Consider the following 69,647-nt stretch of genomic DNA (forward strand, 5'->3'; position numbering starts at 1 on the left):
CATTGGACTTATTCTTGCTTCTAAAGGGAATCTTGCAGAGAGTACCTTATTTAGCCACAGTCTGACATTTTGTTACCAATCATGTCTGCGTCGGGCCCAGCGGAATCCAAGGTTGTCCCGGACAGGGATCCTTTGTTTGATCCGTATGCGTCTCCCGACAATCAACCGGTGCAAACCCAAGACTCCCAGGAGCTGGGAGCAACCGGGAACGGAACCGGAGCCTCCACTTCTACCCTGCCTCTCATCGACTTCAGTACTCGAAACGAGACCGAAAGCAATCTCGGGGCAAGGCCGAAAGCAACCGCTCTCCCCTTGATCTCGGTGCCCACCCCGTCGGAGTGGGGAGCCAGACCCCGAGAAACCAGAGAGCGCCGGGCAGGTGGCCTCCATCCACGAGTCTCGATGGACGGGCGCCGAAGCCTAGAAACCGTCCCGGAACTAGATAGCAGCCAACCATGGCGATATTGGAACAGGACGTTTGAGCAGATGGAGGGGGACACGTCTCGCCGAGGCGCCCTGAGTTGGGATTATTCCGAACTTGCCCCGTGGAAGGAGCCAACGGAAGTCCCTGAACCAAGTTGGGAGCAGATACGAGGTCGCACCTATGCGGTAGATACCAGCATCTCGGCCGTGACGGGTATGGCCAAGGGAATTCTAGCCGCGAGGTCGCGAATAGTTCAAGGGGACCCTCCTCCGTGGGGCCCTTTCTCCCCGGTGAGTACAGCGAATGAAGGTTCCCTGAGCGAACAACCAGGGCCAAGTCGTATACAACAATTAGAAGCTAAGCTGATGGATATGGAAGAAAGCTTGGCTCACGCCATTCATTTAATTTCCTCAATGGGGGCAGGGGAAAGACTGTCTCTTGAAGAGATGGCGATACAGATAGCTACCCTTCAAAGTGTCATCTCCTATCCGATGGAGGAAGTTCAGCAGCGGTCGTCGCCTACCGGCGGGGGGGGGCACCTATCCTGGCGAATCGGGAGAACAACCCAAGGAACTTCCCCCTCAGCGGGAAACTCCACCGAGAAGGGACCACCCGGTTGTGCCATCCGGTGAGACTCCCATCGAACCTCCTATCACGGGAGGGGATGTGCCGCCAGACGAGACCCCCGTTGAGAGGCCTACGGAAGGGGAGGAAAAGCCAAGTGATACACCGGTGATACCCCCCCATACTTCCCCGAAAACGGTCCGGCCGGACCAAGCGGGAGCACCCGTGGCTCCATCAGGGGAGGGAGCCCCTGGTCAACCGCGCGAAACTGTTCCCGTCGGGCAACCTCCGGGAGATGGTCAACCAGCGCCAAAAGGCCAGCCGACGCTTCCCAGAACAACAACGCCCGGAGGGGCAAGCCCGCGCGGCCTTCCACCCATTCGGCCTTCGCCGCTGCGGCCCCTTCCGCTTCGACCACAACTAACCCCGCCGCTGCAGCCGATACGTTTGCCACTGGAACAACCCGTAAGACCGCCTCCGACCCAACCGATGGGACCTACACCACTGCGACCCCACCAACCCACCCCTCAGCGGCCGATTATTACTCCGCCACACCAACCTCAACCGCCAGCACCTCAACCGCTACGGCCAGCACCTCCGGCATTGCCACCAGCCCTGCCGAGAGCACCGCCACCAGCCCTGCCGAGAGCACCACCGCCAGCCCAGCCGAGGCCGGCACCCCCGGCTCAACCGGTGAGGCCACCGCCAGCACAACCGGGTCCCCTCATACCTCAAGTGCCATTGAGGCTTCCGGCGGACTTCTACCCAGCCCCGGCTCCGAAGCAAGACCTCCCAATGGGTTGGGTGAAACTGGACGCCACTTTTGACGGGGATCCCTCCAAACTGGGCTTTTTTCTAGTGCAAGTCGTGCAATTCTTCAACCGGTGGGGACACCTCTTCGGCAGCGAGGCCAGCCAAATTGAACATCTCGGCTCCCGCTTACAAGGGAAAGCAGCGGACTGGTACGTAGGACTATATAATATCGGGGCCCCAGAACTCGATACTCTCCAGGGGTTGGTGGATGCTATTAGAGCACAATATGAAGACCCCTTAGAGGAAACCAGGGCCCGAACAGAATTGCAGGCCATTAAGCAGGGCAACATGGCAGCGAGAGACTATATCACGAAATTCCGACAATTGGCTGCCAAGTGCCCCAGGTGTGAGGAGTCCACAAAAATTATTCTGTTCAAACAAGGACTTAATCCGAGACTTTTGGACAGAGCCCTCATGCAAGACAATCCCCCTACGCTGTTAGGTTGGATTCAACTTGTTTGCGAAGTGGAGAATCGCATTTTAGAAGTCCGTTTGGTTGAGCAACAACAACAAACGGGACAAAGAAGACCATTGACCTTACAGAAGGGAGCTCGGGGAGCTGGCTACGCCACCCGTGGAGCGAGAGATGCTAGATGGCAACAAGGGCTGTGTTTGCCATGCGGACAGGCTGGTCACTTTGCAGCACAATGCCCCTACCGGCCTGTGCAAAGACCTCCGCTCCAATTAAGGCGTCCAACCCTTGCTCCGTTCCCTACGCTCCAACGCCCGACTCCAGCTCCACGAGCAAACAGAGGCCGCGGCGCTTCCCAAAGGCCAGCCTCAGAAAGAGGGCTGGAAGCGGAAGAAGTTATGGAATACGATCCCGCTTCCCCATCTGCAGAAGTCAATCCAGAAAGTCCCCAGTCGGGAAACGAGATGGATCTGTCGTAAAAGGGCCCAAACGACAGATCCGCCCCAAGCCCGTCCCTGCACGGAACCGGCCGCCTGGGTCCATTTTATTCATGCCAGTGACTTTAATCAACCCAGAAAGAAAAATGCACATTCGGGTGCAAGCTCTTATTGACTCGGGTTGCTTGGGAACTGGTGCACCTGAGGAGAAAATACTTAAACACTAAAAGCATTAGAAAATGGAGTCAGTATAGTTAAGATATATATTGGACCTGACATTTCTGCCCCCCTTAAAATAGATCCCCCCCTGGTTTATATGGGTAGCGGGTATGAAAAGCTTTGGTTAATCTAGGAGCATGAACATGTGCAGAGTTCACCCATTCATCGAAACCAGAATCAAAGTCCTTCCATCTAATGAGGTAAAAAAGCTGATTTCTCTTGATTTTAGAGTCCAAAATTTGTTGTACCTCATAGTGTATTTGGTCGTCAATTAAAGTCGGAATGGGTGGAGCTTTGATGTGCCATTTGTTGTCGGTGGGAGCTTTCTTCAAAAGGCTGACATGGAACGTATCATGCACATGGCGAAGGTATCTCGCCCCCTCCAGCCAATGCCTCCAGTTTGTGAGAGCTGCTTTCACTGCAAAGGCCTCCTTCTCCCACACATTCCAATTCCTTTCTGCCTCTGAGAACTTTCTAGACAAGAATGCACAAGGCCGCAATTTACCATCCTCCCCCTTCTGCAGCAAAACCCCCCCTATCGCCGTATCGCTGGCGTCGACCTGTACTATGAAGGGGGACTGTTCGTTGGGGTGGGAGAGGATGGGTTCCGTTACAAATTGCTTTTTAAGGCATTCGAAGGCCGTTTGGCAATCGGGGGTCCATTGTAGTTTAGCAGAGGGTTTTTTGGCTTGGTCCCCTTTATCTTTGGTTTTCAGCAATTCTGTTAAGGGGAGTGTGATTTGGGCGAAATTTGCTATGAAGTCTCTATAGAAGTTGGCAAAACCCAGGAAGGATTGCAGTTCTTTGCGGGTGGTGGGTGTTTGCCAATCCTGGATCGCCTGTATTTTGGCTGGATCCATTTTCAACCCCTCTTGTGAGATACAATACCCAAGGTAAGTGAGTTCGGTTTTATGGAATTCACATTTGGACAATTTGATGGGCAGTTTATTCTTCATCAAGGTGGCCAGGACCTTTTGTACCATTTGAACATGTTCTTCCTCGGTGTCAGAATAAATTAAAACATCATCAAGGTACACCACCACCCCTTTGTACAAAAATTCATGTAAAACTTCGTTTATCATGGACATGAATACAGACGGGGCTCCCGTCAATCCAAAAGGCATAACTAAGTATTCATATTGTCCGAGGGGCGTATTAAACGCGGTTTTCCACTCATCCCCTGCCTTGATACGAACGTGGAAGTAAGCATCTTTTAGATCTAATTTCGTAAAGATCTTACCTTGGGCCACGACGTTGAGAAGGTCTCGGATGAGCGGTATAGGATAGGCGTTGTTGGTGGACACTGCATTTAGTCCTCGGAAATCCGTGCACAGTCTGAGTCCCCCGTCCTTCTTTTTCACGAAGAGAACTGGAGCGGCGTGGGAGCTAGAGGCTGGGCGGATGAACCCTCGTTGGAGGTTGGTGTCGATGAATTTCCGGAGCTCTTCACGTTCATGGAGACTCATGGGATAGAGTCGTCCTTTAGGCAATGAGGCTCCGGGTAAAATTTCCACCGCACAGTCCGTTCGTCGGTGCGGGGGTAGAGTATCAGCTTCCTCCTCCGAGAAAGCATTTAGGAAAGGCCAGTACGGTTCGGGTATTTGGTTGACTTCTTCTTGGGTGAGGAGGGCCTTTTCTTTGTAAGTTGGGTCCTCGCCCCAGTTTTGATTCCAACGGTGAAGTTTACAGTTGGCATGATTGAAGGTAATACATCCTTGAGCCCAGTCTATGTAGGGATTGTGATCACATAGCCATTTGCTGCCTAGAATTAACGGGTACTTGGCCGTAGAGCTGATGACAAAGGACCTCTTTTCCCAATGTTGTCCCATGCCTGTGATCACCGGGATGGTTTCAGTTGTGACCGGATTCATGTTGGTACCATCCATTTGTTCAAAAATTACTGGATTTTGTAATTCCCGAGTTGGTAAGACTAGTCCATTGACTAGAGCTGGGGCTATGATATCTCTTGAGCAACCCGAGTCAATAAGAGCTTGCACCCGAATGTGCATTTTTCTTTCTGGGTTGATTAAAGTCACTGGCATGAATAAAATGGACCCAGGCGGCCGGTTCCGTGCAGGGACGGGCTTGGGGCGGATCTGTCGTTTGGGCCCTTTTACGACAGATCCATCTCGTTTCCCGACTGGGGACTTTCTGGATTGACTTCTGCAGATGGGGAAGCGGGATCGTATTCCATAACTTCTTCCGCTTCCAGCCCTCTTTCTGAGGCTGGCCTTTGGGAAGCGCCGCGGCCTCTGTTTGCTCGTGGAGCTGGAGTCGGGCGTTGGAGCGTAGGGAACGGAGCAAGGGTTGGACGCCTTAATTGGAGCGGAGGTCTTTGCACAGGCCGGTAGGGGCATTGTGCTGCAAAGTGACCAGCCTGTCCGCATTGCAAACACAGCCCTTGTTGCCATCTAGCATCTCTCGCTCCACGGGTGGCGTAGCCAGCTCCCCGAGCTCCCTTCTGTAAGGTCAATGGTCTTCTTTGTCCCGTTTGTTGTTGTTGCTCAACCAAACGGACTTCTAAAATGCGATTCTCCACTTCGCAAACAAGTTGAATCCAACCTAACAGCGTAGGGGGATTGTCTTGCATGAGGGCTCTGTCCAAAAGTCTCGGATTAAGTCCTTGTTTGAACAGAATAATTTTTGTGGACTCCTCACACCTGGGGCACTTGGCAGCCAATTGTCGGAATTTCGTGATATAGTCTCTCGCTGCCATGTTGCCCTGCTTAATGGCCTGCAATTCTGTTCGGGCCCTGGTTTCCTCTAAGGGGTCTTCATATTGTGCTCTAATAGCATCCACCAACCCCTGGAGAGTATCGAGTTCTGGGGCCCCGATATTATATAGTCCTACGTACCAGTCCGCTGCTTTCCCTTGTAAGCGGGAGCCGAGATGTTCAATTTGGCTGGCCTCGCTGCCGAAGAGGTGTCCCCACCGGTTGAAGAATTGCACGACTTGCACTAGAAAAAAGCCCAGTTTGGAGGGATCCCCGTCAAAAGTGGCGTCCAGTTTCACCCAACCCATTGGGAGGTCTTGCTTCGGAGCCGGGGCTGGGTAGAAGTCCGCCGGAAGCCTCAATGGCACTTGAGGTATGAGGGGACCCGGTTGTGCTGGCGGTGGCCTCACCGGTTGAGCCGGGGGTGCCGGCCTCGGCTGGGCTGGCGGTGGTGCTCTCGGCAGGGCTGGTGGCGGTGCTCTCGGCAGGGCTGGTGGCAATGCCGGAGGTGCTGGCCGTAGCGGTTGAGGTGCTGGCGGTTGAGGTTGGTGTGGCGGAGTAATAATCGGCCGCTGAGGGGTGGGTTGGTGGGGTCGCAGTGGTGTAGGTCCCATCGGTTGGGTCGGAGGCGGTCTTACGGGTTGTTCCAGTGGCAAACGTATCGGCTGCAGCGGTGGGGTTAGTTGTGGTCGAAGCGGAAGGGGCCGCAGCGGCGAAGGCCGAATGGGTGGAAGGCCGCGCGGGCTTGCCCCTCCGGGCGTTGTTGTTCTGGGAAGCGTCGGCTGGCCTTTTGGCGCTGGTTGACCATCTCCCGGAGGTTGCCCGACGGGAACAGTTTCGCGCGGTTGACCAGGGGCTCCCTCCCCTGATGGAGCCACGGGTGCTCCCGCTTGGTCCGGCCGGACCGTTTTCGGGGAAGTATGGGGGGGTATCACCGGTGTATCACTTGGCTTTTCCTCCCCTTCCGTAGGCCTCTCAACGGGGGTCTCGTCTGGCGGCACATCCCCTCCCGTGATAGGAGGTTCGATGGGAGTCTCACCGGATGGCACAACCGGGTGGTCCCTTCTCGGTGGAGTTTCCCGCTGAGGGGGAAGTTCCTTGGGTTGTTCTCCCGATTCGCCAGGATAGGTGCCCCCCCCGCCGGTAGGCGACGACCGCTGCTGAACTTCCTCCATCGGATAGGAGATGACACTTTGAAGGGTAGCTATCTGTATCGCCATCTCTTCAGGAGACAGTCTTTCCCCTGCCCCCATTGAGGAAATTAAATGAATGGCGTGAGCCAAGCTTTCTTCCATATCCATCAGCTTAGCTTCTAATTGTTGTATACGACTTGGCCCTGGTTGTTCGCTCAGGGAACCTTCATTCGCTGTACTCACCGGGGAGAAAGGGCCCCACGGAGGAGGGTCCCCTTGAACTATTCGCGACCTCGCGGCTAGAATTCCCTTGGCCATACCCGTCACGGCCGAGATGCTGGTATCTACCGCATAGGTGCGACCTCGTATCTGCTCCCAACTTGGTTCAGGGACTTCCGTTGGCTCCTTCCACGGGGCAAGTTCGGAATAATCCCAACTCAGGGCGCCTCGGCGAGACGTGTCCCCCTCCATCTGCTCAAACGTCCTGTTCCAATATCGCCATGGTTGGCTGCTATCTAGTTCCGGGACGGTTTCTAGGCTTCGGCGCCCGTCCATCGAGACTCGTGGATGGAGGCCACCTGCCCGGCGCTCTCTGGTTTCTCGGGGTCTGGCTCCCCACTCCGACGGGGTGGGCACCGAGATCAAGGGGAGAGCGGTTGCTTTCGGCCTTGCCCCGAGATTGCTTTCGGTCTCGTTTCGAGTACTGAAGTCGATGAGAGGCAGGGTAGAAGTGGAGGCTCCGGTTCCGTTCCCGGTTGCTCCCAGCTCCTGGGAGTCTTGGGTTTGCACCGGTTGATTGTCGGGAGACGCATACGGATCAAACAAAGGATCCCTGTCCGGGACAACCTTGGATTCCGCTGGGCCCGACGCAGACATGATTGGTAACAAAATGTCAGACTGTGGCTAAATAAGGTACTCTCTGCAAGATTCCCTTTAGAAGCAAGAATAAGTCCAATGTCTGGCAAAGGAAGCTTTATTGCAGAAAAGGTCCATTATAGTCCACTGTCCTGAATAGGAGACTCAGGATGGTACATGATCATTATTACCAATGAAGAGCAAGCATAGGATACAGAGTAACAATACCCATCTGGAACAGCCTCCCCCCACAGTTCTCAAAACAACATCTTTCAGTCCTGGGAAGCTGCTCTCCTTCAAGGCCAATGCCTGGTGGAACGGTGTTAGACAAAACAGTCTCCTCTGGTGGGAATGCTGCTTGGGAACTGGTGCACCTGAGGAGAAAATACTTAAACACTAAAAGCATTAGAAAATGGAGTCAGTATAGTTAAGATATATATTGGACCTGACAGATATTAAGCGATAGACTTCTAGCATAAAGGACCTTCTTGTAGAACTTGGATTTGATTGGGGTATCCCCAGTAAGATACGCCAATAAGATATCCTTCTTCTGATCCAACATACTGATAATAGCATCCTTACTCCGCTTGTCCAAAGCAACGGTAGGTACCATCGTAAGTCCCATATGGCTCAGCAGAAAAGCCCAAAACTTGACTAAGTCCATCTTACAAAGTTGTTCCGACACTAAAATTCCAAAGCCTTCAGACATAGGGCCAAACTTAAGCGTCTCCCAATCTTGCCTCAACTGAAACTCTCTGGCATTTTTCGAAGGAAGAGATGGTCCATCCAGTCCCCCAAAGGAAGATTTACTATCCACGGAACCAGCGGGAGACGCCCGATGTTCAACAGAACGCCCTTCAGCATGACCTTCAGCATGATCTTGAAACAACAACTCCAGCTCTTCCTGTGAAAGTCCATCAAAAGGTTGAGAAGGTTGAGAAAATTGCAAAGCGTCTTCCTTTTCTTCCAACAAAGGAAGTTGAGCTTGAGATTGATCTTGCCTTTCTCTTTTCTTTTTCTTTTTCCTCACCGGTTGGTCCTCAGGAGACGAAGCGACGGTTATATATTCCTCAACTTGGGTATCCTGGGTATCCTGGGCATGCTTAGATACAGACGTTAACATCTCCGCCCCATCTGACTCCTTCTTAGAATCACGGGGAGATTTGCCCAAACCCATTTGCACTTCCAAAAATTTTTCGTAATGACGACCCTCCTCTTTTCCCGACCGTCTTAAATCATGCATTTGTAGAGTTGTTTTTGAACAAAAAGGAAACACAGGTGACAAAGCATCGTCCTTCAACAAAGGCCCCTCTGAAAAACCAGAACTAACTGACTCGCCAGATGTGGAAACCTGAAAAACAGCCGGCGACACGCCAACAGAGCCAACATCTGGATGTCCAGATGTTGGAACAGCCGGATCAGCGGACGAGGGTGCGACATCTGGAACATCTGGATGGCCAGATGTGCGAACATCTGGATCAGCGGACGAGGGTGCGACATCTGGAACATCTGGATGGCCAGATGTGCGAACATCTGGATCTTCGGGTGGGGCCACAACATCTGGAACATCTCGACGGCCAGATGTGAAAGTGCCATCTGGGCCCACACAGCGCCTCCCGGCACCCTTATCTTCATCCAAAACAATCCTAGCACTAAAACAGGCAGTGGTAACATCTGTATTCCTATCTTCAACTATCGCAACATCTGGAACATCATCAGCACCCGACAGCATCGGAGAGCTCCTCACCGCCCTTCCATGGATGCCTCCTGTCTGCAAGATACCTTCTAATACTTGAGTTGCTTGAAGGGATTCCATTTCAGACGATGCGAGCAGCAATTCTTTTTCTGACGATGCGAGCAACAGTTCTTTTTCTGACGATGCGATAGGCTTCACTTTCAGGCCTTCTTCTTGCAGGCCTCTGTTGAAATGTTCCATAGACGCTGAAGAAAAACGATCTTCTGGGTCCCCCCCAGCCGGGGGGGCCTCCATCCCAGACTCTTTTCGAGGGGGCCGCTCTCCTCTACAAAGATCCAGTCAAAAATCCAAAAAAGAAAAACTTTAAACTTGCCAAAGCCAGGAAAAAGTAAAAAGTTTTCAGGAGCCTCCAACAAACACAACCTCTCCCTCCAACTGTTAGGTTTAGGTTTAGGTTTAGGTTTAGGTTTAGGTTTAGGAAAAATAGATTTTTTTTTTTTTTTTAGGAAAATAGATTTTTTATTTAATAATAACCATTCTACAACAAACTGTAAGCAACAAATTCCAAGATGCATAATTACGATTGAAACAATAAATACAGTTAATACATACATACATACCTACATACGTACATATTACATATTAATATAGGCATCTAAATATTTCTAGCATTAAATATCACCATTAAATATTAACATTAAGCATAAAGCATTAAGCATCAAGCATCGACATAAATGTAAGCCATCAACATTCAGGCTGTTCATATTTCAAACTTTATTAACTTTATTAACTTTATTAACTGTATTAACTTTATTAACTTTATTAACTTTATTCATTATTAACTATGAACTATGAACTATCAACTATTAACTATCAACTTTTCACTTTTTACTAATTAAGGAAATAAAAGAAAAAGAAAAAGAAGAATTAAGTTATACAACAGATGTCTATCCAACTTGAGAGAAGTCAAGGTAGGAAGCAATTATATCTGACTTCAAGGTACTGGCGGGTTGATCTCATGAAACCACCTCCACCTGCTCAGCCACTTCACGCCCTTCATCCTCTTTTCTTCCCACCTTTTAATTTTCGCCAAATAATCTGTTACAGTATGTACCGTTTCAACTAAGGGTACTGCCTTTTTGGTATACACCTCCTCCCTTCTGTTTTTCATCACAGTACTAACAAAGATGAGATTCACTAACCTAACCAGTGCCCAAGGAACCTTAATACCAGCCTTCTCACCCGGACAGCCCCCCTGCTCCCTGGGATTCCCAAAACCTTCTGTCGGCTCCAATCCCGAGACAATCGTTTCCCAGTGTTGTGATATCAGAAAAGGCCATTGCAATGCTCTGGCTACTCCTGCCCACGACCTCCTTACAGCTACACACTCCTTCACAACATGGGGGATGGTCTCAGGAATGTTGGTATGTGGATTCAAAGACCTACAAAGCACCCTGGGGCAACGCTGTTGATCTTCTGTCGCCCCAAACTTTTTACTTCCCACATATAATATCTGATGGTAAGTCCTCCAACGAAGATCCCGTAGGGCATAAGGTATGGTCCGGTCACCGAAGGTGGGGATAGGAAAGATCTGGTTCCTCAAATACGAAGAAAGCGTCTCCTTCTTCCGTCTCTCTTCGTCATAGGGTACCAACCGACTTCGGTGCATAACAGTCCAGTACAACTTTCCGGTAACTCCTTTAGTTCCCGGGCTAGTTCCCTTGACTTCTGAGGCTTCGATGCCATGTTTCTGTATCCCCTTTGCTACCTCAACCATAAAGTCAGGAAGCTGTACTTTCATCGAAGCCGTCAAGCGGGTTGGCAGAGAGCCTTCTTTCCACCATCGTTTTGCCCATCTGGTGTCTACCCAACTGTCCATAAAGAACTGTCTGGTGTACATTTCTTGCGTAATCAAGCCCGTCGCATTCTGCTGCCAAGTTCCACAGTTAAAAACTAGAAAGATGGATAGGAACCACAGTCCAATCTCCGGTAACCCAAGACCTCCTTCTCCGTTTCCTCTCTGAACGACTACTCTCGCAAGCGGTAAGTGGAGCGTCCCGAAAATCCACTTAAAAACCACTCTGGTGATGATGGTTACTGTAGATTCCGGCGGAGGGTAAACTGTCGCTAGGTAATTGCCAGCTGGAATGCAATATATGGCAAAATATTGAACTTTTTGTGCGGTGGATAATCTCCATGTCTTCCACTTGTCCAGTCTTTCCAACACTCGCTGTTGCCATACAATCCAATTATCCCTCCAGCCATCAGCTCTCAAAGAAAAGGTGACTCCCAGGATCTTCAGAGACAGCATCCCCGTTCCTGTCCCGCTCCCTCCTTCGTCGTCATGCTGTCTGTTCTCCTTTCCTTCTACCTGTCCTTCCAGCTCCTCACGGTCTCTATGATCCTTCTCCGTAGGCACCATGGGAGTCACTTCCATTCTTCCCGTCCGCCCGTCGAGATCGTAAATCTGACTTTTAAGCTCGTTCACCTTTGCTCCGGAAACAATTTCGTAGCGCCGTAAATGTTCTCGCACCTTTAGCAGTTCCTCTGTGTTCCGGAGGATGACGTAACAATCGTCAGCGTGGGCTAGACTGGTGATGCGATACTCCGGACAACCGTGGGGAAAAATTCCTCTGATGAACCGATCTCTCTGCAACGCCCTAAGAAGAGGATCTAGTGTCAAGACGTACAGGAGAGGACTGAGAGGGCATCCTTGTCTAACCCCCGTGGGTACTGGAAATGGCGACCCTCGACACCCTCCGACGTTTGGTGTAACCTGCGCGTTCATGTAAAGTGCCTGTAGGAGCTTGATCAGCTGTTCTGGCAATCCATGGAATTTTAAAACAGCCCACATGTAGCCTCTGTCAACCCGGTCAAACGCTTTACTCTGGTCCAGCTGCAATATGCATAGATGTTCCTTTTCTTGCTGTAACCGGTCAAAAATCTGTCTGAAAACACAGGTGGTATGCACCATTCTCCTTCCGGGTACAGAGCTGGTTTGTCCAACCTGCACTAGTGCATTAGCCAGTTTTTTCAACCTATTATTGAGGACCCTTGCTAGTATCCTGTAATCGGTGTTGTTAACCGTGATGGGTCTCCAGTTGCCTATCAGAGTCGGATCTCCTCCTTTGTACAATAGACTCATTGATCCGTGTAAAAAACTCCGTCCCACCCTCGCCCTCTGCAGCATCTCATTAAAAACCTCCGTCAAGATGGGAACTAAGTGATCTTTAAAGTTCTTATAGAACCCATACGGTAACCCATCCGGTCCCGGCTTAGAGTTACGTTTACCCGCCTGAATGGCTCGCTGGATTTCTTCTTGCTCGAAGGGCCGAGAGAGTTCGCAAAGATCTTCTTCCTTTGGCGGTAACGGTTTCTGCCCAAAAGCACTTTCTAGATAGGACTGAATGCGTACTTCATCAGGAGAGGTTTCCGAAACCGCGTAAAATTCTCTATAAAATCTAGAGACCTCTTCTGCTATCTCAACCGGTTCTTGAAGTAGTCCATCTGACGGACCTCCTTTTAACGCGGACAGAGTCTGGTTGTATCGAGGCAGGCGATCTTTTTGCCATTCTCCCTTCTCAATTAACGGCCCCGACGCTCTAGCCACCCGTGCCATATGACGCCGTCGACGTTGGGTAAGGCGGTAAGTTTTAATAACTTCTTGATTGCGTCGAAGCCGTTCATTGTCAACGTCAAGGCCCTTGTTCATTCTCCATCTGCATGCAAGTACGTTCTGGATCGCTCTGTGATATTGTGACAGTTCATAACTGCCCTGCACTCTCCTGGCCCGAACCGAAGCATATCGTATGGCATCTTTCGTCCTTTCCCACCAATCGAGGACATCCATCCCAGACTTTATACGCTTCTGGCATTCAAGCGTCAGAACAATTTCCGGTTCCATCCGAAAGGTCCTGAGGTCCGCTTCACTGAGTCGCCAAGCTGGTTTGTGTTTCCTCCTATTGGGTTGTCCTGCAAATAATACTTGAAGAATAGCGTGGTCTGACCACGGCGTCAAAATAATCTTACATCCCGTAAGGGGGAGAGCCGCTGGGGCCCATATTCTGTCCAGCCTGCTTGTCGACAGAGGGTGATAATAAGTCATCTTACACCCTAAGGTTGCTGTGAATTTACGTCGGAACGTTGCCCGGTGATGCGTAGGGAGAAAATCTAATTCCCCATCCTTCTGTAGCCCCGCATCCATCAAGCCAAGGTGATCTTTAAGAAGGGCTTTCAGTCTTTTTTCCTCCATTGTCAGCTGTTTAAATACAGGGGCAGACGTTCCCATTTGAGCACCGGCTCTCAAATTAATTCTATCCTCTCTCTCGGAGCGAACATTGAAATCTCCCGCCACGAGTAGAGCCCTCTTTGTACCAATATGATCCTTCAATGTTTGCCACAGCTGTCGTCTATGAATTGCCTTCACAGGAGCATAGAGGGCACACAACCTAAACTTGCTGTCTAACGCTTTTGCCGGGTTTTTAAGATTGAAGTCCACTATTATAAGATGACCCGGCATAGCATCGATGGTCCTCACAACTTTAAGATCAGGATTGCATAAGAAGAGAACCGCGACACCTCCCGTTCCTTCCTCTTCTTTCAAAGACCAAATTGAAGGCCCCCAAGTCCAGGAATTCTGCGCTGCACTCCTCTCCCTAGGAGTACTAATATTAGTTTCTTGCAGGACAAAAACATCAGCCTTTAGCCTCCTAATGTGGTAATAAACATCTTCTCTCCTCACCGACTGCCGTAGCCCTCTACAATTCCAGGTAAGTATGTTCAACTCCATTGGTATTGTTAATGAATATAAGATAGCAGCAATAGCGATAAAACCATAAGCCATCTTAAATCCAGTTCCATTGAACTTATCGACTGTCATTTTATCCTTGCCTATTCCTATTATTTTCCTACAAACCTCGCCGGTCTTCCTCCATGCCTTCCACTACAGTTTCTAAACTCATCGTCTCCACCTCCTCCTGCGGATCAGGAGGCGTGGCCTTACACGGAAATGACGCGCACGGCGTCAAAATGTTTCCACTTGAGTCAGGTAAGCTAACAGGAGGAGGATACTCGTGCTGTTGAGGAACCTTTTCCTGGTCAGGAGGAGAGTCAGACTGGTCGCCTGTCACAGGGTTCTTTTCCACCAAAGATATTCCACTTATCCACTCCATCGATTCCGTCTTCCCTCCTTCAAGGTCCTCGCTTATCTCTGCAATTCGCTCTCTAATTTGTTCTTGTCTTTGTCCATCTGTATACATAGGTATCTGTTCCTGGTTCTGTGTGTCTCCCTGGTTCAGCATCGCCTCCTGTTCTGGCGCTTCTTCCACCATCATCATCTGGGAGTCACTTAACGGTTCCTCGGTAAGGTTTGGGTCTCGGTCCCTTCTTCTAGCCAGTTCACGTTGTATGCAGGTAACCGCATCTCTCCAATAATGCTCCTTTTGACTTAAACGTAGTTGTACCTCCTCAGATGCACCTTCTGCAGCGGAAAGTGCTTGGGTCACCTTTTGGATCTTTTCGTTGAGTTCTTCAGTAATTACCTGGAGTTCCTTTTCTGTAAGGTTTTCGTATGTACGGAATATGGCTTTCTTCGACTCTTTCCTTGACTCTTTCCTTGACTCTTTCCTCATCTTAGGTTTCTCCGATCCCGCCTTTCTATCAGTCTGCGTGTCATCTCTTTGTTTTTGTTCCGGGTTGATACATGATCCGGTAGTAAGGGAGGCCAGAGGCGTATCTTGCGTACCTTCCTCTTCTGTCACATTCAAGGCTTCAAATCGGTTGCTGACCATCGTTCGTATCGGGTTATACACTCCCCGTCTTACCCTGCCTCTAAGGACATCGTGCGAAGTCCTCTTTACCTCCTGCCAACCCCCTTCATGTAAACATTCGTTACTGTCCTTCTCCCCGTGTTTTGCAGTAGCACCCTCTGAAAATTGGCTAGTCGATGAATCCTCATCTGTTCGATTTAAATGAGGGTGACAGCGAACGAGTTTTGAGTACGAGTTTGGATACCACTTGTTATAATGCGCGTCGGGACACAGAAGGTACGTGTGGCCTTGGCGGCCACAAAGGTTACAGACCACTCCAGTTGTACATTGTGTGGAGTTATGGCCCCTCCTCCCACAGACAGAACACAAAGGTGTGGCACAGTGTTGCCTAATATGGTCAAACCCCCCACATTGGAAGCATGCTGGGGGTTGCCCACTGTACCTGGTGATTCCTCTATCTCCTCCCAGAAAAAAATATTTAGGAATATGTTGTAGTTTACTCCTGAAGTCTCTTTGCAAAGAGACGACAGTCTTATATTCTCCTTTCCAAATGCCCCACGAATTGAGGGCCTTTTGGGGGGGTAACAACACCTTGCAAAATCTGCCCAGCCATTGTTCCACATCCTCTGCTGGAATATTTGTCGTTCTGAACGCCACCGTCAGAACCCTCGATTCTCCTCGGAAGAGGGGAATAATGTCATAGTCACCAAAGGGATTCGGGGTCGACCTCATGATTTCTCTCAACCTCCCCCAACCCTTCTGGTATCCTCGTTCTGACACAAAACAAACATCGGTTTCCCTAAGCCCCGGCGGCATGATAACCGCCAGTATGTCGCCTCGTGGAATTCCCATTATCCCTAAAAGCACCTCCTCTATCATGTATTCTTCTGTGAGCTTTTGTGGATCTGAGCCTTTATACCTGAACCGAATAACAAATCTTTGCCTCGGATCAAATTCTCCTTCATCTTCTCTCATATTGAAGAAATCCTCTAAGAATTCTTCATCCTCCAGTCTCTCCTTTTCAAAATCCGTCCGACGGCGGGGGGGTTCTCCATCCGTTTCCCCCTCCCTCCGTGATCCCGGGTCCCTTGGCCTCCTACCGGTTCCCCTCAACATGTCTGCATAAGACGTTCCTGCGCTCCCAACGGAAGGTGTGTGGGCTGGTAAGGATTCGCTAGAACCCGTTGTTAGAGGTTCCCTAGAATCTGTTGTTAAAGATTCTCTAAAACTTGCTGCTGAAACCTTAGGCATTGCGTCAGGAAGAGTATTACTCGTAGGTAACCTAGGTGTTGTTACAGTTACTCCCGGGTTTCTAGGAACCGGTAGGACCACATCCCTCTTAGGTTCTCCTTGGTTTCCCAATGCTATCCCCACTGGCGTACCTTGTGACGCATCAGCATCTCCTACTCCAATTCCCAAACCTTGGGCTCCCTTTTCAACCCTAACCGTGCATACCGATATTTGTGTATCACGTTCCCGCTTTCCGTTTGTCTCTGATGTTACATGATTGGAAGGATCCTCCTGCAAGATCACTGAAGTTCCTGCAGAAGGATTTACATATGTCTCAAATGTCTCATGTATGTTTTCTTTACTCACAGGTCCTGTATTAAGTCGCAGTTCAATCAATTCCGAATCCGTGTCCATGACGAAGTTCCCTATCGAGATATCTTCAGTCGTCACAGGTAAGTTTCCTTGCACGGTGATCAGAAGGGAGTCCTGTTCTGATTGCATGTCTGTCTGCATCGGTAGAACTGTCTCGTTCATAGTCCTAGTCATTGAGGTCAAGCTAACAGCTTCTCCCTTCCCTTCAGATGACAGGCTGGTCTGTGCTGTATCGGGAAGAGAAAGAACACCCGAAGACCCAGTATCCACTTGCGAAACATTCCCCCGCAGGGGTGCCTTGTCCCTAAAGTTTAATTCCCTGCTCTCCTTCCTTCTCCCCTCCCTTCTCCCCTCCCTCTGCGGCTTCCCTTCACATCTCTCCGAAGAAACTACTTCCTTTCTCTTAATATCCCTATCTGATATACATCCACCTTCCTTAGTAGGGGCTAACTCCATCTCCTCTTCTTCCTCCTCTTCCCTTTCAGAACTAGAGAGAGATTCTATGCCAGATAAGCCAGATAACCCCCCGCTGTCCTCATCTCCTCCCTCTCCTTCCTTTTCAGTCGCCTTTTCATCTTTCATCCCTCTCTCTCCTTTCTTCCTACGTCCCTCTTCATCTTCTAGAAAGAGCCTCTTATCCACAGAACAGAAACGACCGTGACCCTCACCCGTTTGCGGGAGACTCTGCGAAGCAGAGTCTCCCTGGCGACACATTCGGGCATCTTGTGCTGCTATCATGGCAGATAATTCAGCATGCGATGGAATCGTCACAGGATTAGCCAGCTGAGTCGTATCCGTCATCATCTTAGACACAGTTTTCCGTTCAAGCCTTCCTTTCCTGGGCGCGACACTCCTTCCAGTCGACGTCTCCGCCTCTCCCTTTAGTCGTTGAACACGGACTTTGAAAACATGCAACCCTTGGACGCACCAGTGTATCAAATCTTTTTGTGTCATTTCTGTCGCTCTCTTGCCAGGTTCGTCAAGAAATCCCGTGCCTTCCGCCGGCGGTCTTTCTTCAGCACGACGACAGATACCTTTGAGAAGTTTCGTAAGTCCCTCCTCCGTCAACCAGGAGGGATAGGTCTCCGTCGAAGTACGACTCCGACGTCCTATGACAAGCCTATCAACGATGTTGATCGATAGGGATCTGGCATAAAGAAGATTTTGCGACGGCGGCTCTCGTCCGGTTTCCTCTCCATCAGTAAGATAGGTAAACAACACCTCCTTTTGTTTATCCAGCAAGTCTATCATCGAGTCCTTGCTTCTCTTAGTTAAGGAAGGCGTGGGTACCATCACCCATCCCACATGAGTCAACAGAAAACACCAGAACTTTGCCAAATCGAGCTTATTAGTTTCTTCTGGAACCAAAAGGTCCAGACCCTTAGACATGGGACCAAACTTTATCTTCTCCCAGGCATTCCTCAATTGAATCTCTCTAACATTCCGGACAGCATTAGGTTCTATCCCTGGGGTTCCGCATTCCACAGACAGGGCCGGAGACAAGTCCCCGATTCCAACCCCCTGTTTTGCTATACTCGTATTTTTCTCCTCTGAGCGCTGTTCATAAACATGTGTAGAACAATCTCGTTCAAGACTCTGGGAAGACTGTCGGTCTACATGTTCTCGGGCACCATGCGAAGTTTGGGCCGAGTGAGATTCTCGCCCTTGCTTCTGCTTCTTTTTAGCCGGTTGTTCCTCCGGGGACGAACTGTGGTCAACGACACCCTTAGGATATTTCGTTCTGGAGGAAGGGGCGATGTTCGAAGAGTCTTCATCGACTTGTGCCAGTTTGAATAAGTCCTCATAAACGTGGACCTTGTGTGTCTCTTTCAGTATTATATCAAGGAATCTGTCCTTCTGTTTAAGGAGTTTAGCACGCCGTTCGAGGTCCAGACAATCCACTAGGTGTTTATCCACATTTTGAATGGAAATTTCCGTTTCTTTTAGCTGGTAACGAGCTTTACGTAGTCCCTCGGCCCATCTTTGCCTTTCCTCTTCGGGCTCTCGGGGTAAGTCTGTGTTACAGGAGACGATGTCTTTCTCCACGGGGATCTCCGAAGGAACAGGTTCCGATTTTGCTCTCCAAGCTATAGGGGACTTAGCTAAATCCATCACCTCGTCAAGATAACGGTCCATACGCCGCTGAGAAAAATCATCCCCCTTTCCCAGGACAAAGGAATCCTTCGATTGTTTATAAGCTGCTCTTTGGCATTGGATAACAGGGACATCAATAGAGTCAACCCGGGAAACACGGCCAAGATCGAGGTCGGAGTCAGAGGTAAGAATAAATTCAACTTCACTCCCTTGGTCGGGGCAGAGTCTTGACTGCCGTATGTCTTCCTGAAATGTGGTGCTGTGGGAGGGGCCCCCTATCTGTTTAAGGGCCTGTCCTTGTTTCTCCATTTGCACAGCAGCTGTTATCGGAAGTCTATCTCGGCTTTTAATAGAGTGCATATCTGGTTCAGCCGTGTCAACATCTGGGTCAGCAAACGAGTCCATCACATCACAGCACACTGGTGCGTCAGAATCAGGAATGGGAGTAGAGGTCTCCTCGGGAGTAAGGACCTGCGTGATAAAGTTCTCAGTCTTCTGGGCCTCCTGAGTTATAAAGGTCTCCTCATGAGTAAGTACATGTGTAACAGCGTCCCCAGCATTCAGGGTTTTCGTAGGAGCAAAGGTCTCCTCGTGAGTAAGGACATGTGGAACAGCCTTCTTAGCATTCTTAGCATTCAGGATTTGCATAGGAGTAAAGGTCTCCTCGTGAGTAAGGACACGTGTAAGCACCTCCCTAGCATTCAGGGTTTGCATAGGAGCAAAGGTCTCCTCGCGAGTAAGGACATGTGTAACAGCCCCCCCAACATTCAGGTCTTGCTTAGGAGCAGAGGTCTCCTCGCGAGTAAGGACACGTGTAACGGCCTCCCCAGCATTCAGGATTTGCACAGGGACAAAGGTCTCCTCGCGAGTAAGGGCACGTGTAACGGCCTCCCCAGCATTCAGGATTTGTATAGGAGGGAAGGTCTCCTCGCGAGTAAGGGAACGTGTAACGGCCTCCCCAGCCATCAAGTTTTGCGTAGGAGCAAAGGTCTCCTCGTGAGTAAGGACACGTGGAACAGCCTCCCCAGCATTCAAGTTTTGCGTAGGAGCAAAGGTCTCCTCGTGAGTAAGGACACGTGTAACAGCCTTCCCAGAGGCCAGGGCGTTCTTTGATGAAAAGGTCTCCTCAAGAGTAGGGCCACGTGTAACGGGTTTTCGAGTGCTCTGGGTCTCCTCAGGAGTCAAGGTGTCCTTCAAACTCTCACCCACCACGTCCAGGGCCAGGTCATCCCCAGAGCCCTCTAAGGTTACAGCTCCCTCTGCTGTTGCATGTTGTATTGAAAGCAATATGGAAAAGGGATTCTCCTTTAAAGCGGCAGGGGTCTTGTGGGAGGGTTGAAAACCCAAAACGGGGGTCCGGTCTAGATTCCCCAGGGGCCCTCGAACATCCTTACTGTCCGTGACGTCCGAAGGCGCAACTCCCAAAGAGGATGGCAGCAGATGAAGTTGGAAGCCTTTTTCTTGTAGGCCATGCTGAGAAGCATGCTCTCCATTGTCTCCATTGTCTTGTATAGGCAAAAATTCGATCTCAATTTGGGGGTCCCCCCCAGGAGGGGGGGCTCCATATTCGCACCCCCTGATGGGGGTACCCTTAGGAACAAAGTCTGACCAAAATTGAAATTTTTGTCAGAGATATAACAGGTCAAAAAAGCGAAAATCCAAACCAGGAAGCGAGAGCTCCTTGATCACACGTCCGCTATTCAAGGTGGGTGGGGTCAGGGTCAGGGTCAGGGTCAGGGTCAGGGTCAGGGTCAGGGTCAGGGTCAGGGTCAGGGTCAGGGTCAGGGTTAGGGTTAGGGTTAGGGTTAGGGTCTGGGGATGATTTACGTGATGTCTCTTGGCTGGATGTCTCCAAACAGAGAACGAGTCGCCTGAGGGCGGGCGAGCGAGGGAGTTAGAGTTCCTCCCATTACCTCCCTGCCCGGCATTGAGGGTTTGATATAGGGTTCTATATGGTCGTCGGAGGAGGGGTAAGGCTGTAGTTTAGAGTTTAAAAGAGTTCTATACCTAGGGTGAGATGCAGACAGGGTTCCGTATTCAGTGTTTGTCTTTTTCGTAATGGTCTGGGGATGATTTACGGGATGTCCCTTTGCTGGATGTCTCCAAACGGAGAACGAATCGCCCAGAGGGCGGGCGAGCGAGGGAATTAGAGTTTATCCCATTACCTCCCTGCCCGGCATTGAGGGTTTGATATAGGGTTCTATCCAGTCTTTGGAGGAGGGGTGGGGCTGTAGTTTATAGTTTAAAAGAGTTCTATACCTAGGGTGAGATGCAGACAGGGTTCCGTATTCAGTTTTTGTCTTTTTCGTAATGGTCTGGGGATGATTTAGGGGATGTCCCTTTGCTGGATGTCTCCAAATGGAGAACGAATCGCCCTGAGGGTGGGCGACTGAGGGACTGAGAGCTTGTCCCCTCCCCTCCCTGCCCGGCATTGAGAGTTTGATATAGGGTTCTATCCAGTCTTTGGAGGAGGGGTGGCTGGAGTATAGAGTTTGGAAGTGTTCTATACTTAGGGTGAGATGCAGACAGGTTTCTGTATTCCGTTAGGGTTAGGGTTAGGGTTAGGGTTAGGGTTAGGGTTAGGGTTAGGGTCTGGGGATGATTTACGGGATGTCCCTTTCCTGGATGTCTCCAAATGGAGAACGAATCACCCAGAGGGCGAGCGAGCGAGGGAATTAGAGTTTCTCCCATTACCTCCCTGCCCGGCATTGAGGGTTTGATATAGGGTTCTATCCAGTCTTCGGAGGAGGGGTAAGGCTGTAGTTTAGAGTTTTAAAGAGTTCTATACCTAGGGAGAGATGCAGACAGGGTTCTGTATTCAGTGTTTGTCTTTTTCGTAACGTTCTGGGGATGATTTACGTGATGTTCCTTGGCTGGATATCTCCAAACAGAGAACGAGTCGCCCTGAGGGTGGGCGAGCAAGGGAGGGAGAGTTCCTCCCCTCCCCTCCCTGCCCGGCATTGAGGGTTTGATATAGGGTTCTATCAAGTCTTTGGAGGAGGGGTGGGGCTGTAGTTTAGAGTTTAAAAGAGTTCTATACCTAGGGTGAGATGCAGACAGTGTTCCGTATTCAGTTTTTGTCTTTTTCGTAATGGTCTGGGGATGATTTACGTGATGTCCCTTGGCTGGATGTCTCCAAACAGCGAATGAGCCACCCTTAGGGTGGGCGAGCGAGGGAGTTAGAGTTCCTCCCATTACCTCCCTGCCCAGCATTTAGGGTTTGATAAAGGGTTCTATCCAGTCTTCGGAGGAGGGGTAAGGATGTAGATTAGAGTTTTAAAGAGTTCTATACCTAGGGTGAGATGCAAACAGGGTTCCGTATTCAGTTTTTGTCTTTTTCGTAATGGTCTGGGGATGATTTACGTGATGTCCCTCGGCTGGATGTCTCCAAACAGAGAACGAGTCGCCTGAGGGCGGGCAAGCGAGGGAGTGAGAGCATATCCCCTCCCCTCCCTGCCCGGCATTGAGGGTTTGATATAGGGTTCTATCCAGTCTTCGGAGGAGGGGTAAGGATGTAGATTAGAGTTTAAAAGAGTTCTATACCTAGGGTGAGATGCAGACAGGGTTCTGTATTCATTGTTTGTCTTTTTCGTAATGGTCTGGGGATGATTTACGGGATGTCACTTGGCTGGATGTCTCCAAACAGCGAACGAATCGCCCTTAGGGTGGGCGAGCGAGGGAGTGAGAGTTCCTCCCCTCCCCTCCCTGCCCGGCATTGAGGGTTTGATATAGGGTTCTATCCAGTCTTTGGAGGAGGCGTGGGGCTGTAGTTTAGAATTTAAAAGAGTTCCATACCTAGGGTGAGATGCAGACAGGGTTCCCTATTCAGTGTTTGTCTTTTTCGTAATGGTCTGGGGATGATTTACGTGATGTCCCTTGGCTGGATGTCTCCAAACAGCGAACGAGTCGCCCTTAGGGCGGGTGAGTGAGGGAGTTAGAGTTCCTCCCATTACCTCCCTGCCCAGCATTGAGCGTTTGATATAGGGTTCTATCCAGTCTTCGGAGGAGGGGTAAGGCTGTAGTTTAGAGTTTAAAAGAGTTCTATACCTAGTGTGAGATGCAGACAGGGTTCCGTATTCAGTGTTTGTCTTTTTCGTAATGGTCTGGGGATGATTTACGTGATGTCCCTCAGCTGGATGTCTCCAAACAGAGAACGAGTCGACTGAGGGTGGGCAAGCGAGGGAGTGAGAGCATATCCCCTCCCCTCCCTGCCCGGCATTGAGGGTTTGATATAGGCTTCTATCCAGTCTTTGGAGGAGGGGTTGGGCTGTGGTTTAGAGTTTAAAATAGTTCTATACCTAGGGTGAGATGCAGATAGTGTTCCGTATTCAGTTTTTGTCTTTTTCGTAATTGTCTGGGGATGATTTACGTGATGTCCCTTGGCTGGATGTCTCCAAACAGCGAATGAGCCGCCCTTAGGGTGGGCGAGCGAGGGAGTTATAGTTCCTCCCATTACCTCCCTTCCCAGCATTTAGGGTTTGATAAAGGGTTCTATCCAGTCTTCGGAGGAGGGGTAAGGATGTAGATTAGAGTTTAAAAGAGTTCTATACCTAGGGTGAGATGCAGACAGGGTTCTGTATTCAGTGTTTGACTTTTTCGTAATGGTCTGGGGATGATTTACGGGATGTCCCTTTCCTGGATGTCTCCAAATGGAGAACGAATCACCCAGAGGGCGAGCGAGCGAGGGAATTAGAGTTTCTCCCATTACCTCCCTGCCCGGCATTGAGGGTTTGATATAGGGTTCTATCCAGTCTTCGGAGGAGGGGTAAGGCTGTAGTTTAGAGTTTTAAAGAGTTCTATACCTAGGGAGAGATGCAGACAGGGTTCTGTATTCAGTGTTTGTCTTTTTCGTAACGTTCTGGGGATGATTTACGTGATGTTCCTTGGCTGGATATCTCCAAACAGAGAACGAGTCGCCCTGAGGGTGGGCGAGCAAGGGAGGGAGAGTTCCTCCCCTCCCCTCCCTGCCCGGCATTGAGGGTTTGATATAGGGTTCTATCAAGTCTTTGGAGGAGGGGTGGGGCTGTAGTTTAGAGTTTAAAAGAGTTCTATACCTAGGGTGAGATGCAGACAGTGTTCCGTATTCAGTTTTTGTCTTTTTCGTAATGGTCTGGGGATGATTTACGTGATGTCCCTTGGCTGGATGTCTCCAAACAGCGAATGAGCCACCCTTAGGGTGGGCGAGCGAGGGAGTTAGAGTTCCTCCCATTACCTCCCTGCCCAGCATTTAGGGTTTGATAAAGGGTTCTATCCAGTCTTCGGAGGAGGGGTAAGGATGTAGATTAGAGTTTTAAAGAGTTCTATACCTAGGGTGAGATGCAAACAGGGTTCCGTATTCAGTTTTTGTCTTTTTCGTAATGGTCTGGGGATGATTTACGTGATGTCCCTCGGCTGGATGTCTCCAAACAGAGAACGAGTCGCCTGAGGGCGGGCAAGCGAGGGAGTGAGAGCATATCCCCTCCCCTCCCTGCCCGGCATTGAGGGTTTGATATAGGGTTCTATCCAGTCTTCGGAGGAGGGGTAAGGATGTAGATTAGAGTTTAAAAGAGTTCTATACCTAGGGTGAGATGCAGACAGGGTTCTGTATTCATTGTTTGTCTTTTTCGTAATGGTCTGGGGATGATTTACGGGATGTCACTTGGCTGGATGTCTCCAAACAGCGAACGAATCGCCCTTAGGGTGGGCGAGCGAGGGAGTGAGAGTTCCTCCCCTCCCCTCCCTGCCCGGCATTGAGGGTTTGATATAGGGTTCTATCCAGTCTTTGGAGGAGGCGTGGGGCTGTAGTTTAGAATTTAAAAGAGTTCCATACCTAGGGTGAGATGCAGACAGGGTTCCCTATTCAGTTTTTGTCTTTTTCGTAATGGTCTGGGGATGATTTACGTGATGTCCCTTGGCTGGATGTCTCCAAACAGCGAACGAGTCGCCCTTAGGGCGGGTGAGCGAGGGAGTTAGAGTTCCTCCCATTACCTCCCTGCCCAACATTGAGCGTTTGATATAGGGTTCTATCCAGTCTTAGGAGGAGGGGTAAGGCTGTAGTTTAGAGTTTAAAAGAGTTCTATACCTAGTGTGAGATGCAGACAGGGTTCCGTATTCAGTGTTTGTCTTTTTCGTAATGGTCTGGGGATGATTTACGGGATGTCCCTTTGCTGGATGTCTCCAAACAGAGAACGAGTCGCCCTGAGGGCGGGCGAGCGAGGGAGTTAGAGTTCCTCCCATTACCTCCCTGCCCAACATTCAGCGTTTGATATAGGGTTCTATCCAGTCTTAGGAGGAGGGGTAAGGCTGTAGTTTAGAGTTTAAAAGAGTTCTATACCTAGTGTGAGATGCAGACAGGGTTCCGTATTCAGTGTTTGTCTTTTTCGTAATGGTCTGGGGATGATTTACGGGATGTCCCTTTGCTGGATGTCTCCAAACAGAGAACGAGTCGCCCTGAGGGCGGGCGAGCGAGGGAGTTAAAGTTCCTCCCATTACCTCCCTTCCCGGCATTGAGCGTTTGATATAGGGTTCTATCCAGTCTTTGGAGGAGGGGTGTGGCTGGAGTTTCGAGTTTGGAAGTGTTCTATACCAAGGGTGAGATGCAGACAGGGTTCTGTATTCAGTGTTTGTCTTTTTCGTAATGGTCTGGGGATGATTTACGTGATGTCCCTCGGCTGGATGTCTCCAAACAGAGAACGAGTCGACTGAGGGTGGGCAAGCGAGGGAGTGAGAGCATATCCCCTCCCCTCCCTGCCCGGCATTGAGGGTTTGATATAGGGTTCTATCCAGTCTTTGGAGGAGGCGTGGGGCTGTAGTTTAGAGTTTAAAAGAGTTCTATACCTAGGGTGAGATGCAGACAGGGTTCCGTATTCAGTTTTTGTCTTTTTCGTAATGGTCTGGGGATGATTTACGTGATGTCCCTTGGCTGGATGTCTCTAAACAGCGAACGAGCCGCCCTTAGGGTGGGCGAGCGAGGGAGTTAGAGTTCCTCCCATTACCTCCCTGCCCAGCATTTAGGGTTTGATAAAGGGTTCTATCCAGTCTTCGGAGGAGGGGTAAGGATGTAGATTAGAGTTTAAAAGAGTTCTATACCTAGGGTGAGATGCAGACAGGGTTCTGTATTCAGTGTTTGTCTTTTTCGTAATGGTCTGGGGATGATTTACGGGATGTCCCTTTCCTGGATGTCTCCAAATGGAGAACGAATCACCCAGAGGGCGAGCGAGCGAGGGAATTAGTTTCTCCCATTACCTCCCTGCCCGGCATTGAGGGTTTGATATAGGGTTCTATCCAGTCTTCGGAGGAGGGGTAAGGCTGTAGTTTAGAGTTTTAAAGAGTTCTATACCTAGGGAGAGATGCAGACAGGGTTCTGTATTCAGTGTTTGTCTTTTTCGTAACGTTCTGGGGATGATTTACGTGATGTTCCTTGGCTGGATGTCTCCAAACAGAGAACGAGTCGCCCTGAGGGTGGGCGAGCAAGGGAGGGAGAGTTCCTCCCCTCCCCTCCCTGCCCGGCATTGAGGGTTTGATATAGGGTTCTATCAAGTCTTTGGAGGAGGGGTGGGGCTGTAGATTAGAGTTTTAAAGAGTTCTATACCTAGGGTGAGATGCAAACAGGGTTCCGTATTCAGTTTTTGTCTTTTTCGTAATGGTCTGGGGATGATTTACGTGATGTCCCTCGGCTGGATGTCTCCAAACAGAGAACGAGTCGCCTGAGGGCGGGCAAGCGAGGGAGTGAGAGCATATCCCCTCCCCTCCCTGCCCGGCATTGAGGGTTTGATATAGGGTTCTATCCAGTCTTCGGAGGAGGGGTAAGGATGTAGATTAGAGTTTAAAAGAGTTCTATACCTAGGGTGAGATGCAGACAGGGTTCTGTATTCATTGTTTGTCTTTTTCGTAATGGTCTGGGGATGATTTACGGGATGTCACTTGGCTGGATGTCTCCAAACAGCGAACGAATCGCCCTTAGGGTGGGCGAGCGAGGGAGTGAGAGTTCCTCCCCTCCCCTCCCTGCCCGGCATTGAGGGTTTGATATAGGGTTCTATCCAGTCTTTGGAGGAGGCGTGGGGCTGTAGTTTAGAATTTAAAAGAGTTCCATACCTAGGGTGAGATGCAGACAGGGTCTCGTCTTCAGTGTTTGTCTTTTCGTAATGGTCTGGGGATGATTTACGGGATGTCCCTTTCCTGGATTTTTGGTTATGCTCAGGTTTCCTGTGGGTGGGCTGCAGCTACTTTCCTGTGTCCCCCCTCTAATCAACAAGAGTGACTTGTTGATTAGCCGTTCTGAACTCATCTTGCTCCTGCTTCCGGTTACGATCATCTTGGGCACCCTTAGAGATGAAGAGCTAGCTTTCAACTCCCTACTGCGACCAGGACATCAGTGGGCTAGGTCCTTTGCGGAACACAGCGGAGCCACTCCCAGACTCTCTCCCCAGTCGAACAGGCACAACTGTCTATCCTCCGTAAGAGACTGGCCCTGCAGCTCCTCTCACAGTCGACCTTTACGGTACAGATTGGACAGCTGCCGGAGTTTGAATCGTTACAGAACGGTGTGGTGCATAGAATCGAAAACGAGCCGGAGCTCCTTACCAGTGTCGACTTTTTCCGCTTTTGTCTTTATGCTTCTGTTTTTTCTGAATTGCCATGCAGATCACACACATGGGGGTTATTTTGTAGGTCCTGGCTGCAAAGCAGAAAATCCTTTTGAACTGACAGAACTTTTCATCCGTAGGTGAAGTATGTTTTACAATATTGGCTCTAAAATTTTTTCCTTCAATATTTAATTGTATTGATACTGTTCTCTCTCAATAGTGGTATCAATAGGGATCTACCTTTGGTTTCCGATTTGTTTTCTCTCTGTGAAGCTTCCTTGTAGAGATTTCTCATTTTTTAAGACTAGAGGCCTGTTTGCTTAGGAGATAATTTTATGTCTTGCAGATCCTCTTTCAGAGTCACTTTCCCACAGGTTACTTTGACAATTATACACAGCACAGTCTGCTTTTTAAGGGAGCAGCGGCAAAAACACTTGACCGTGGTGGTTTAACGATCCCTTTCAGAAAAGCCAGTGGTTGAAGTAGAATCTGAAAAACCAGGATTTGCATCCATGCTTTGTCCAGAAGCTCGCTAGTTGACCTCTGGCCACCCTCTAGCAGGCCACCTCATCAACAGGGTATGTTTGAGAATAAAAAGGAGGCTAGAAGTGGAGAATACATTCCTTTGGATGCTATCTGAGGAGAAATGTTTGGCATAAATACCGAATCCGATGTGGCGGTGCTTGAGAAGTGCAGGCTTTTCACTCGGTCATCTTTAGTTCGCTCACTATCCTTTCAATCTACTGAACCCAAAGTGGACTGCTGTCAATTCTGAAACTTATGTAGTACAAGAGGTTTCCTATCCCATGACTAAATAAGGTCAGCCCTGTTTATCTTCTGAGATCTGATCTTGTCAGATATCAACTCTTCAGCAGGGCTGATCTTGTTAAGTCATCGGATGGGAGACCAGAGTTACAGAGGGAGGAGATGGCAAGCCGCCTCCGTTAGCCTCTTGCCACAAAAACCCTACAAGGGGTCGCCCTAAGTCAAGTAGGATTCTAAAGCAGGATTTGGTTTTTTAAACTATTCAGTAATTATGTTACGATGCTCACAATTGCAGATAAGATTTAAATGGATACTGCCTAGTCATTGTGGTCTTTAACACCCTTCCTCTTTCCACTTTGATCGAGGGATCTTGAACAGTGGCAGGAACTGAATGCAGGCCCAAGATTTGTAGTTTGCTGATCAGCTCAGCCTTGCTCTCAGAGCGGAAAAGTTTACCGAGCTCAGCCTTCTATGTTTGGAATCTTCTTGGCATTGTGCTTCAGCATTGCCTGCATAAGTACAGTCCCCTTTAATAATAACATTTGATTTATATACTGCCTTTAGGATGCCTTATCGCCCACTCGGAATGGTTTACAAAGTACGCTATCTTTATCCCCACAATGATCACCCTATGAGGTGGATTGGGCTGAGAGAGTGCCTGTTAACTGACTGACCCAAAGTCACCCGACTGGCTTCAAGTGGAGAAGTGGGAAAATCCAACCCAGTTCTCCAGATTAGAGTCGTGCCCTCTTAACCGCTACACCAAACTGGCTTTCTTTCACCATAGGATACGTTCTCTTGCGCTGGTGCTTCTTTACCACAGGAAGAGAAAAGATCTGAAGAGTTTCCTTCCAGGAGGTAAAGAAGTGGCGTGTTCCTCAATCTCTGCACATGACATTGCTGTCAAGGACACAGGAAGCATGAGTGTCAATAGAGAGTATGTTTTATTTGCGGTGGCACAGTAACATCATTAAATTTCTCCCTGTAACTAGAGCTCGATGTCCTAATGACAAGGATGAAATGCCTGAAGGATCACCATCCACATTATACGCTACTTGCGCCTGTTTCACTCGGGAGATGTTGTGCCGGTGGAAAGCATAAAGTGAAGCCTTGGACTAATCTGCATCACACGACGAGGCTGCTGTCGCTCTGGAGCATATCACACCCTCAGATGTGGTTTCTATGTGGAGAAAGAGATTAAGTTAAAGCCAAAATGTTTAGCGTTTAATAAGCGCTTTCTTCATCAAATCAATCCCGCTGACCGTTATCAAGACATGCTTGTTTCTCAAGGAGAAACCTGGTTTTAAAGGCCAACATCACTCAATTAGTGCTCTGAAAGACCACTATAAACCCAGCGTGCAAAGTCTGGGTTTGAGGCCAGTAGCGAGACTTGTTCACATACTCGTTCCATACTCGTTCACATTTCGTGTCAAGGCCAGCTCACTCTTTAAAGAGGAAAGCTGATTCTTAGAATTCAATTGAACAGATTTTACAAAAAACAGAGAACAGCAACATGACAAGAGCACCACGTATGTACAAACATGTTAGCGTAAGGCCAGGAAATGCAGGGAAGTACAGTATATTTTTATCATCACATCATTCCTGTGAGGTAAGTTAGGCCGAGAGAGTGGGATCTGTCCAAGATCAGCCAGGGCAGAGCAGGAATTTAAGCCTGTTTTCCCAGATTCTTCCTCAGTATTCTGACCACTGCACTACACTGGCACTCTATGATTTATTATATTTCTTAAAAACAAAACAGAAGTCTTTGTCAGGTTGTAGATGTCAGGGCGTCACAGAAATTTTGGGTTTCTGAGAATTGTAATTAAACATAGAGTACTACATAAATGTACTGATATGTGAGCATAAGGCCAAGGAATGCAGGGAAGCACAATATATTTTAGTCACCTAAACATCCCTGTGAGGAAGGTTAGGCTGAGAGAGTCCAAGGCCAGCCAGGGCAGAAATTTAAGCCTGCTTTCACAGGGCCTTCCTCAATATTCTGAGCACCACACTACACTGGCACTCTACGAAACATTTTATTTCTTTACAGTGTCTACATGCTGCCTTGCTCCTTGGAAATGGTGCCCAATGCAAAATTTAGTGAAGTGTATCGAGAATTGGTAGGCTTGGAAACAATGAAAAGGACTACATAACGTGCGTCCTTTCAACCCTCCTGTAGCTGAAAAAATGGATTGGGGTGAGTGGAAAACATCTCACGGCACGGTTTCCAGGGGGTAGCTGAGTTCAGACTTCAAATGCCACACGCTCTGGTGTCAAACAAGCTGGTGACACAAAGAAGATGCGCTGCCGTACACAGTCCTCTTCTCACCTGCAGGATCCTGTCAGAGAAGTTTCAAGGAAAGAAAACAAAACTTGCTTATACCTATACTAGACCAGGATCGCGATCAAACACCAAAGAGTGTTTCGTATTTATCTTTTTATAACTAAAAAAGATACCACATTGTGTGCAAGCTTCTGAGAAAAACAGAAGCCTTTCTCATGTTCAATCAGAAGATCCTACACCGGGATCTTCTACATCCTTTATTAGCGCAACTTTCAGAGTTTTCTGATGATTTTAATATTCGGTTCCTGCTTGATAATCCAGATGGGAAAATAACGGAAATGGTACCTAAGTTCCTCTACAGTGCCATGGCTATACGCCCAGACAAGTGATATTCTGCACTGCTTTTGCTGCACTGTTGCCCTGCTCTTATCTGTATTTTAGTTTCATTTTGTATGGAGTCTCTGTATTTAAATTTTTTTACATGCCAATAAAGGATCTCATGATCAAGAACAATTCAGCTTTATTTTTAGTAAAAGATGTAACTGTTGAATTCTCTTTATGCTGTTTACTCTTCACCAGTCTTCTAATTATGGTACCCTCTGTCTGGTATTATTATTTTCTTAAAGCAGTAAAGTAAGTTGTCTTTTTCGTTGTCCACTTTAAGGCACACCTTTATTTTGGGTAGTTAAAAAGTTGGCCAAGCCTGAAAAATCAGAAAAAGACTCACAAGTTCCCACATCTTGCTCTTCTGCTACAGACCAACGCAGGTATCCATCCACCTGAAACAAGCCTTTAGGGAGTCACTCACAATTCTGTGATGCCCCTCTTGGGCGACTCCCCCTTTAAAAATAAGGCTGGCTATAGGCCTTGGCAAGAAACAGTCTGAATTTTCAGGAGCTTAACTGTATGTCAATGCAAAAGTTACTCCAGGTGTTTTGGAAATATTACCTTCGATGCCTTATAGCATACAGAACATTAATGTCTAAATTTCAGCTAAAATATATTTTCAGTTCAGGAAGAACTGAAGCGTTCCTACGTCTAGGTTACATCTGCTCGATTACCCTTTTAAGGTATTCAATTACTTGTCTAGAAGACGCTTAGTAAAGAAAAAGAATGGCAACAGTTAGCTGCTAACCATGAGATTCTCTTGCAATTTTACCTTAAAGATTCCTGCTTTTATTTGCTTAACACATGTAATACTGAAGTGCATGAAGTTTTCCATAGATAAACCTTTAAACACTGACCAGATGATAACTCAAATAAAACAAACATTATGCATCAACTGCACAATCTGTTATTAATCTATTGCAAATTTAAACTCCAACATAGCAGTACATTCTGAAAAGTTATGTGGGATAAGTTGCAGCAATTATGAACAAATAACAAATACAAGCATGAACTTTCAAGGTACACTTGTGCACGGGGGAGGGACATCTACGGGATGTGTGTGTATTGTTATTCTTACCCATAGGAGCAGCAGGAGTTAAAGCCATGCTTTGAAGCAAGGCTTCTGCTTCCCTTCTCTTCTTTTCAAGGTCAGGCTTTTCTTGTACAGCAAGAGCTTCTTTCCTCTGATCCATCTGCAAGTTTTAAAATGAAAATATTTATGTGGCAGCAGATAGTTTCAATCTCTCTCCTGAGTAAAAATAGATCCAGCCATGTTAGATGCATCTGACGAGAACTGTGATTCGCGAAAACCTAACCTACCTGACAAGGTTGGTGTGGGGACAATTTCCACCCATGGCATAACAGCAAGGTAGTGTTGTACAGTTGTTAGTGTCTTTCCCTCAGTTCTGCCAGGCTGCAAATCTTCCCCCCCCACACACACACAGGAGCTTTGGACATACTAAAAACTTGTTGCAGGCAGGATTGTAGGAGGGACAGTTTTAGTGTGCAAGGACACACTGAAACTTAAACTCTCTGCTGTTCTAGCATTCTGGAAGAAAAGCAGCACTAAGAAATTCTTCCTCCATTAATGGCTGAATGAGGAGGCAGCTTGATATAATGGTTAGCGTCCAAGGACACATTGAAAATATTCTCAGTGTTCTGCATGAAAAAGAGCATTACAAAAAGAATTTTCCTGCTCATGGCATAACAGAGAGGCAGTGTAGTACAGTGGTTAGTGTCCTTCCCTCAGTCCTGCCAGGCTGCAATTATCCCCCCCCCCACACACATAGGGGATTTGCACACACTAAAAACATACTGAAGGCAGGATTTTAGGGGGGAAAGTTTTAGTTTGCAAGGACACAAGGAACCTTAACTCACTGCTGCTCTAGCATTCTGAAAGAAAAGCAGCATTTATAAATGCTCCCTCCACTCATGGCTTAAAGACGAGGCAGGGTGGTCTAGTGGTTAGTGCCCAAGGACACGCTGAAAATTCTCACTGTTCTACTAGCATTCTGCATGAAAAGGAAGCATTGCAAAAGGGCTTCTTCCACGCATAGCATAACAGAGAGCCAGTGCGCTACATTGGTTAGTGTCCTTCCCTCAGTTCTGCAAGGGTGTAAATCTCTGCCCGCCCCCCCACACACAGTGGCTTTGAATATACTCAGAACTTGTTGCAGGCAGGATTGTAGGAGGGACAGTTTTAGTGCGCAAGAACACACAGAACCTTAACTCACTGCTGCTCTAACATTCTGCAAGAAAAGCAACACTAATAAATGCTTCCTCCATTTATGGCTTAATGAAGAGGCAGGGTGGTATAATGGTTGGTGTTCAAGGACACTTTCAAAATTTCTCACTTTTCTACTAGCATTCTTTTTTTTTTTTTGATTTTTTAAACTTTTATTGCAGATAAACCATTACAACATACAAACGTACACATATAAATCAAAACATTAACCAGTACAGAACTATTGTGATACAGGAGGGAGTTAAGTACATACAGTTAAGAGCTATATAGTTCAACAAAACATATAAGCTATAATGTAAAGGTTCTAGAGAGAGTAATTGAAGTATTTTTGATCTAGGCTGGATATTATTTTTATCAACATATTCAAAGAATGGAAGCCATTTTTCCATGAACTTGGAATTCACAGGAAACTGTTCAGCCATGTAAAGGTCATTATGGGTTTTTTCCATTATGAAGTGATTCCACACTTTTTCAAGCCATGAATCTACAGAGGGTGCATGATCTTTCTTCCAGACCAACGCTATCTCATTCTTTGCTACTACGAAAAGGGTTGCAAACAATTCTTTTCTAATCATAGGTATAGCTAAGTCATCCCATTGATCTAAAAAAATGATTTTGGGATCCAAAGGGACTTCATATCCTGTAATTGTTCTGATTGATTCAGTCACTTTCTCCCAATAGCTTTTAATAAAAGGGCAGCCCCACCAACAATGGGCAAACGTGCCCGTCTCTCCACAGTTTTTCCAGCATTTTGGGGAAGCTGATGGATATATATAGGATAGTCTCTTAGGCGTAAAATACCACCTGTGAATAATCTTAAATGTTTGCAGCTTAGTTAGGGTAACGTTTGATCTAAATATAGTTGAAGTCCAAATCTTATTCCATGTCTCAAGAGATTGATCTATATTACAATCTTTGGCCCAGCTGGATTGGCAAAGAATTTGCTTTTTGTTCAGTGTGTTCAGTAATGTAGTGTAAAGTATGGAGATCATTCCTTTTTTTTGAACTGTATAAGATCGTATTATCATTTCAAATTCCGTCAGGGGAGTTTTCATTATTGATTTTATGCCTATTTGTTCCATCATATTTTTAATCTGTAAGTATCTAAACCATAACAGTTTTTGCATTAATTTGTCTTCTATTTCTGATTTCTCCATCAGGCCTGAATTTGTAGCTATATCAATTAATCTTGTCATCTTAGCCTGTTGAAATATATTTATGAAATCTGATTCTTGACCTGGAGGGAACCAAGACTAACAAATGAGGAGAATCTGGATTTTTCTGGAATAAGTTTAGCTTTAAATTTGTCCCATGTCTGCAAAATTGCTAATAAAAACGTATTTTTGTTAATGCTTTTGGGTCTATTTATTTGTTTGTTCCATATTAAATCATTGAAGGAGGATTTGTCCAATTGAGTATTGAAAAGGGTAATCCATTCTGCTGTAGTTTCCACAGAGATGAGTTGGAGTAAGTTTAGAAGTCTAATTGCTGCTTGGTATAAATTGAGATCTGGGTAATTAAAACCTCCGTCTCTAGATTTTCGTCTCAATGTGGAATAAGAAATTCTTGGGTGTTTGTTTTGCCATAAGAAACTATTGATCATTGTTTGCCATTGAGTAATTAGCGTTATGGGAATTGTTATTGGGATTGCTCTGAAAACGAAAAGAAACTTAGGTAATATAAATGATTTTATTAGATGAAATCTATCGAACCAGCTAAGTTTTAGTTTATTCCAATTGACGATTTCTGCTTTAATTTGGTTAGCTATTCTTTGGTGATTCAATTTGATAAGGTCGTTTAATTTGGAAGTAATATTAATGCCGAGGTAAGTTAAATGATTTGAGGCCCATTGATATTTATACTGTTTACAAATTATGTTTTCAGTACTTTTAGAGAGATTGATAGGAAGGATTTGTGATTTTGATTGATTAACAATCAGGCCAGATATAGCACCAAATTCAGTTAACAAGGGGTGGAGATATGTCATTGAGGTTGTTGGGTTAGTTAAATAAATTAGCATGTCATCAGCGAAAAGTGAGATTTTAAAGGAACTATCTTTAATAGGGATTCCAAGTATATTTTCATTTTCCCTTAAAGCTACTGCGAAGAGTTCCAAAGCTATAGCAAAGAGCATGGGAGATAGCGGACAGCCCTGTCTAGTGCCTCTATTAATTACAATTTTTTCTGAATGTAGACCATTAAGTCTAATATTAGCTGTAGGTTGCGAATATATTGCTCCAATAGTGTTTAGGAATTTCTCACCAAAGCCTAGAAATTGAAGGGTGCTACATAAGTATTTTTTCTCAACCGAATCAAATGCTTTTTGGATATCTAAAGAAAGAAACAATGCTTCAGTCCTGTTATTTTTGCAATACTCAATCAAATTTAAAGTTTTATAAATATTGTCTGTAATTTCTCTTTTGGGTATAAAACCTGCCTGATTATTATGGATATAATTGCTTATGAATGAGTTTAAACGTCGGACCAATATAGATGTAAATAATTTATAATCATGATTGAGAAGTGATATTGGTCTATATGAATCAGCTTTTGTTGGGTCTTTTCCTTGTTTATGTATAACTACTATATCGGCCATATTCCAGGTAGGGGGTAATTTACATTCATCCAAAACTAAATTGCAAGTATTAGTTAGATATTGAGCTAGCAATGTAGCATATTTTTTATAGAACTCTGATGGGTATCCATCAGGTCCCGTGGCTTTGTTATTTCTGGCTAACTTAATTGCTTCTAGGGTTTCCTGTAAGGAGATAGGTTTTTCTAAAATTAATCTATGGTTCTCTTCCAATTTCTTTACATTTTTAAGTGAGTGTAGAAAATCCATAATCTTAGTTTGTTTGGGGTTTATTGATGAATACAAATTCGTGTAAAATTCTCTAAATACTTGCAAAATTGATTTGGAATCATGGCGATTTACTTTGTTTTCGTCTTGGAGTAGGTGAATGTTATTTTTCAAATTTTTTTGTTTTATTTTATTCGATAGAGTTCTTAGGGCTTTTGGGGTATTAAACCAATATCTTTGCTTAGACTTAATTAAACTTCTATGTACACTGTTACTGTCAAGCGTTTCTAAAATTTTACGTTGGGCAGTTAATGTTTGGTACGTTTTTTTGCTCCCTGTCATTTTATGTTCTTCCTCCAAACTTTTAATGGATTCTGCTAAATCCTGTCTATATTTTAATTTTTCTTTGTTTATATTCGCTGAAAGCGCTATAATATGTCCTCTTGATACTGTCTTAATCGTATCCCAGAGTATATTAGCCTTTATTTCTTCAGAGTTATTATCAGCTATGGCTCTTTCTAGGATTCTTTCTATTTCTTTAGCTGCTTGGTGATTATAAAGTAAATGTTTCGGTAAACACCATTGTTTGGAGCACTGTTTTGGTATTTCTGAAGCTATTAAAACATTGACCCAAGAGTGATCAGAGATTAGACACGATCCTATTTGGGAATCAATCGCTTGCTCAAGCATTGAATCAGAGACTAAAATAAAGTCAATCCTAGTATATGAGTTGTGCCTTTGAGAGTAATAAGTATAATCCTTTTCCCCTACATGTAGATGTCTCCATATGTCAATAAGGTTGTGTCTTTGTAAGATGGGTGGCAACTTTGTCTTTCTATCTTTTTGAGTGGTTCTTTTCTCAAAGTGTGATCTGTCCCATTTGTAATCCATTATGTAGTTTAGGTCCCCCCCTACTATGAGATGACCTTCCTGAAATTTCTCCAGTTTTCCTAGTGTTTCTTCAATGAAATTTAATTGTTGATTATTAGGGGCATAAATGGATGCGAAGGTGTAGATTTGTTCTTGAATTAAACCTTTAACAAAGATGAATCTTCCTTTAGGATCTTTGAGGGTTTTTTTATGTTGAAATAGAAGATCCTTTGTAAATAGTATTGCCACCCCCCTCGATTTGGAGTTACCTGCTGCATAGTATTGTGAATGAATCCAGCTTGCCTTTAAAATATCTGTATCATTATTTTTAGCATGAGTTTCCTGTAGAAAAATTACCTGAGATTTAGTTTTGGCCAACAATGAAATAACTCTTCTCCGCTTTATAGGATTTCCCAAACCTCTTACATTTAGAGTGGTCATTTTAAATTTAGAAGCCATGATTTGGTATATATAATACTGCTTCTCTTATATAACACAAGTACCAATCTACTACAATAATATCAAACAGTAAAAGACATACAATTTAGCACTCTATTTTAATTCCACTCTCTTCTTTCACAAACACATAACTAATCCCTATATCCTAACTATGGGTATTTTTTTTTGTTTATTTGTTTTGTTTTGTTTTTCTGAAGTTTTTCCTTATGGTTTTCCCTATTTTAATATTTTTTTTAATTTTTTTTTATTAATTTTATTTTTTTTAAAGATATAATTAAGTAAATATATGAATTTTGTGAGCTTCCTTATAAACTTGTTACCTCCTGTACTATACTAAACTATACAACCTTTCCCTTCCTTCCCCTAGTTCTTGAGATTTGTGTTATTAATAAGCTTAAATCCCTAAATCTCCCCCACCCTCCCCTCCCTTTACCCCTAGGATATCAAATATCTTTATAAACTCTCTTAACTCAATAACCTTTTAACAATCAAGTTACATGCTACCAGCTATTTCGTAGAACTTTCAAACTGGGTCGTTGACTGCACGCCACAGTTTTGGAAAGTAATTTTCCAAATGAAAAGTTCTAATACCACGGAGCTGTGTTGAAGCCCTCCCTCTCCCCCCCCACCCCCAATCTCCATTTGTCTTAATTATAATATATAAGACACAACAATAGCTGATTAATTCAATTAAAAGTTCTTGTCCTCCAAGGACTGCTAGGCATTTCTTATCGGGATCTTACTTCCCTTCTGTGGAGAAAACATGTCCGTCGATTTTCTCTTCTGATTTTGCTTGCTTGTCTCCATGGGTATCTCCACGCCGATGTTATTCAAGAGTTCTGTTCCATTCCTTAAGTTCGTAGCAACATGATGTTTCCCGTTCAAAATCACTAATATCTTGACATGATTTATCCACTTATATCTGATGTTAGCTTTCCTCAGCGCGTCTGTGATAGGTTTCAGTTCTTTCCTTATTAATAATGCTCCTCTCGGTAAATCAGTATATATTTGCACTGGGGTTCCATTGAACAATATTGAGCCTGATATTTTAGCTGTTTCAATTATTTTCATCTTTATTTTTTGATCAGGTATCTCTATGATTATGTCTCTTGGCACAGGTCTGTTCTTATATTGCTTAGGAGTTCCGATTCGGTAGGCTTTTGTAATTAGGGTGTTTACCCCTTCTTCTAGTTCCAGATGCTTTACAAGCCATCTTGAGATTACAGGTATTAAATCTTCCTTTGGTAACAAAAGTTCATCAATTCCCCTCAGCTTCAAGTGATTCTGTCTCATATTAACTTCTAGGTTAATCAGTCTTTCTTGCTGGTTTTCAAAAGCCTCACGCAGTAAGCTCACTTCTCTCTGTGTCGAGGAACTTGCATCTAAAGCTTTATCTGCTTTTAGACTTGTTGCTTGCAAGTCCACTTTTATTTCAGCCAGTTGTGCCGTTAGTGGGGCAATCAGTTTAGCGATTTGTTCTAGGATTTCATTCTTTAGTTTATTGAGCTGAGGATCTAGGGTTATATTAGCATTGTGTACCTTTTCGCTCGCATGAGAAGGTAGTCCGTCCGCCATTTTGGATCTCTCCATTTTTACTTCCTCGCTCTGCATTCTCTCCTTAGGCGCCGAAAAAAGCGGCTGTAAGTTTTTAGCTGCTTTCACTATGTTCTTTCTCTTCTTAGCGTTGTTATTTTTCATAATATAGCAATCAAAAGTAATGTTGTGTAGCTTTATATGGAGAATTGGGGGCTGGGAGGAGCGGAGATCTTTCAGCACGCGTCCATCCCGGAGTCAGCGACGCCACGCCCCCCTCTACTAGCATTCTTAATGAAAAAGCTTTCCAAATAGACTTCTCCTGCTCATAGCATGACAGAGAGGCAGTGTAGTACAGTGGTTAGTGTCCTTCCTCAGTCCTGCCAGGCTGCAATTACCCATCCAGTAGGGGATGAAGAAAAGCAGCATTAGTAAATGCTCCCTCCACTCATGCCTGCGTGAAGAAGAAGTGTGGTATATTAGTGTCCCAGGACAGACACTAATGCAGAATGCTAGTAGAGCAGTGAGAGAGTGTTCAGTGTCTCCTTGGACACTAACCAATATACCACCCTGCCTTTTCACAAAGTTTTGCCTGCAATAAGTTCGGAGGGTGTCCAAAGGCATACTCATGAGTGGAGGGAGCATTAATTAATGCTGCCTCTCTTACAGATTGCTAGAGCAGCAGTGAGATAAGTTTCAGTGTGCCCCTGCACACTAAAACTGTCTCTCACGGCTCTACTAGCATTCAGCATGAAAAAGAAGCATTGCAAAAAGGCTTCTCCCGCTCATGGCATGAGAGAGAGGCAGTGTGGTACAGTGGTTAGTGTCCTTCCCTCACTGTCCCTCCTACAATCCTGCCTGCAGTAAGTTTTCAGTATGTCCAAAGCCCCTGTGTGGGGCCGTAGAGATTCACACCCTTGCAGAACTGAGGAAAGGACACTAACCAATGAACCACACTGCCCCTGTTATACTATGAGCAGGAGAAGCCTTTTTGCAATGTTCTTTTTCATGCAGAAAGCTAGTAGAGGAGTGAGAAAATTTTCACTCTGTCCTTGGACACTAACCATTATACCACCCTGCCTCTTCACCAAGCCATCAGTAGAGTGAGCATTTATTAATACTACTTTGCTTGCAGAATGCTAGAGCTGCAGTGAGTATCTCCAAAGCCCCTATGGAGGGGGAGAGAATTGCACCGTGGCAGAACTGAGGGAAGGACACTAACCACTGTACTACACTGCCTCTCTGTTATGCCCTGAGCGCGAAAAGCCTTTTTGCGATGCTCTTTTTCATGCAGAATGCTAGTAGAGCAGTGAGAAAATGTTCAGTGTCACCTTGGACACTAACCACTATACCACACTGCCTCTTCATGGAGCCCTGAGTGGAGGGAGCATTTATTAATGCTGCTTTTCTTGCAGAATTCTAGAACATCGGTGAACTTAAACTTTACTCACTGCTGCTCTAACAATCTGCCAAAAAAGCAGCATTTATAAATGCTCCCTCCACTCATGGCTTAAAGAAGAGGCAGGGCGGTATAGTGGTTAGTGTCCAAGGACACACTGAAAATTCTCACTGTTCTACCAGCATTCTGCTTGAAAAAGAACATTGCACAAAGGCTTCTCCCACTCATGGCATAACAGAGAGGCAGTGTGGTACAGTGGTTAGTGTCCTTCCCTCAGTACTGCCAGGCTACAAATCGCCCCCCACCACCACCAATAGGGGAAGTGGACATACTACAAACTTGTTGCAGGCAGGATTGTAGGAGGGACAGTTTTAGTGTGCAAGGACACACGGGAACTTAACTCTCTGCTGTTCTAGCATTCTGGAAGAAAAGCAGCATCAATAAACGCTCCCTCCACTCATGGCTTAATGAGGAGGCAGGTTTGTATAATGGTTAGCGTCCAAAGACGCATTCAAAATTTTCTCACTGCTCTACTAGCATTCAGCATGAAAAAGATCACTGCAAAAGGGCTTCCCCCACGCGTGGTGTAACAGAGAGGCACTGTGCTACAGTGGTTAGTGTCCTTCCCTCAGTCCTGCCAGGCTGCAATTATCCCCCCCCCCACACACATAGGGGATTTGCACACACTAAAAACATACTGAAGGCAGGATTTTAGGGGGGAAAGTTTTAGTTTGCAAGGACACAAGGAACCTTAACTCACTGCTGCTCTAGCATTCTGAAAGAAAAGCAGCATTTATAAATGCTCCCTCCACTCATGGCTTAAAGACAAGGCAGGGTGGTCTAGTGGTTAGTGCCCAAGGACACGCTGAAAATTCTCACTGTTCTACTAGCATTCTGCATGAAAAGGAAGCATTGCAAAAGGGCTTCTTCCACGCATAGCATAACAGAGAGCCAGTGCGCTACATTGGTTAGTGTCCTTCCCTCAGTTCTGCAAGGGTGTAAATCTCTGCCCGCCCCCCCACACACAGTGGCTTTGAATATACTCAGAACTTGTTGCAGGCAGGATTGTAGGAGGGACAGTTTTAGTGCGCAAGAACACACAGAACCTTAACTCACTGCTGCTCTAACATTCTGCAAGAAAAGCAACACTAATAAATGCTTCCTCCATTTATGGCTTAATGAAGAGGCAGGGTGGTATAATGGTTGGTGTTCAAGGACACTTTCAAAATTTCTCACTTTTCTACTAGCATTCTTAATGAAAAAGCTTTCCAAATAGACTTCTCCTGCTCATAGCATGACAGAGAGGCAGTGTAGTACAGTGGTTGGTGTCCTTCCTCAGTCCTGCCAGGCTGCAATTACCCATCCAGTAGGGGATGAAGAAAAGCAGCATTAGTAAATGCTCCCTCCACTCATGGCTGCATGAAGAAGAAGTGTGGTATATTAGTGTCCCAGGACAGACACTAATGCAGAATGCTAGTAGAGCAGTGAGAGAGTGTTCAGTGTCTCCTTGGACACTAACCAATATACCACCCTGCCTCTTCACAAAGTTGGGCCTGCAATAAGTTCGGAGGGTGTCCAAAGGCATACTCATGAGTGGAGGGAGCACTGATTAATGCTGCCTCTCTTACAGATTGCTAGAGCAGCAGTGAGATAAGTTTCAGTGTGCCCCTGCACACTAAAACTGTCTCTCACTGCTCTACTAGCATTCAGCATGAAAAAGAAGCATTGCAAAAAGGCTTCTCCCGCTCATGGCATAAGAGACAGGCAGTGTGGTACAGTGGTTAGTGTCCTTCCCTCACTGTCCCTCCCACAATCCTGCCTGCAGTAAGTTTTCAGCATGTCCAAAGCCCCTGTGTGGGGCCGCAGAGATTCACACCCTTGCAGAACTGAGGAAAGGACACTAACCAATGAGCCACACTGCCCCTGTTATGCCATATTCTGAGCTCTACATCTAGAGGTATGTTCCTGGATGCGTAATCGCAGGGGGCATGTGGTGCAGCCAACATAAAATTGGTCGCAGTCACATATCAGGAGATAGATGACACTAGAGGTGCTGCAGGTGGAAAAAGATCTTGAACGTCGGTGAACTTAAAGTTAACTCGCTGCTGCTCTAGCAATCTGCAAGAAAAGCAGCATTAATAAATCCTCCCTCCACTCATGGCTTAAAGAAGAGGCAGGGCGGTATAGTGGTTAGTGCCCAAGGACACACTGAACATATTCTCACTGCTCTACCAGCATTCTGCTTGAAAAAGAAGCATTGCAAAAAGGCTTCTCCCACTCATGGCATAACAGAGAGGCAGTGTGGTACAGTGGTTAGTGCCCTTCCCTCAGTACTGCCAGGCTACAAATCTCCCCCCACCACCACCAATAGGGGAAGTGGATGCACTAAAAACTTATTGCAGGCAGGATTGTAGGAGGGACAGTTTTAGCGTGCAAGGACACACGGAAACTTAACTCACTGATGTTCTAGCATTCAGTAAGAAAAGCAGCATCAATAAACGCTCCCTCCACTCATGGCTTAATGAAAAGTCCAGGTGGTATAATGGTTAGTGTCCAAAGACAAACTGAAACTTAACTCACTGTTGCTCTAGAATTCTCCAAGAGAAGCATAATTAAATGCTCCCTCCAGTCATAGATTAATGAAGGGGCAGGATGGTACAGTGGTTAGTGTCCAAGTACACACTGAAAACTATCTCACTGTTGTCCTAGGATTCTGCATGAAAAAGAGTGCTGCAAAAAGTCTTTCCCCACTCACGGCATAACAGAGAGGCAGTGTTGCAAGTGGTTACTGTCCTTCCCTCATTTCTGCAAGGCTGCCAGTCTCCCCCCCCCACACACACACAAAATTACAGGCAGGATTGTAGGAGGGACAGTTTTGGTGTGTAAAGACACATGGGAACTTCTCAATGCTGTTCAGGCATTCTTCAAGAAAAGCAAAATCAAAAAGAGTCCAGTAGCACCTTTAAGACTAACCAATTTTATTGTAGCATAAGCTTTCGAATATCAAGTTTTCTTCGTCAGGTGTCAGGTATATTGTAGCTTATGCCACAATAAAATTGATTAGTCTTAAAGGTGCTACTGGACTCTTTTTGATTTTGCCACCACAGACTAACACGGCTAACTGCATCTATGACCATTCAAAAAAAGCAGCATTAACAAACGGTCCCTCCACTCATGGCTTAATGAAGAGGCTGGGTGGTATAACGGATAGTGTCCAAGGACACACTGAACATGCTCTCACTGCTCTACTAGCATTCTGCATGAAAAAGAGCATTGCAAAAAGGCTTCTCCTGCTCATGGCATAACAGAGAGGCAGTGTCGTAAACTGGCTAGTGGTTATAGTGCTTAGTGTCCAAGGATACACTGAAAATTTTCTCCCTGTTCTACGAGCATTCTGCATGAAAACGAGCACACGATAACTCAAATAAAACAAACATTACAGATCAACGGTACAATCTGCATTTCATCTACTGCAAATTTAAAGCACAACTTAGAAGTACATTCTGAAAAGTTATGCTGGATAAGTTGAATCAATTATGAACAAATATCAAATAAGCATGAATTAACAACCCAACTTTCAAGGTTCACTTGTGCATGGGTGAGGGACGTTTATGGGATATGTGTTCATTGTAATTCTTACCCGTAGGAGCAGCAGGAGTTAAAGCCATGCTTTGAAGCAAGGCTTCCGCTTCCCTTCTCTTCTCTTCTTTTCAAGGTCAGGCTTTTCTTGTACAGCAAGAGCTTCTTTCTTCTGATCCATCTGGAAGTTTTAAAATGAAAATATTTATGTGGCAGTAGACAGTTTCAAAGTTCACTTCCAAGCAAAAAAGTGGAAACAGAAAGAAGAACATCATCTGTATTTCACGGAGAAAGGCCTGTTCTTGAGAGACTGAGTAACTCCAGCATCCTTTCAATTATCTAGCAAGAGAAACTGGGGAGGAGGTGGAAATAGGAGACAAATGGCCTGTCCCGCCCAGATCTTGACCTCACTCGAGGGTGGAGGGATTGAGAGTAAAGACTGGACCTTAGTAGCACCAAGGCTCTAGAAATGACCTTAAAACTAAAAAGGGAAGGAACAGACATTCTTTTCTATGCCTCCCGGCTTCCTTGCTTTCCCTGTCATCCCTTATAACACCCATTTAACTCTGAGAGAGAGCAAGGGATAGCACTTTAGTCTACGGTCCCTATCCTTTTTCCAAAGTATCTCTCAGAACCGTTTGGGTACATTACAGCCTTCATAGCCACAGAAAAACCCTCCTCCTAGATAATTCACTTTCGTACAGTTTGTGGAAAGCCAGGAGAACGGGAGACCCAGTGGGGTAGAGCGTTTACAGGATCTGAGAGACCCAAGTTTGAATCTTCTCTCTACCATGGAAGCTTTCTGAATGACTTTGGGCCTGGCACACTCTCAGCTTAACCTGCCTCACAGGGTTGCTGTGAGGATAAAACAAGAGTCAACGAGAACACCTTGGGGAGGAAGGCAGGGTATAAATGAAATAAAGCTATAAGGATTGCTGTACAAGGACTGCAGGCTAGTTGACTGTGCATGAGGAGTTGACTGTGCATGAGGACAGTCACAGGCTGATCTCAAAGCTACCCGCATGGCTCGGCCACTTTACTATTAAATATTGTGACCCCATGTGATATTCACATGTTCCCCCAATGCCTTCGGAATGATCTCAAGTGTAAAGCTTATTTTAAAATAAGCAGGACCTTTAAAGACAGAGTCATATCCTCCTATAGATTCTCTGCCAATGTAAGCGAAATGGGACAATCTGCTTAAAAAGGTACATGTAGAAATGGCATCTGAGACTGTGAGAGTGGGGAGACAAAAGAAGGCAAAGGAATAGAGTTGTGTAGAAAACGAAAGACTCTTTGCAGGGGGCCTGTCTCTGGCTTCAAAATTAATACCTTTGAAACTGCCGGTATGAGGTATGGGGAGGTGCCGAGAGAGAGGGAGGGAGGGAGGGAGGGAGGGAGAGATTCATTCCTGAGAAAAATGCAAGGAGGCGAGTTGCCACCATGCCATGCCGCATGATAGGTTTCCAACACTATTTTCCTCTGGTTCAGAAATAAAGATCTTGGCTGCACAACAAAAGGTTTTTTCAAAGGAAAAGGACCTGGGGTGGGGGTGGCTAGGAGATATAATAAACAAAGCCATTACAATCTGTGCACATGGCAACCTCTGAACATGTACTTAAATCAGCCCCTTTTCAATTTTCAGCAAAAACCAGCCTGCAATAGGAGACACCCCCCCTCCATTGGACACAGTTAGTATTAGATTATGAAAACATTACAATGTAAAGCCCCACAAAAAGAGAAACTGAGCAGGAGAAAGCAGGCATGAGGATCTTAACATGCCTTTCTCCCTCTTACTATGAGAAATGTAAGGAGCAGCTTCTCATGCCAGGGGGAGGCTGAGCTTTCAGATGCCCAAAGCCTGCCGAGAGAGCAGTGCCCATCCTGTTGTAGCCACTCCAGATGAGAGAGAGGCAAAGGCAGGAGAAAAGCTTCCCATGCCAGGGGGTGAGTTTTCAGATGCCCCAAGCCTGCAGAGCCAGCACTGATCCGTCTGCCATTGCCCCTCTTCCTGGTCCCAAGTGACCCCTGCCCTCTCCAGCCCTGCCCCTGCACACCCTGTGCTTGAGCTCCTACCTCCAGACAGGCTCACATGTAGCCCAGCAATTCAAACCGCATTCAAAAGGCAAACGGCTCTAAGGCAGGGAGACAAACGTCCCAGAGAAAGCCCAGGCCCCGCCTCTCCTCTCCTACGGAGCCTGAGAGGAACCAAACTGCCTCCAGATGTGGGCGGGGCCTGCTAAGCCCACCAACTAGCAGGGAGAGAGAAAAGCTCAAACCACGTGCAGCTGCTGCTTCAGGAATTAAAGGGACAGTTTAGTGCAGTGCGGGGCTGGGAAAGCTCTTTAGCTTCTTGCCACAGCCCTGTTTCAAAAGACTGAAGGAACTGCTGCCCTCAACTTCCAGAGATCATCGCTGGCATTTTTAGACAAGCCCAATTTTACCCTAGAAAAAACTTTCAGAAGCCTGTGGAGGGTGTGAGTATGTGCTGTGCCTTCCTCCCCTGGAAGGGGGAATGCTGGAATAGATTTGCTATGTTTTGAAGGAGCCCTGTCACGTCCATCATTTTGATCATGTTTCTTTACACTACAAAGAGGCATTAAATAGCATGTCAGGCTAGGATCTGGGACTCCCAAGCGGAATTCCTGGGCCAGCCACACCATCTCAGCCTAACCTACCTGACAAGGTTGGGGCGGGGACAATGGAGGACAGGCAGGGTGGTATAGTGGTTAGTGTCATAGGACACACTGAACATTTTCTCACTGCTCTACTAGCATTCTGCATGAAAAAGAGCATTGCAAAAAGACTTCTCCCACTCAAGGCATGACAGAGAGGCAGTGTGGTACAGTAGTTAGTGCCCATTCCTCAGTTCTGCCAGGCTGCAAATCGCCACCCCCCCCCACAGGGGCTTTGGACATAATAAAAACTTATTGCATTAATAAATTCTCCCTCCACTCATGGCTTAATGAAGAGGCAGGGTTGTATAGTGGTTATTGTCCAAGGAAACGTTGAAAATTCTCTCACAGTTCTACTAGCATTCTGCATGCAAAAAAACTTTTCCACCCATGGCATAACAGAAAGGTAGTGTTGTACAGTGGTTAGTGTCCTTCCCTCAGTTCTGCCAGGCTGCAAATCTCCCCCCCCCCACACACACACAGGAGCTTTGGACATACTACAAACTTGTTGCAGGCAGGATTGTAGGAGGGACAGTTTTAGTGTGCAAGGACACACGGGAACTTAAACTCTCTGCTGTTCTAGCATTCTGGAAGAAAAGCAGCACTAAGAAATTCTTCCTCCATTAATGGCTGAATGAGGAGGCAGCTTGATATAATGGTTAGCGTCCAAGGACACATTGAAAATTTTCTCAGTGTTCTGCATGAAAAAGAGCATTACAAAAAGAATTTTCCTGCTCATGGCATAACAGAGAGTCAGTGTCGTACAGTGGTTAGTGTCCTTCCCTCAGTCCTGCCAGGCTGCATTTATCCCCCCCCCACACACACACAGGGGATGTGCACACACTAAAAACATACTGAAGGCAGGATTTTAGGAGAGAAAGTTTTAGTTTGCAAGGAAACAAGGAACCTTAACTCACTGCTGTTCTAGCAGTTCGGAGGGTGTCCAAAGGCATACTCATGAGTGGAGGGAGCATTGATTAATGCTGCCTCTCTTACAGATTGCTAGAGCAGCAGTGAGATAAGTTTCAGTGTGCCCCTGCACACTAAAACTGTCTCTCACGGCTCTACTAGCATTCAGCATGAAAAAGAAGCATTGCAAAAAGGCTTCTCCCGCTCATGGCATAAGAGACAGGCAGTGTGGTACAGTGGTTAGTGTCCTTCCCTCACTGTCCCTCCCACAATCCTGCCTGCAGTAAGTTTTCAGTATGTCCAAACCCACTATGGGAGGGGAGAGAATTGCACCGTGGCAGAACTGAGGGAAGGACACTAACCACTGTAGTACACTGCCTCTCTGTTATGCCATGAGTCTTTTTGCAATGCTCTTTTTCGCGCAGAATGCTAATAGAGCAGTAAGAGAGTGTTCAGTGTCTCCCTGGACACTAACCTGCCTCTTCACAAAGTTTTGCCTGCAATATGTTCTCAGTGTGTAAAAAGGCATATTCATGAGTGGAGGGAGCACTGATTAATGCTGCCTCTCTTACAGATTGCTAGAGCAGCAGTGAGATAAGTTTCAGTGTGCCCCTGCACACTAAAACTGTCTCTCACTGCTCTACTAGCATTCAGCATGAAAAAGAAGCATTGCAAAAAGGCTTTTCCCGCTCATGGCATAAGAGAGAGGCAGTGTGGTACAGTGGTTAGTGCACTTCCCTCACTGTCCCTCCCACAATCCTGCCTGCAGTAAGTTTTCAGTATGTCCAAACCCACTATGGGAGGGGAGAGAATTGCACCGTGGCAGAACTGAGGGAAGGACACTAACCACTGTACTACACTGCCTCTCTGTTATGCCATGAGTCTTTTTGCAATGCTCTTTTTCGCGCAGAATGCTAATAGAGCAGTGAGAGAGTGTTCAGTGTCTCCCTGGACACTAACCTGCCTCTTCACAAAGTTTTGCCTGCAATATGTTCTCAGTGCGTCCAAAGGCATACTCATGAGTGGAGGGAGCAATGATTAATGCTGCCTCTCTTACAGATTGCTAGAGCAGCAGTGAGATAAGTTTCAGTGTGCCCCTGCACACTAAAAATGTCTCTCACTGCTCTACTAGCATTCAGCATGAAAAAGAATTATTGCAAAAAGGCTTCTCCGGCTCATGGCATAAGAGAGAGGCAGTGTGGTACAGTAGTTAGTGTCCTTCCCTCACTGTCCCTCCCACAATCCTGCCTGCAGTAAGTTTTCAGTATGTCCAAACCCATTATGGGAGGGGAGAGAATTGCACCGTGGCAGAACTGAGGGAAGGACACTAACCACTGTACTACACTGCCTCTCTGTTATGCCATGAGTCTTTTTGCAATGCTCTTTTTCGCGCAGAATGCTAATAGAGCAGTGAGAGAGTGTTCAGTGTCTCCCTGGACACTAACCTGCCTCATCACAAAGTTTTGCCTGCAATATGTTCTGAGTGCGTCCAAAGGCATACTCACGAGTGGAGGGATAACTGATTAATGCTGCCTCTCTTACAGATTGCTAGAGCAGCAGTGAGATAAGTTTCAGTGTGCAGCTGCACACTAAAACTGTCTCTCACTGCTCTACTAGCATTCAGCATGAAAAAGAAGCATTGCAAAAAGGCTTCTCCCGCTCGTGGCATAAGAGACAGGCAGTGTGGTACAGTGGTTAGTGCCCTTCCTTCACTGTCCCTCCCACAATCCTGCCTGCAGTAAGTTTTCAGTATGTCCAAACCCACTATGGGAGGGGAGAGAATTGCACCGTGGCAGAACTGAGGGAAGTACACTAACAACTGTACTACACTGCCTCTCTGTTATGCCATGAGTCTTTTTGCAATTCTCTTTTTTGCGCAGAATGCAAATAGAGCAGTGAGAGAGTGTTCAGTGTCTCCCTCGACACTAACCTGCCTTTTCACAAAGTTTTGCCTGCAATATGTTCTGAGTGCGTCCAAAGGCATACTCATGAGTGGAGGGAGCACTGATTAATGCTGCCTCTCTTACAGATAGCTAGAGCAGCAGTGAGATAAGTTTCAGTGTGCCCCTGCACACTAAAACTGTCTCCCACTGCTCTACTAGCATTCAGCATGAAAAAGGAGCATTGCAAAAAGGCTTCTCCGGCTCAAGGCATAAGAGACAGGCAGTGTGGTACAGTGGTTAGTGTCCTTCCCTCACTGTCCCTCCCACAATCCTGCCTGCAGTAAGTTTTCAGTATGTCCAAACCCACTATGGGAGGGGAGAGAATTGCACCGTGGCAGAACTGTGGGAAGGACACTAACCACTGTACTACACTGCCTCTCTGTTATGCCATGAGTCTTTTTGCAATGCTCTTTTTCGCGCAGAATGCTAATAGAGCAGTGAGAGAGTGTTCAGTGTCTCCCTCGACACTAACCTGCCTCTTCACAAAGTTTTGCCTGCAATATGTTCTGAGTGCGTCCAAAGGCATACTCATGAGTGGAGGGAGCACTGATTAATGCTGCCTCTCTTACAGATAGCTAGAGCAGCAGTGAGATAAGTTTCAGTGTGCCCCTGCACACTAAAACTGTCTCCCACTGCTCTACTAGCATTCAGCATGAAAAAGGAGCATTGCAAAAAGGCTTCTCCGGCTCAAGGCATAAGAGACAGGCAGTGTGGTACAGTGGTTAGTGTCCTTCCCTCACTGTCCCTCCCCCAATCCTGCCTGCAGTAAGTTTTCAGTATGTCCAAACCCACTATGGGAGGGGAGAGAATTGCACCGTGGCAGAACTGTGGGAAGGACACTAACCACTGTACTACACTGCCTCTCTGTTATGCCATGAGTCTTTTTGCAATGCTCTTTTTCGCGCAGAATGCTAATAGAGCAGTGAGAGAGTGTTCAGTGTCTCCCTGGACACTAACCTGCCTCTTCACAAAGTTTTGCCTGCAATATGTTCTCAGTGTGTAAAAAGGCATATTCATGAGTGAAGGGAGCACTGATTAATGCTGCCTCTCTTACAGATTGCTAGAGCAGCAGTGAGATAAGTTTCAGTGTGCCCCTGCACACTAAAAATGTCTCTCACTGCTCTACTAGCATTCAGCATGAAAAAGAAGCATTGCAAAAAGGCTTCTCCCGCTCATGGCATAAGAGAGAGGCAGTGTGGTACAGTGGTTAGTGCCCTTCCCTCACTGTCCCTCCCACAATCCTGCCTGCAGTAAGTTTTCAGTATGTCCAAACCCACTATGGGAGGGGAGAGAATTGCACCGTGGCAGAACTGAGGGAAGGACACTAACCACTGTACTACACTGCCTCTCTGTTATGCCATGGGTCTTTTTGCAATGCTCTTTTTCGCGCAGAATGCTAATAGAGCAGTGAGAGAGTGTTCAGTGTCTCCCTGGACACTAACCTGCCTCTTCACAAAGTTTTGCCTGCAATATGTTCTGAGAGCGTTCAAAGGCATACTCATGAGTGGAGGGAGCACTGATTAATGCTGCCTCTCTTACAGATTGCTAGAGCAGCAGTGACATAAGTTTCAGGGTGTCCCTGCACACTAAAACTGTCTCTCACTGCTCTACTAGCATTCAGCATGAAAAAGGAGCATTGCAAAAAGGTTTCTCCCGCTCATGGCATAAGAGAGAGGTAGTGTGGTAGAGTGGTTAGTGTCCATCCCTCACTGTCCCTCCCACAATCCTGCGTGCAGTAAGTTTTCAGTATGTCCAAACCCACTATGGGAGGGGAGAGAATTGCACCGTGGCAGAACTGAGGGAAGGACACTAACCACTGTACTACACTGCCTCTCTGTTATGCCATGAGTCTTTTTGCAATGCTCTTTTTCGCGCAGAATGCTAATAGAGCAGTGAGAGAGTGTTCAGTGTCTCCCTGGACACTAACCTGCCTCTTCACAAAGTTTTGCCTGCAATAAGTTCTGAGTGCGTCCAAAGGCATACTCATGAGTGGAGGGAGCACTGATTAATGCTGCCTCTCTTACAGATTGCTAGAGCAGCAGTGAGATAAGTTTCAGGGTGTCCCTGCACACTAAAACTGTCTCTCACTGCTCTACTAGCATTCAGCATGAAAAAGAAGCATTGCAAAAAGGCTTCTCCCGCTCATGGCATAGGAGTGAGGCAGTGTGGTACAGTGGTTAGTGCCCTTCCCTCACTGTCCCTCCCGCAATCCTGCCTGCAGTAAGTTTTCAGTATGTCCAAACCCACTATGGGAGGGGAGAGAATTGCACCGTGGCAGAACTGAGGGAAGGACACTAACCACTGTACTACACTGCCTCTCTGTTATGCCATGAGTCTTTTTGCAATGCTCTTTTTCGCGCAGAATGCTAATAGAGCAGTGAGAGAGTGTTCAGTGTCTCCCTGGACACTAACCTGCCTCTTCACAAAGTTTTGCCTGCAATATGTTCTCAGTGTGTAAAAAGGCATATTCATGAGTGGAGGGAGCACTGATTAATGCTGCCTCTCTTACAGATTGCTAGAGCAGCAGTGAGATAAGTTTCAGGGTGTCCCTGCACACTAAAACTGTCTCTCACTGCTCTACTAGCATTCAGCATGAAAAAGAAGCATTGCAAAAAGGCTTCTCCCGCTCATGGCATAAGAGACAGGCAGTGTGGTACAGTGGTTAGTGTCCTTCCCTCACTGTCCCTCCCACAATCCTGCCTGCAGTAAGTTTTCAGTATGTCCAAACCCACTATGGGAGGGGAGAGAATTGCACCGTGGCAGAACTGAGGGAAGGACACTAACCACTGTACTACACTGCCTCTCTGTTATGCCATGAGTCTTTTTGCAATGCTCTTTTTCGCGCAGAATGCTAATAGAGCAGTGAGAGAGTGTTCAGTGTCTCCCTGGACACTAACCTGCCTCTTCACAAAGTTTTGCCTGCAATATGTTCTCAGTGTGTAAAAAGGCATATTCATGAGTGGAGGGAGCACTGATTAATGCTGCCTCTCTTACAGATTGCTATAGCAGCAGTGAGATAAGTTTCAGGGTGTCCCTGCACACTAAAACTGCCTCTCACTGCTCTACTCGCATTCAGCATGAAAAAGAAGCAAACTGTAAAGCTTAGATAAAATCCAAACTGAAACATAGCAATAAACTCATTAAAAATAAACAGCTGCAGGCAATCAATCAAAAGCTGGAGACTCAAAAAAATCACTATACAGGACACGGCCTAATACCACTGGGAATGTTGTTTGGACCATCTTCCCCCTCTATTTTTTCTTTGGACAGCCTCACAACCATCAGATGAAATCACAATGTCTCTGCTTAAGACTGTTGTCCAAGCAGAGGGTCTTTTGGACAGTCTGAGCAGCAGACACACCTCGCTCAGCACACCTTGCTTTGAACCTTATTTCAAAGAACAGAAGTGAAACAGGGTGCTCTAAAAAGTGGCACTTACTGAAGTGGAATCATTGCACTTGAGCTTCTTGATCAAAATCGTTACTGGGAAGATTTTTATAGCGTTTTCATATAACTCTTAAAGCAGACTACAAAATCCATTAAAATGCAAATTAGCAAAAATGCCTTCCTCCACAATATCTACATGAAATCAGGTTCAAATCATCTAAGCAGAGGCTAAATGGCCCTCTGACAGCAATGCTGATTCTATGAACCAAAGCAGAGCATGAGGGGGAGGGCAGGAAGGGTTGCATCAGTGCATAGTTCTCGTGGCCCTTTCTTACATGCCCAGGGAGATGTCAATCACCATTTGGGAGTCAAGAAGCAATTTTCTCCAAGCCAGTTTGGCCAGGAATCCAGGATGTTTTTTGCCGTCTTCTGGGCATGGAGCAGGGTTCACTCGGGGTGTAGGAGGGTTAGTTGTGAACTTCCTGCATTACGCAAGGGGTTGGACTAGATGACCCTGGAGATCCCTTCCAACTTCCTCCAAGCAGCAAGAAATATTTGTATTCGTATGTGGTAGGGTGCTTTCATTGTCAAAACCAGAATTGTCTAGAATAAAAATAACATTGTGGGTAAAACTTTCAATTTAATCATGGCTCCTTTTCCCCCAAAATTGACAAGTTGATTTTCTCCCATCTCACTAGATCGCTTATAATTTCATTCCAGTTCTTAATATAATTATTTTGATACAACATACAATTCATATTTTCAAAACAATACCCAAATATTTTACTTTTTTCTCAATTCCAACTCAGCCATTCTCTCAAGTTCTATTCAAATATTTGTATTGAAGAATGGAGAGCGCATCACTATCATATCTGTATCTTCATTTCATATACACTTTTATATAAATTATTACACTGATCAAGGAGAAAGTGCTTAAGTAAAAAGACAGCAAAGTATTTACCGACTCCATGGCTGAAAGTAGCAGTTAGCAGGCCGTGGATAAAATCCAAAAGGACGTCCCCTCCTCCAACCAAGTTCTGTATCCTGAAAGGCAAAAGTTAGCTGGTATAAATATTAAGACTTGTAGGCCGACCCTCGGGGGCGGGGGGGGAGCATGTTAAAATTACTCTGCCTGATAAATCCATAAAAATCTCTTCTGAATTCTATTCTTGCGGTGCTTTGCTATTTCGACAGCCCATTATTAGGACGGGTAGAAAAACACTGCCAAGAGGGAGTGTAATTAAAGTGTCATAAATATATATTAGTGATAGAAAAGGGTTTCCTGGCTCGAGGCCTGACCACAGGTCCCTTCACAAATGACCGCAATCTCACTGTCACGGTTGTGCTCCTACCTCCAAGATGCAATTTCTTCTCAGAAAAGGGTTCAGATTCAAAAACAGAGAAGAGTGCAAATAATAGTTGACAAAATCCTGTCAAAAATCCAGGCTAAAATGAAGACATTTGCCTTCCTTGTTTGGGGCAGAGAGCATTTAAAAACAAAAAACATTGCCATTTAATTTGCACAAACCCTTGCAATGATGCTGATTGCAATAACACAGTAGGCTGCAATAAGTTTTACAAGACCAGAAAATTGGACACAATGCTCACAAGAATCAAGAGAAAGGGATACAATTTCTCCTACAAAGAAAAAAAATTACCACTGCAAATAAACTTTGAATTTATTTACTGTCCAAGTTTAAAAACACAAGCAGTAACCGATGCTATCAACCCAAGTTGGTGCTTACAAATGTGCGTTATGTGCCATCAAGTCACTTCCGACCGATGGCAACCCTATGAAGGAAGGACCTCCAAAACGTACTATTGTTAATTGAGTTGGTCAGATCTTGCAAACTAGTGGAAGAGGCTTCCTTTATTGAGCCAAGCCATTTCCTTTTAGTTCTTCCTCTTCTCCCACTGTCTTGCACATTCCCTAGCATTACTGCATTTTCCAGTGAGTCTTTCTTCTTAATTGTACCTACTTTACAACTATCCCATACTAGCCATTCACTACAAACAGTAAGAGGAGAAATAAAATACCCCCTCCTTTTAAAATATTACCCTTATAGATTTAAAAAAAACCTAACCACTACCAAAAAGAATATCTGCTGTCTGCTTTTACTATTCTAGAAGAAGCAGAGAAGCCAGCTGTTAAGTAAAAAAAGCCAACACTAACTTATAAAAGGAAAAGATTTGTGCATTTGAAAGCTACATGTACAATCTTTACTAGAGAAAGAATGCAGGAAAAATTACATTTGAGCAATGCAATAATTAGGGCTACGGAATGGTCTGAAGGTACCTGATGCAGTTCTGTTGCAGGTTTAGTTTGGCAAGAGCCCTTGGAAGGGAGAACACGTGTGACCCCTACGTAATCCTCCAAGGAAAGCATTAAATTTGACAAAAACAATACAAGTGAGAGTCCCCATCTTCAGAGGCAAGCATTCATATGCTCACTAAGCTACAAAGCTCTGAGAAATTAGCTTCAATTGTGCATCTTGATAGTGAAACCACCATCAATGCTGTAGAGCAAGAATTGTAAAGTACTTTGTACAGCTAGACATTTAAACAATAAAGAGGTTTGATGCTTTCAGAGAGACAATGAACAACATATCCTTCCCCAAACCAGCTATGCCATTTAGCCAAGGAAGAATTCTCTCGGGTTTGAAAAATAACTAGTTTTCTTGTAACTATGGGTGGAAACCACTGCATGGCAATGTCTGTGTATTTGCCTAATTCCAACCACGTCATATATGCCAGTACAACAGAGTCAAGAGCATTGATAAAATATGAAATTGAACTCACGTGCTGCAATGCATACAAGCTGATCTCGACAGCAGAAGGATAAAAACTATGCCAAGCCAAGTACAGAACAGTACATTTTACAAAAAACAAAGCAACATGCATTTTTAATGTTGCACTTCTATTTCTGTTAGCTGCCGGGGGGATCTTTTGTGGTTCTAAAGAGAAAGCAGGCTGTGTGCCATATTGAGAAGAAAACAGAGCAGGTAAAACAACACATTTGATCATGCCAACCAGGCACAACCAGTTTGTGGTATTGGTTAAGCGTGTGGATTTGGTTCCACTTGAAGCCAGCTGGGTGACCTTGGGTCAGTCACAGCTCTTTCAGAGCTCTCTCAGCACCACCTACCTCACAGGGCGATTGTTGTGGGGACAATAGCAACATACTTTGTACACCGCTCTGAGTGGTGTAAAGTTGTCCTGAGGGGTGGTATATAAATCCTATGTTATTGTTATTGTTGTTGTTGTTATACAGGCTTACAAAGATTACAGAACTTGCAAAAATTACACTTTTTAAGGCACAATTTTTAAGTCTCCGCCACTCTTCTTTGATTGTTGTGTTGTATATTCCCCTAACTCATGAGGTTATCTTGCTTTACCTTCACAACAACGCTGTGAGGTAATAAAGACAAGGAGAGATTCTCCCCAAGGTCTATAGTGAGCCCAATATAGTGCCTTAATATAAATTTGAATTCAGGTCTTCACAGTCAAATATTCTATGCCTGTATTTTTAAATTCTTCTATGAGCTTCTGAAAGGATTTGAGTTAAGCTCTTAGTTACACAAAACTTCAGTCTATGACATCTGAACAGTACGAGGTGCTCACAACTCAAGAAGTTTAACGTCACTGGGTTGGCACATCAATGCTGGGCTGTTAGTCACCATTCTAGTATTAAGAACTGATATTTTATTCTGCAGTCCCAGATCCCATTTATGCATGTATTTTCAAAAGATGTAGGGCAGAAAATTTTGTGGTATTTAGTTTTCTACAGCAAATTTTCCATGACTAAAGATTCATTGTTTCATCAAACTAACAACAGTGAACGAATGCCACTGCCAACACAGTATTAAGCAAGTTCGGCAGTGTCCAAGTTGAGATTAATGTTTCTACATGACTATCCCTAGAAAGAATGTATGAGTGTGTACAGGTATGTTTTATTGACTTGAAAATGGGGCGCAGTGGCACAAACGCATACAATAATCCAAATTAAAAAATCAAGTTTTTAAACTGGCTGCTGCACAAGTCAAATCAAAACTGAAATTCAGATTTTTATCTATGTCTCATCTCACATGGCAAATGGGATACTTCGATCACCGACCTGATATGGAACTAACAAGCAATGCGAATGATGCTGAGGAGGGTGAGAGTCCAACAGAGGCCTCCCTACAAGACGGTTGCATTCTGTTGAAACAGATGAGTAGGAAACTTTTTATGCTCGTTTTGTGGTGTGCTAAAGTTAGTGTTAATCAATTTTAGCACGCCCCAAATCAATCAATTTTTTTCAAAGATTTAAACAATGTAACAGAAGTGCATGCAATATTGCCTTAAACTTTACAAGTATTACTCGAATAACAATAATTTCCAGATAAAGTTTGAATGTAAATGTAAAAAATAAAACACACTGTTTTTTTCCATAATCAAATATTTCAGTTCAAGAATTTGTTGCTAGGGGGCATAAAATGAACATGGGGTATATTTAAAGGTTTACTAAATGAAAGTCAAAACAAATGTGCTAAAACAGATCACATTCTGTTTAGAGCATCCAAATGTTTTGCAGAGAAATTCTGGAAATGTTTTATTTTCAGAAATCCCGCATCTTTTTCCCCCCTCTCACTCAGGACAATGTTTTCACACTTTACAATGCTTCCTTGCCAGGTCTGAGAACGAATGCTGCTGGGACACCTGGAACGGTGTGCATACTGGTGGTGGTGGACAGCGCTAGCAATTCGTAGCTGACTGATGGTGCTGGAGTCTGCATAGTGATTTAGGTCTTCTTTGGAAGTCTCTCACCCAATTAGTAACCGAGGCTAACCCTGCTGAATGTCCAAGATCTGAAGAGGTGGGGCTTGCCTGCGCTATCCATGTCAAGGTACCATACATATTACTCACATTTATTGGGGGGGGGGGAACAGTAACTCTCTGTAGTATTGTGGGTCAGGACAGTGTTTCAAACATGGTTGACAGTCTTTACCGAACAGCCACGTTTGCTGAACAAATCTATACATGTCCTGGATCTACAGCACATTGTAATGGGAGCTTTTGCTCACATTTTATCTGCAAGCCTGAATCAAGGCCATATATGACACCGCTTGGTATTTTTTAGTAGAAATTAGCTCTTTTCAAAATTTACTTACAAACTACGTCCTCCAAAGGGTCTTATTTTCTGACCGCCTCCAATGCTTAGCAGCTCTAATATGGACTCTGAAATTAAAGAACTAGGAGGCACTTTCTTCACCAGCACCACCAACAGTGAGGTTATTAACTAGAACAGAGGATATTTGAGGAAAGAGAAATGCGCCTTGTGTGTCTTACTTAATGGTGTCCAGTTTTAAGAAAACATCAACAAGTAAAACAAATTAATTGCTCAAAGCTTCACACCAGTCCACCTTAGCCAAGAACTCAGAAGGCACACCCCAGAAGGTCACTGAGCACCCAATCTTCCCCCTTAGCTTGGCCTCTCTCTGCAGATCAAGACAGCCACGAGCTGATCAGTGTTGGCCACCTGATTTCCCCATCGTGGAACACATTCAGATGCTTTGGTTAGGGCTGCTGAGTCCCACGAACAGTCACTGCCTGGCACATGTGTCAACCTGTCCCACACTGAACACCACTGCCCTAACACAGAGACCAAAATAATCAATGGATGTCAAACAGGCACACACAACGCCCCCATTAACAAGCAGCCTAGGATTTATACAACACAAGGCAGAATTAAAAACACATAACACCAAACCACCCTTTGGTCAAGCTTCTCTGACAAGTCTGAAGAGTCTCACATGGAAGCCTTTTTAGGCTGAAGTTCACTGCCTTTCCAGCATACCGCATGTGCTTTGCTCCACTTCTCCCCTCCCCCCACTCAACACCAGAGAATATAATGGCCTTTAAACCAATCAGGGATATTTGCAAGCTTCACAAAAAAGAATTTAGTAACATGCAGTGGCCTGGTCAGCTTTTGCCTCCAAAGCTAACTCCCATTACTCTAAATGAACCCTCAAAGCAGCACACACCCATGAACCTGAACACTACGGGGAGCCCTAAAAAGAAGGCTTGCCTAAGCAAGACACGTGGCAGCACCTTGGTGATAGTAGACAAAAAGGAGAACACTCTCACATTCCTGACAAGGCAACAAGAGCAAACCACACTCAGGTCCTGAATGTTAAATTCATTTAAATATTGCATAAAACCAATTCTCTAGAAGGATTTATCCCTAAAAGGGCAAGGGAAATATAAAACTAAAATTCTTCCATTACTCGTATTGCTTTGAATTAAAAAGAGGAGGTAGACACAGCTTGCTTGTGTACATGAGTAGACAAAGCATTTGCAGTTCAATGACCTGGAAAAATGCTCACATGTGGCTCACAGCCACAACTCTGTCTTTGGGTGCTACAACTCTGAAGATGCCAGCCACAGCTGCTGGCGAAACGTCAGGAACTACAATGCCAAGACCACAGCTATACAGCCCGAAAAATCCACAACAACCATCATTCTCCGGCCGTGAAAGCCTTCGACCACAATTCAGTGTTTGCACAAAATGAAGCACTGACGTCTGGACTAAATGAAGCTCCTCCCTCTAAATCAAGCCTTCCAAGCCACTTTTTTATCAATAGAAAATTGTCTCAAAATAGCCTCTTCATTCTTGAGAAAGAAATCCTGATTTAGCATGATGCTCTGAACAATTATACTGCATTGAAATTGGATGGTCTAGCTGTTTTGCTGCCACAAACTAACAAGGCAAACTCCTTTGAAGCCTCACACAAGCCAACTGATCCCAACACCAAAAGGAGATGTTTACCAGTGCAATCCTACACAGAGTTACACCGGTCTAAGCCCATTGAAGTCAATGGCCTTAGACTGGAGTAACTCTCCATAGGATTGCACTGTACATTTACTAGCAAAGGAATGTTTTGGTTGCACCCTCCCTCTCTCCCCCCCCCAATTGCATCTTCTCTCTCCTCCCCTCCTCTTCTATATTTGACCAGTTTCTGTACCATGCATCTGACGAAAAGAACTTGATTCTCGAAAGCTTATGCTACAATAAACTTGGTTACTCTTAAAGGTGCTACTGGACTCTTTTTGATTTTCCTTTAAATCAAGCCTTCCAAGCCACTTTTCACTCTTCATTCTTGAGAAAGAAATCCTGATTTAGCATGATGCTCTGAACAATTATTTTTTTTCCTTTTTTTCCTTTTACAATGAGATGCCCAAGCCTTGAGAAAACTTTGAAGCAAATATTCTTTAAGAAAAGCTGGAAGTGATTTGCTTAAGGCCACTTAGTCTTTAATATCCAATTTTCTGCCAATATTGGCTCCCAAAGCTATCTACAATAATTAAAATCCACCACAAAGATAAAATGTATTAGTAAATCGACACCTGTTTGGGGCATGTTCTGAATGCCCTCCTCCTTGAGGCTTGTCTGGCACCTGCTTCACTTTCTTTTAGGCGTCAGGCTAAAACACACAAGTTTGTCCATGCTTTTTAAGGGGTGGGTAGGTGGGTGGGTTTGCCAGATTTTTAATGGTCTGATTCTGCTTTATGGATAGGTCTTATGCTGCTTATGTCCAGTGGCTGGCTTTTAATGGCTTGTTGGAATATTAGGGTGATTTTACTGGTGAGCTGCCTCGAGCAGGACTCTGAAGAGGCGGCACAGAAACCTTGTAAATAAATGAAATTCTGCATACATTTAAAATACTACATTGACAGTAGCACTACATGCTATTGCAACATTTATGCCATTTAGGAGGATGGGAATGTCACAAATCCCAAAGAGCCAACAACACCCAACGAGTTGGGAATCTCTAGTCTGACCAAACAACTCTCCACCCATCACTTCCAAAGAGATGCAAGCAAAAACTCATCATTTTTCAACTGTGGAGTTAACCCCAAGAGGTTTCTAGCACACAAGAGGCATGCATGGCTCTGACAGAACCCCAAGCAAGGGAGATGCTTCAGGATGTGAAATTGAAAGAGTGAGTTACATACCGAGGTTGTACCAGACGCTCATCTCACCGGTGAGGGTTCTTGCTGTAATAATGGTTTGCCTCTCCTGCAAAGTCATCCAATTCCATTTTGCAATGCAGCTTCATGTGGAATTTTAGATCATGATCTTCATCCCAGGCTCTTACTTTGATTCTGTCAATGGAGATATGGCACTCATTGAAAACGACACACAAGGAAAAAGACTGTGGTTCCAAGACACTGCAGCCACAAGGGCAAGAGCACAACACCCCCTCAGACCAACAGTGTCAGAGTACCCCAAACGTGGGCTGAACTGTTCGGCCTGGATGTCAAAGGCCGTCTAGAAGAAAAAACCTCTCACATTTTAAACTCTGTCCTTCCTGCCAGGGGCCCAGGGCAGCACACACAATTTGCTAAACCAGATTTGGTATGGGCAACGTCTTCTTTGCCTTATAGGCAGGTTAAGCAGACAACAAAGAACTAGCCAGTGAGCCCCTGGGCCCATGGTGTATCTCACAGAGCTGTTGTGCAGAAGAAACAGAGGAGAACAACGTATGCTGCTTTGGGCCTCCAATGGGGAGAATGGTGAGATATAAATGAAACAAACAAACTCATGGAGCAGGGTAGCAGGGAGAATAAAATGTTTAGGCAAATGCCTTGGGCCCTGACCAGGATGGCCTAGGCTAGCCTAGTCCCAGAAGCTGAGCAACACTGCCCTGGTCTATTACATGGCTGGGAGACCACCGAGGAAGTCTTAGGTCGCTACACAGAGACAGGCAATGGCAAACCACCACTGTCCACCTCTTGACTTGAGAACTCTATGAGGGTTTGCTGTCTGTCAGCTCTGCACTTCCCACTCAGTGACTTGGAGACAGAACCGAAAGCTCATGAAGTGATCCTGTGCACCTCTGCAAAGAGAAAGTGAAAGGCTTCTTGGGGAGGACGTGGGATAGCCAGGGGCTTTCAAGTACCTGTTCAAAAGCAACTGCCATAAAGCCACAGCTACGCTATTCTATGACATTGCTTTGTTTTCTTACAGGAACTCAGCAGGTGGCCTGGAGTCAGCTGCTCCACTGGGGCCCACCTCCCCAGCTGTATTGTGGGGACAATAATATACCGACTTTGTTCACTGCTCTCTAAGCAGGCACCAATCTGTCCAGAAGGACACTACATGAGCACACTGCTGTTGTTGCTGTAGTTACCTCTACTTCGTGCATAATTTTTAAAACCTCCATCATGTCCCCCTTGACTTCTCTCTTTTAAAAAATCATTCCTTATCATGGGAAATAGTTGTCTGTGCTGCTTGTAGATGAACTGAAGTTCATCTGGGTGGGCCAGTAAACATCTGAGTAAAAATGTCACATTCCCTCATTAGAACACTGAAAAAGGCAGAAAAACCCTGAAAGCCAACGAGAGGACACAATTTTGCCCACAAGCAAGGGGTGCTGAGCAGTAACCAGCATTGACCGGATGGCCCTTTAGGAATTTGGAAGGGAACTTGATACAAGTGAAAGCTTGAGCAGCAATCCTTGGTGCCCAGCAGCTTGTTAGGGTCAGGTTTAATAATCATGAAAAAGGCTCATAAACAGACAGCAGTTTCAGCAGTAAAAACTGGTGTGACCTTGTGGTTAAGGGGACCTGGAAGTAGCAAGCTAGAGAAAGCATGAAAGAGCAAATGGAGCAGTGCAAAGACTAATCGCCTCCATTCATTCCCAGGAGCCTCAAGAGAATCTGCTCTCATCTCTTTAAAACATCTCCACTGATCCTTGTCACTGACTCAGTCCCTTGCCTTTCTCCCCCATCCTCCCCCCCCCTTTGCAGACTTACAGTGAAATCTTAAACAGAGTGAATCCAGTCTAAGCCCACTGAAATCAGAGGGCTGAGACTGGACTAACTCTGCTTAGGATTTCACAGTTAGAATATTGGGGATAACCCGATCTGCATCCTTGACCCAGGAATTCTGAGCAGAAGACACAACAACAAATACCGTCAGTAGAAAAGAACAGAAGAGGCCAGAAACATGAAGCCAGAGCAAGGTTCCCTTCTTAAATGTGGGTGTATGGTGCCCTCAAGTCACAGCTCACTCAAGGCGACCCCCGGGGGGGGGCTTTCACGGCAAGAGAGTCACAGAGGTGGTGCGCCACTGCCTGCCAATGCAGCCCTGGGCTTTGCCGGACGTCTCCCATCCAATGACTAACCAAGGCCGACCCTGCTTGGCTTCTGAGACCAGATAAGATCAGGCTCACCTGGGCTAGCCAGGTCAGGGCACAACCCTTAAAAACAGAACTGGAAATGCAAACCTAATCAACAAGGGGCTGCAGAAGGAACCAGATCAACGATGCCAAATGTAGCGCAGATATTGGGAACCATTGCAAGCCCCTGCTCCCTGCAACATGAAGGGAAAAAGTCTAGGCCGTCCCCTCTAGAGGAGCTGCTTTTTCTGGCACTGACCAGCGGGTGGGCGACCAAGGGAAGTAGTCACAACCCGCCCCCCAGGCTAAGGCTGCCCCACGGCGGAGGGCCAGGCGGCTCCTTTGCTCCGAGGCCCGAGCGAGTCTTCCCCCCTTCCCCTCTTGGCCAGTGCTGGCGGCGGGCCTTGCCCCTCGGGACTCCCCTCGTCCCTCGCAGGGCCAGCCAAGGGGGCCGAAGGGGCTTGGGGGCTGCCCGCCCGCCCGCCTTTTCCGCCGCTCTTTCGGCAGCGGCGGCTTCCCCCAACACTCCCAGAAGGCGCCGGCCTGGGCAGGGGGCGCCCCTCGGCTGACGGAGCTCGCTTACCTGAGCTCGCGTGCCGGCTGGACGGGGCGCTCGCCGACGCCGGCGAGCCCGGGGATGTCCTCCGCGGGGGGCCCGAGCGAGAGAGGCACGCGCTGCGGCCCTCAGGCAAGGCCACGAGACCAAAGCTTCCCGCGCGGCCTTTTCGCAGCCGCCTCGGGCGCCACGTGGCGCGCGGGGCCAAGATTCCTCTGCTGAAGGCGGCGGAGGGCCGGGCCGGGCGGGAAAGCAGCCGCCGCAGCAGGTCCCCCGTCTCCCAGCCCGCGCTGCGCCCTCGGCAAGGCTGCCCCGTAGAGGCCCGTAAACGGGGAAGGGGCGGCAGGGCGCGCGGGCGACAAGCCCTGCCAAGCGCAGGCGTGAAGGCGGCGGCTGGGAACTCCTCCTCCCCCCTCCCTCCCTCCCTCCCGTGGCGGCTCTCGCGGGAGCCTGGCTGGCTGGTTGCTTGGCTGCGGCCCTCTTTCCTCGTTGCCCAAACCGGGCGCTTCATTCCCAGCCAAAGGCCATCGAAGCGCAAGAAAGAGGGGCGCCCAAAACGCCTGTAAGAAGCGGGCTAGCACTGGAGCATCTCAGAGCACCAGCCCCTCTGGGGCATGGAAGTGCTTCATTTCAAAGATCCGGGCCCATAGCCCACCCGCGGAGGGTTGCCAGCTCCAGGGTGGGAAATTCCTGGAGATTTGGGAGGCGGAGCCTGGAGAGGGAAGGGACCTCAGCAGGATAGAATGCCATAGAGGCCTCCCTCTAAAGCAGCCAGTTTTTCCAGGGGACCTGCACTCTGTCACCTGCAGGCCCGTGGAAATTCCAGGAGATATCCAGCCACCACCTGGAGGCTGGCAACCCTATGCAGCAAATGAAAAAGCGCACAGCAGAATTGGCTGCCGATTTAGAAATAACCTCCTGGCACCTCCTGACCCTCTTTGCTGAGAAGCATAATTCCAGAGGGGCAGCAGTGCCGGCTGTTTTAGCACACCCTTGTAAAATAAAACAGAATTCTTTTTCTTCCAGGCAAGAGAGATGTCAGATTCGACTGCTCCTCTCTCTTCAAGTGCGCATGCTGCAGTGTCTACAATGTATTTTGTTTTCTCAGTGCAGAACTGGCACTTCCTGGATACAGAATTTCAAAACTTTTTGAAAATGTGAATGGGCAGTTAGAAGCTGGAGTTGGTTACTTATTCCCAGTTCCTTCTTCGCACTTCCTTATTCCTTATTCGTTATTCTCAAAGCCAAAGAAAAATATTGTGGGAAAACTGAAAAGCTCTACACTCCAAAATGAAGTTTGGAGGGGCACATATTATACACCTTCATATTCACAAGACTCAGCACTCTAAGCGGACCTATACTGGGTCATCCTACAAAACCCAGACCTTGAGTAAACAGCTTCAAAACAGGATGCCCCCAGAACAATTCAATAAGAAGAAACGGGCAGCAGCCGCAGGAGGAAAGAACTTTGGATCACCCCAAATCACACCGGTCTGAAGTCCAGAGCCTGTCCCCCACAAGTTGACATGTGCTGGTGCTGATCCAGTCTCTGGTTCTGGACCCAAGGCCTCGCATGTGGCCTGTCTCCAAGCACCCAGTATTAGACCTTTTTTTTCAATAAGGAAGGGGTGAAAATATAAGCCCCCTGCAACACCAAATAATCTTTGGATCACCCCAAATCACACACCCCTGAACTCCAGAGCCTGTCCCCCACAAGAGGACATGTGCTGGTGCTGATCCAGTCTCTGGTTCTGGACCTAAGGCCTCGCTACTGGCCTTCCTCCCAGCACCCAGTATTACACATGTTTTTAAATAGAGAAGTGGTACAAATATAAGCCCCCTGCAACCCCAATTAATCTTTGGATCACCCCAAATCACACACCCCTGAACTCCAGAGACTGTCCCCCACAACAGGACATGTGCTGGTGCTGATCCAGTCACTGGTTCCGGACCTATAAGCCCCCATTATTACACATGGCTTTGACTATGGAACTGGTGAAAATATAAGCCCCCTGCAACCCCAAATAATCTTTGGATCACCCCAAATCACACAGATCTGAACTCCAGAGCCTGTCCCCCACATGTTGACATGTGCTGGTGCTGATCCAGTCTCTGGTTCTGGACCTAAGGCCTCGCATGTGGCCTGACACCAGACAGCCAGTATTAGAATTTTTTTAATAAGGAAATGGTGAAAATGTAAGCCCCCTGCAACCCCAAATAGTCTTTGGATCACCCCAAATCACACACCCCTGAACTCCAGAGACTGTCCCCCACAAGTTGACATGTGCTGGTGCTGATCCAGTCTCTGGTTCTGGACCTCAGGTCTCGTATGTGGCCTGCTTCCAAGCACCCATTATTACACATGGCTTTGACTATGGAACTGGTGAAATATAAGCCCCTTGTAACCCCAAATAATCTTTGGATCACCCCGAATCACACAGATCTGAACTCCAGAGCCTGTCCCCCACTAGAGGACATGTGCTGGTGCTGATCCAGTCTCTGGTTCTGGACCCAAGGCCTCGCATGTGGCCTGTGTCCAAGCACCCAGTATTAGACCTTTTTTTCAATAAGGAAGGGGTGAAAATATAAGCCCCCTGCAACACCAAATAATCTTTGGATCACCCCAAATCACACACCCCTGAACTCCAGAGCCTGTCTCCCACAACAGGACATGTGCTGGTGCTGATCCAGTCACTGGTTCTGGACCTATAAGCCCCCATTATTACACATGGCTTTGACTATGGAACTGGTGAAAATATAAGCCCCCTGCAACACCAAATAATCTTTGGATCACCCCAAATCACACACCCCTGAACTCCAGAGACTGTCCCCCACAAGAAGACATGTGCTGGTGCTGATCCAGTCTCTGGTTCTGGACCTATAAGCACCCATTATTACACATGGCTTTGACTATGGAACTGGTGAAAATATAAGCCCCCTGCAACACCAAATAATCTTTGGATCTCCCCAAATCACACAGATCTGAACTCCAGAGCCTGTCCCCCACATGTTGACATGTGCTGGTGCTGATCCAGTCTCTGGTTCTGGACCTAAGCCCTCGCATGTGGCCTGCCACCAGACAGCCAGTATTAGAATTTTTTTTAATAAGGAAATGGTGAAAATGTAAGCCCCCTGCAACCCCAAATAGTCTTTGGATCACCCCAAATCACACACCCCTAAACTCCAGAGACTGTCCCCCACAAGTTGACATGTGCTGGTGCTGATCCAGTCTCTGGTTCTGGACCTCAGGTCTCATATGTGGCCTGCTTCCAAGCACCCATTATTACACATGACTTTGACTATAGAACTGGTGAAAATATAAGCCCCCTGCAACCCCAAATAATCTTTGGATCACCCCAAATCACACACCCCTGCACTCCAGAGACTGTCCCCACAAGTTGACATGTGCTGGTGCTGATTCAGTCTCTGGTTCTGGACCTCAGGCCTCGCATATGGCCTGCCACCAAGCACCCAGTATTAGACCTTTTTTTGAAGAAGGAAATGGTGAAAATATAAGCCACCTGCAACCCCAAATAATCTTTGGATCACCCGAAATCACACACCCCTGAACTCCAGAGCCTGTCCCCCACAAGAGGACATGTGCTGGTGCTGATCCAGTCTCTGGTTCTGGACCTCAGGTCTCGTATGTGGCCTGCTTCCAAGCACCCATTATTACACATGGCTTTGACTATGGAACTGGTGAAATATAAGCCCCTTGTAAACCCAAATAATCTTTGGATCACCCCGAATCACACAGATCTGAACTCCAGAGCCTGTCCCCCACTAGAGGACATGTGCTGGTGCTGATCCATTCTCTGGTTCTGGACCCAAGGCCTCGCATGTGGCCTGTGTCCAAGCACCCAGTATTAGACCTTTTTTTTCAATAAGGAAGGGGTGAAAATATAAGCCCCCTGCAACACCAAATAATCTTTGGATCACCCCAAATCACACACCCCTGAACTCCAGAGCCTGTCCCCCACAAGAGGACATGTGCTGGTGCTGATCCAGTCTCTGGTTCTGGACCTAAGGCCTCGCTACTGGCCTTCCTCCCAGCACCCAGTATTACACATGTTTTTAAATAGAGAAGTGGTACAAATATAAGCCCCCTGCAACCCCAATTAATCTTTGGATCACCCCAAATCACACAGATATTTTATATTTTAAGATTACAGAGATAAAGTATGTGAAAGGGTAGATAGCTGCATGTCTTCTGTACTCTGAGCATGCTTCTAAAGCCCTGCATATCAGGAATGAATATTGAGCAATTCCTTGCTAAATCCCGTACACATGAAACTGTCTTATATTGAGTCAGATCATTAATCTAGGAACAGGACTGTCTACACCAACTGCAAATGGCTCTCCATGGTCTCTTCACATCATCTACTCCCTGATCTTTTAAACTAGAGATGCCAGAGTCCGAATCTGGGACTTTCCATATGCGAAACAAATGCTCTACCACTGAATTACAGCCCCTCACCAATATTGCACTTAGACCTAAGAAAACTTGGATACAGAGGCCATTTTGGCCATGAACTCAATGGCCATGGGATGATCAGTCTCAGTTTGCTTATCTGTACAATGGGAATAATAATAGCCTACTCCATGTGGCTGTTGTAAGGATGTAACGGGCTAAGGTTTATAAAGGAACTTTGAGACTGGCTAAATGAAAGATGGAACGCTACATAATTGGTTCTTCCCAGCATTCTCTTTGCATTTTATTTTATGTTTTATATTTTCACCAGTTCCATAGTCAAAGCCATGTGTAATAATGGGTGCTTGGTGGTAGGCCACATGCGAGGCCTTAGGTCCAGAACCAGAGACTAGATCAGCACCAGCACATGTCCTCTTGTGGGGGACAGGCTCTGGAGTTCAGGGGTGTGTGATTTGGGGTGATCCAAAGACTATTTGGGGTTGCAGGGGGCTTATATTTTCACCAGTTCCATAGTCAAAGCCATGTGTAATACTGGGTGCTTGGTGGCAGGCCACATGCGAGGCCTTAGGTCCAGAACCAGAGACTGGATCAGCACCAGTACATGTCAACTTGTGGGGACAGTCTCTGGAGTTCAGGGGTGTGTGATTTGGGGTGATCCAAAGATTATTTGGGGTTGCAGGGGGCTTATATTTTCACCAGTTCCATTGTCAAAGCCATGTGTAATAATGGGGGCTTATAGGTCCAGAACCAGTGACTGGATCAGCACCAGCACATGTCCTGTTGTGGGGGGACAGTCTCTGGAGTTCAGGGGTGTGTGATTTGGGGTGATCCAAAGATTAATTGGGGTTGCAGGGGGCTTATATTTGTACCACTTCTCTATTTAAAAACATGTGTAATACTGGGTGCTGGGAGGAAGGCCAGTAGCGAGGCCTTAGGTCCAGAACCAGAGACTGGATCAGCACCAGCACATGTCCTCTTGTGGGGGACAGGCTCTGGAGTTCAGGGGTGTGTGATTTGGGGTGATCCAAAGATTATTTGGTGTTGCAGGGGGCTTATATTTTCACCCCTTCCTTATTGAAAAAAAAGGTCTAATACTGGGTGCTTGGAGACAGGCCACATGCGAGGCCTTGGGTCCAGAACCAGAGACTGGATCAGCACCAGCACATGTCAACTTGTGGGGGACAGGCTCTGGACTTCAGACCGGTGTGATTTGGGGTGATCCAAAGTTCTTTCCTCCTGCGGCTGCTGCCCGTTTCTTCTTATTGAATTGTTCTGGGGGCATCCTGTTTTGAAGCTGTTTACTCAAGGTCTGGGTTTTGTAGGATGACCCAGTATAGGTCCGCTTAGAGTGCTGAGTCTTGTGAATATGAAGGTGTATAATATGTGCCCCTCCAAACTTCATTTTGGAGTGTAGAGCTTTTCAGTTTTCCCACAATATTTTTCTTTGGCTTTGAGAATAACGAATAAGGAATAAGGAAGTGCGAAGAAGGAACTGGGAATAAGTAACCAACTCCAGCTTCTAACTGCCCATTCACATTTTCAAAAAGTTTTGAAATTCTGTATCCAGGAAGTGCCAGTTCTGCACTGAGAAAACAAAATACATTGTAGACACTGCAGCATGCGCACTTGAAGAGAGAGGAGCAGTCGAATCTGACATCTCTCTTGCCTGGAAGAAAAAGAATTCTGTTTTATTTTACAAGGGTGTGCTAAAACAGCCGGCACTGCTGCCCCTCTGGAATTATGCTTCTCAGCAAAGAGGGTCAGGAGGTGCCAGGAGGTTATTTCTAAATCGGCAGCCAATTCTGCTGTGCGCTTTTTCATTTGCTGCATAGGGTTGCCAGCCTCCAGGTGGTGGCTGGATATCTCCTGGAATTTCCACGGGCCTGCAGGTGACAGAGTGCAGGTCCCCTGGAAAAACTGGCTGCTTTAGAGGGAGGCCTCTATGGCATTCTATCCTGCTGAGGTC

General features: G+C 46.4%; 1 long non-coding RNA gene across 2 annotated transcripts; it reads right to left on the reverse strand.

Moving 5' to 3' along the window:
• Window positions 1–29,059: 29,059 nt before the first annotated feature.
• On the reverse strand, window positions 29,060–60,632 carry LOC129333806 (uncharacterized). 2 transcript variants are annotated; one of them, XR_008597454.1, is made up of 5 exons: window positions 60,526–60,632; window positions 53,492–53,574; window positions 43,678–43,797; window positions 31,810–31,924; window positions 29,060–30,399 (listed from the first exon to the last, which is right to left on the reverse strand). It is a non-coding gene; the product is annotated as an uncharacterized LOC129333806 (long non-coding RNA). The 2 variants fall into 2 exon arrangements; XR_008597455.1 differs by lacking the exons at window positions 53,492–53,574; window positions 60,526–60,632 and adding an exon at window positions 45,693–45,774.
• Window positions 60,633–69,647: the final 9,015 nt, after the last annotated feature.

The sequence above is a fragment of the Eublepharis macularius genome, chromosome 1 (assembly GCF_028583425.1).
Source record: "Eublepharis macularius isolate TG4126 chromosome 1, MPM_Emac_v1.0, whole genome shotgun sequence".
NCBI classification, from domain to species: domain Eukaryota; kingdom Metazoa; phylum Chordata; class Lepidosauria; order Squamata; family Eublepharidae; genus Eublepharis; species Eublepharis macularius.